This window comes from Oreochromis aureus, linkage group 19 (genome assembly GCF_013358895.1).
Source record: "Oreochromis aureus strain Israel breed Guangdong linkage group 19, ZZ_aureus, whole genome shotgun sequence".
NCBI classification, from domain to species: Eukaryota; Metazoa; Chordata; class Actinopteri; order Cichliformes; family Cichlidae; genus Oreochromis; species Oreochromis aureus.
The window spans coordinates 21,962,040-22,034,128 of NC_052960.1; the positions used below are offsets into that span (position 1 = coordinate 21,962,040).

The 72,089-nt window shown below is 42.9% G+C and overlaps 2 protein-coding genes across 5 annotated transcripts in view; one reads left to right on the forward strand and one right to left on the reverse strand.

The window, feature by feature from the left end:
- Positions 1-89, forward strand: part of eif2ak4 (eukaryotic translation initiation factor 2 alpha kinase 4) — a 25,965-nt gene extending 25,876 nt beyond the window's left edge. For all 4 annotated transcript variants that reach the window (XM_039603274.1, XM_039603276.1, XM_039603277.1 and 1 more), the window contains one exon: positions 1-89. This exon is cut by the window's left edge and continues 359 nt beyond it. The gene's annotated coding sequence lies outside the window, so the exon portion shown is untranslated.
- Positions 90-1,034: 945 nt separating this feature from the next.
- crim1 (cysteine rich transmembrane BMP regulator 1 (chordin-like)) lies at positions 1,035-37,324 on the reverse strand. The gene is made up of 15 exons (XM_039603801.1): positions 36,634-37,324; positions 32,148-32,309; positions 31,696-31,869; positions 22,518-22,760; positions 18,617-18,796; positions 16,068-16,271; positions 14,842-14,970; positions 14,381-14,534; positions 11,851-11,972; positions 8,383-8,601; positions 7,174-7,389; positions 6,102-6,317; positions 5,288-5,410; positions 4,681-4,859; positions 1,035-3,433 (listed from the first exon to the last, which is right to left on the reverse strand). Exons 1-15 carry the CDS (start codon positions 36,929-36,931, stop codon positions 3,239-3,241), a joined length of 2,814 nt encoding a protein of 937 aa, XP_039459735.1. The 5' UTR covers positions 36,932-37,324; the 3' UTR covers positions 1,035-3,238.
- Positions 37,325-72,089: the final 34,765 nt, after the last annotated feature.

The window sequence follows — 72,089 nt, forward strand, 5'->3', positions numbered from 1 at the left end:
AAAGGGCTTTTTACTGAATGTGTCATGAGTACAGATAAATTTCTTCTTAGCAACAGGATGCATAGTGTGAATAAATATTTTTCCCCACATGCTGTGACCTGTGTGTGTTTATTTGAATACTGATGGGCATCTAACGCCAAAGGATGCTGATGAATAAATATTTGAAATGTCTAGTACTGTGCAAAACTCTTGATCCACACCCCAGTTATGCTTCATTTAAAAAATGGAGGGAAATATGCAAGTGAAGCAATTTGTTGAAACATGCATAGAAATAATGCATAGAAATGCATCCAAGGCAAAAACACAATAAGGTTGAAAGACAATATTCGACGTGACCGCCTTTTATTCTTCAGCACAGCCTGAACTCTCTTAGGCAGCTTTCTTGTAATTTCTTTAAGTAGTCTACAGGAATAGTTCTCCAGGCTTCCTAAAGGACATTCAAAGCGCTTCTTTGAATGTTGACTACCATCTCTTTTTACACTGCTTCAATAACGTTGAGGTCCAGGCTCTGGGGAGGCCAGTCCATGATTCATGTTGCTCCATTGTGTATTTTTCTATCCAGGTATGCTTTTATTGCACTGGCACTATTTGGGATCTTCATTTTTTTTTGCAAAATGAAGACATTGCCAAACAAACACTTTCCACATAGCACAAGGCTTTTGCACAGGACTGCATTTCTAACCCTCACTGAAATACCTAAGACATTAGATGGTTTTGTAATGCTCAAAACATTAAGTGAAGTAACACAACTTGTTAGCTGCATTGTTTGACATGTTTTAGGTGTGGGACTCTAATTTTTCCTTTAAGTAATCTTTCTGGAGAAGCTTCAGCACCTTGCAGTTTATCAGCAAGCTTTATCAGACAAGTCAAAACAACAGCACAGTCCCAGAGTTTCTGGTCTGGCCTGCATGTCTTTGTGTTTTCTGGTGTTTTATTATCCCGGGTCTTTTTGCTTTGTGCTTGTGATCCACCCGTACCAAAGTCCAGGAGCGGATGTATATGTGCCTGCAAGAGAAGCAGAAACCACTAACTGATGACATCACTGCACCTTGGAGAATAGTTCCTCCAGCGTGGTTTAATTGTCCTCAATGCGGGCCACTTTGGTTCACACATTTATTTTTCAAAATAAGTGTAAATGTTACAGTTCATCACCTAAGAAACATATTTACAGGATTTTAAACACAGAAATAAATAAGCTTGTACAGAATATAGTAGAAAGAAACGGTAAATGGTCTACAATGTACAGCAGCTTTGGCTACTAAAGATTCATTTTCCAAAAAAAAATCTCAAACTAGAGTTAAGTATTAATAAATAAAGCTATGTGAAAAAATAAATAAGGTACTCTTCTCTACTTTTTTTTTTTAACTATGTTTTTTACACGTAGAAGAACAAAGAATTGCGTAAGCTTTTACAGTCACCTCTTCATTTTAAAGCACATAGTCATGATTAAAACAGATACACAGATCTACTCAGTTGCTAAAACACATTATGAATTGGTCTCTGACCAATTTTGGCATCAAAGATATCTTTGTATCGAGATATTGGCAATGGACTCTGATCCGAACCACGTTGCTTTGAAACCCTAACATATTTCATAACGCTTCTCAGATTCTGTCCGATCACATACCGATCAGACTGATATGGAGAATCTAGCTGCAACAGCATGTTCGCTTGAGTGGTTTAACATCTCTGTGTGCTTAATACGCCTATCAAATCCCTGATTAGGGCCTTTATCCCTCCAAGAATCCCGCAGTGGGCTTTCTAAAACACTGGCTCTAAAGAAAAGTGCTACGTTTCTAATATGCTCTGATGTTGTAACATGTACCACTGTGTACAGATACTAGCAAGCTACTCTTACACTCTTACAAATCACGTAATTTTCTTTTATTTGAAGAGCTAATAAGAACGGCACAACACGATCTCGATCTCAGTAATAATGAGGGATTTTTCTTTTTTTCCTGATACGGGCTTATGGTTGTTAACCAACTGCAAGACATCAACAGAGAAATTAGTTAAGGCTATAAAATTAAGGCTTTTAAAAGAATTACTACTAACAATCACTTGCAAGTAAGAACAGTAGCTCCCTACACACACACACAAACACACAGCCGTGAATGAAGATGTGAAGTGAGGCGTGGTATCAAAGACATTCCTTATAGGCCCAGATGAAGTGTCTGGCACCCTTTTGTCTCACCTGCTATCAATAAAATAACATTCTAGCTGGATGAAGATCACTCTGAGATTTTGGAGTTGGAGTGGCAGATTCCCGTGGAAAGAGCCAAAATCAGATGAGGCTGGGTCCAAAGATTATGACTCTTGGCTAATATAACGAAGACAAGTCTAGACACATTTCACACAATTCCCAAACCGGGTGTTTACATTTTTGCATAAAAGCAGTTTGTTATTAGACTTGACTGGAATGAAAGAAATAATGCTGGGATATGTGTCCTTCCTGTACTGGATTTTGGCAGGTGGGTGTTTAGACTACTATTTTTAAAATGTTCCAATCTGGCCCCACATAGACACCCACTCTAAAAGCAAAGAGTGGGCAAGGAAAACACAATATCTAGTACAAAGGCTTTAGAAATATTAAAAAAAAACATGGAAATGACACATTGTAAAGCAGGGGTTTGGATCTGGAGGTCAATATGAAGCCTGCGGACTTGTTTTGATTTGGATGCAGAACCCAATTTCGATCCAGCTGGATTAAAAGTTCCTTTGGCCTCCCTGCTAATGACAATGATTACAACCACAATGAAGCACTGCTTAAGAGGGCAGCACCTATGCGCCCTTTAAACTACTGCCCAAACCCCCGTCCTAAAGCTTTTTATGCTCCTCTTATTGCCCCAAAGTTCCAGTTCCAAAGGAGGCAATAATAAGCAGTTATATTACAGTGTTCACAGTCAAAGTCTGATTTTTACAGAGAAATCTCTCTGGTTGCCTCATTCTTCCGTGCTTTTATATGTCCACCCGTCCATCTACCTCACAGAAAGTCCCTCCGCCCGAGCGTTCAAATACAGAAGAATGAGGACATAAAATGTAAGAGTCAGTGGTAACTTGCTTAGCCTTGAAGAGCATCCTTGTTTTTACCGTCACACAGAGAATGGTGGGAAGAAGGCAGCGCCCAAGGTGTGTGTGCTGTTACATTAACCACCTTGGATGCAACAGAAATGAGAGGGATGTGCCAGACAGCTCTGATCTGCAGAGTTTGAGGGGTGTTTTTTTGTTTGTTTGTTTTTTAGCATGGCGTCCAGTCATTGCCCATGCTCAGTTTGGCCCTGGGGATGGTCAACTTTTCCGTACAGGGGGAGCTCATTTCTGGAGAGAAGTGAATGATGCCGCAGTCGTTCTTCACGTTATGAAATTTGTTGTCTTTCGAAGGCTCCATGTAGACCACTGAATTCTTGTTGACGTGCTTCTTCAGGATCACTGTCTGTGGTGCAAAAGGACCAAAATCATTAGTTGGTAGATTATTGCTGTAGTTCAGATCATAACTTATAAGCAGTGACAGGTTGCCATGTTGCACCTGTTTGTACTAAAAATAATACACTGCTAAAAAAAATAAATGAAAGGAACACTCAGTTCAACTTCTGTGACATTGATCTGGTCAGTTATGTAGCAGAGGGGGTTGTTAATTACTTTCAGCTGCTTTGGTGTTAATGAAATTCACAACAGGTGCACTGTAGTGTCCCCAAACAGGTTGGATGCAACTGACATTTTTCCCTTCTCATCTTTTCCTACTGTTTTTTGTTTGTTTTCTACCTGTTTTGCACTTAGGCTGGGTCTGTGTCTCTACTGGTCGGAGATACCTGAACCCTACAGAGGTTGCACAGGTACTCCAACTCCTCCAGGATGGCACATCAGTACTTGCCATTGCCAGAAGGTTTGCTGTGTTTCCCAGCACAGTCTCAAAAACATGGAAGAGATTCCGAGACAGACAGTTACTCTAGGAGAGCTGGATAAGGCCGTAGAAGGCCTTCAACCCACTAGCACGACCGGTATCTGCTCCTTTGTGCAAGGAGGAACGGGATGAGCACTGCCAGAGCTACAAAATGACCTCCAGCAGGCCACTGGTGTGAACGTCTCTGGCTAAACAATCAGAAACAGACTTCATGAGAGTGGCCTGCAGGTCTGACATCCTCTAGTAGGATCACTGCCCAACAGCGTCGACCCTGACTGACACTTGCCATAGAATACCAGAATTGGCAAGTTCACCACTGGTGGAGTTGCTGCAGTGAGATTTCATCAAAGTGGAATAGCCTGGTGTATCATTTCTTCTGGGTGTCTTTGAATTCAGCCCACTGTAGATTGTTAATTTTCATTTCCACCAAACAATGTTGCATCCTTTTGTTCCCAACACGTTACCCAGACCATATTAGTGCAGATATCAACATGATTTTTTCCCATTGAGTTCTGATGTGTTTTTTTCATTGTTTTGCAGTGTAGAATCAGATACTACAGTCACATTTCATAGTAGAGATTTTATGAACGACCAGATCGTGTTTCATTTGAAAGAATCCTAAAGTTGTGATGACCTCAGCAACAGTTGAAGCAGGAATGGGAGATCTGGGAAAATACCTCCAAACAAACTATCTACAGTTTAACAACTCTATGACGAAGTAGTTTTGGCCAGTGCCTGAAAGTAATTTTAATTAACTAGTTTTCAAGATGACTTCTCACCTTCTTTGGTGCACTGTAGCAAGACATCTGCACCCACTTCTTCTTCTTATTGATGAGTAGCGCCACGATGAGAAAGATTATGATGGCTAAGAGGAGACCTGCCAGGATCCAGGCGGCCGATTGGTAGATGAGAGCCATCTCTGTTTGGCTGGGGTAATTCTCACCCGAACGTGGCTCATCTGTGGAACAAAGACAACATTTATTTTGAATATTCATCCCAACGACAGCGTGCTCGTTATGGAGCCAACACTATGTACCAACTCTAAATTGAAAACAGGTCTTTTTTTTCTGTTGTTGTTGGCTTCATTGTATCGCCCCTCAATCGCTAACGCTGAAGAATTAACACTCCTGTTCCATGGAGATCATGTTTTGCTTATACCCATTCATCATTATTGTTTACTTCAACATGAGTTAGTATATATTTCATTCATTTATCAAGTCGTTCCTAACGCACTCTATTAGTATAAACACTCTGGGATTGGCAGCAGAGTATAGCAAATATGCCAAATTACTCATGTATGGTTACTACTGTAGTGTACTAAAGGGAATGGGGAGTGGACGTCAGTGGAGATGGCAGTGGGGGGGAGAAGTCTGTAAAAGCAGGTACCTGTAACAGCAATGATGGGTGGCACAGTGACAGTGGTGAGCCACACCGCACTCTCCGCTGTCGTGGTAACTCTCGCCTTGGGGCCGCTCGTCGACACTATCACCGGCACTGATGTCGTCATTTCTTTTCAGACAGGAATAAGAAATGAGCTCCATTACCAATATGAATGGTGTAACGCAATAAAAAAGGCATAAATATGTCTAACCATGAGTAAGTGTATAGACTCCCTTGTGTTGTGTGTTTATAGGATGTGTCTGCTTTAAAAAAAAAAAAAAAAGGCATAGAGCGTTTTTCCTCTGGGCATATCACAAAAACAAAAGCCCTGGTAAAATATGGAGGTGAACAATGGAAGCCTATGCTGAGGGTTTCCTCTATAGGAAAAGCTGACATGGAACTTTGCCTTCCTGTGCCACTGCAGAGGAAACACGTGTGAATGTGCAGATGCTCGAGGAATGTTTATGCTCGGAGCGGGCTGAGTATGTGTGTGTGCGTGTCACATGGAATATTTTGCGAGTGACGGTGTTTGCCTATGTAGCGCCAGAGTGGCTACGACTAATGAACAAACACACGCACTCGGTCCCGACGCTGGCATTCCCTCAGTTCCTCCCTCCTTTTTTTGACGTGCAGGGTTATGAATTACAGTTTTCCCCCATCAACAAGCTTTTCACTTTGACTAGAAGTGTTATGTAAACTTTAATTTTAGAATAGAATATAAGCTCATGTTTTAGGTAGTGTAATAAAAAACAATCAAAGCTGAGTCTAAAGACAAATTTGGCACCGACGTTTTAAAACTGTAACCACTCTAACCACTCACCGAGACAGTGTGGGCAGCACTGGCCCTTGCGTAAAACAGGCACCCTGCATTTGGCAGCTGGACAGTGCTGAGAGAAACACTGAATAGTGCCGTTGTTGCAGGTGCAGCTGGTGCAGACGTTGGCCTTCCAGGAGTCTCCAGCTAGCAGCACGTCTCCATCGCTGGTGATGCAGTACTCCTGCTGGCTGTTGTTCACTGGCAGGAGGGGCGTCTCTTCTGCACACAGGGGAATAAGTTAATGAAAAAGCGCAAAGTTACACTGCATTACAGCTCTTTCCTCTTTTAACTGGACTTGGTAATGTTGGGTTACAGCGTGCTTCTACACGTTTCTAATATGCTCTGCTCCTAAATGACGACTGTATTTAACCCTGCTGACCATGACCAGACCCTGAGTTAGCTTGTCCACACAGCGCTACTCTAATGTACACATACATCACAGGGCCTGATTGAGATTTGTATTATTGCCACATTCCTGGTGACCAGAACCATACATATATCAAAGGCTGGCCTTTGACAATCTGCTTTTGTTGCAGGCAGATGCAGTGATAAGGCAAGCCGGCATTCTCAAGGAGCAGCTCTCAGGCTGCAGTCATGCATTGCTGATTTGTGAGCCTCATGCTGGGGAGTGCTCGGGACACATTGTTTATGAGTTTGTGAGTGAATTGTTTGGGTGCACTTGTAAATAAAATATGCGTGCGGTTATGCATTTTGTAGACGTTCCCGTGACCGGAGAGCTAGCATAGATTTGGCGAGATCAATTGCATTCTTGCCCGTCCACTAATAGAAGCCCCTCCAGTGTGGGCCGAAGGGTAAAAAGAAGTCCACATGTGCTGCCGCTGGCCTCGAGGATCTCTGTGTAAACCCGACCGGTCTTGGCTGGTTTCTTTATGAGCCTGTGTGCCTGACATAAAACTGTCCAACACAGTGCAACATGCAAGACCTTCCAAAACCACATTGTAGTACACTGAAAACAGCTTTACAGCTCCCTGCCTACCATCCAAACTTGTGATGACACTTTTGAAAATATTCTAAAATATTTTAATTATATAGAACTGTTTTTAATTTAAATTACCTGGGCATACATGGCAGCAGGTGTCCTTGTTCCTGATCGGCGCTTGGCAAAGAGCTGGGGGACACACTTCGGTGTCACACAGGACACGTCCCTTCCTGCAGGTGCAGCGGGTGCATTCGTCCAGGTTCCAGGTCTCCCCCTCCACATAAAACTCTCCCCCAGGTGCTCTGCACACCACCATGTCCATCCCCTCTGGCTGACCGCTGCCAGAGTCGTCTACAGCAGGAGAAGATGAAACATTCATTCATTCGGCCCTAAACAACAGCTGCTACATGACACAGTGAAACAATTATCTTAAAAGAATAAACAGAAGTTGCAAAAACAAAGATGCTATGGAGACCGCTGTCCATTAACCACTGTCAACTAACTAATCTAATGAAAACATCTTCCTGTCCTACAGAGCAGCAGACATCTGCAAAGTATTAGCCTTTTTGTCCCCCTGACTGTAAAGTGTGCATAGCTTCTGAAAGTTGTAGACATTCCCCTTTAAATATTTGAAGAGCAAACTGAATCACTCCTCCATAAATATTCCTACACTTGGAGATTCGAGGACAAAAAAAGAAAAAAACGCATCCTTTCCATTTTTAGAGAAACAGATAGAGACGGTGTTTGCATGTTTAAGGGGCCACCAAGTGCAAGATTTAAGAGCTAGATTGTGAGTCAAAGCTCTCTGCTTGCTGTGTGTGACTATATAACGTCACTGGAACTATTTCTGATCTCTAAAGTGTTTCATTTAAACCAATCTTTAGTCTTATTTTCTTAGTTTTTTACATTCATTTTAGTGATCACAACAACATCACGAGTAAATGATAAGATTTAGCAACACAGCAAAATTGCTGCAATGAAGACTTGAACGTGGCTGCACCCATAATGATGGTAATAAACTCTTATTGGACTGGAAAACTAGATGCGGGTAACTACAGCATGATTGAGAGACTTGAAAGTCTTTGTGTAAATAGGGATAATTGTTTTATATGAATAGCTTTGGGAATAACTGCACTATTCTCCCTCGTTTGCCTTTACAAATATGTGTAACTAATAAGGAGGGCGGGTGGAGGGGATGTTTTAAATCTGTCTGCTTGTTTTTTCTTGACTCATCAGACTTCCTCTGAGCAATGTCACTGATGTCATAGATTATTACTGATGAGCCAAAACTATGAAAATAAGAGAAAACTTGCTATAAACAGCACATGCATTGCAGAAACATACCCTCACAGGTAGGACAACACTGGTCAGGCTTGACAAGAGGATGAAGACAGCTGGGCACTGGGCAGGATATGAGCACGCACATCTCCCGTCCGGAATGGCAGTAGCAGTCGCGACAGCCATCATGCCAGCCCTCACCTTCCTCATATTTCTGTCCATTGGATGTGAGGCAGTAGCTGGGCACTGGGGCCGGGGCAGTGGTGCTCGGGACGTGACCACTTTCTGGAGACAGAAGGTGCAGGCATTACTGGGATGCCTAAGAGCTACTGGAAATTTCCAAATCTCTCTTCTCTTTTAATCTTAAAAATATACGCACACATACTTCCCAAAAAAGTGTTTTTATCACTAAATATTTTATTAGTCTACAAAGAGAGTCTTTCAGGACTTTCAAATCAGGAAAACAGTGGATTATTTGCAGTAGGAACATCTGTGTGTGTGTGTGTGTGTGTGTGTGTGTGTGTGTGTGTGTGTGTGTGTGTGTGTGTGTGTGTGTGTGTGTGTGTGTGTGTGTTATTGTGTTTGTGCAGTAGGTGCACAGATTACCTCGTAAACCAAAGAAAAGGTTAAGTATATTTGAGGATGAGATATTTATACTAGTGCTAAAATGGCAAAGTAAACACAGCCGCAGGCATAAAAGTGGCTTCTGCATACTAACTTATAAAGCAGGAATTTGAGGGAATCTAATTAGAGTTGCACACACATCCCCAGGATAAAGCTAACATCAACAAGAAGCATGCATAAAAGTGTCAGTCTCACGGCAGTAAAGCCAAAGGTCACAGGAAATCAAAGCTCCGGTTAAAATCAGAAACTAAGCTCTCCTATGTTCTTCCCCTTACACTTCAGGCCATGTGGGGAAACTGCAGTTAAAGGTGAGGATGTAGCTCTAAGGAACAATTTAGAGATGGGTGAAATATATACATGGAAGCAAACAATCTTGGCAAAACTCTCAATAATCTTTGAACATATGATATGAAACGGTTGAAGATTAAACGTCAATAGGTTATATAAAATAGGCAGGGCTTTTCCTCTGATTCATAAAAAAGAAGAAGATCAGTGAATTTAGAGATCAATGAAATGTACAGTTCTGTTTTTTACATCGACTGGCTGCTGAGAGTACCCTGAATGTCGTTTCTACAACTTGTTTTAAACTATTGCATTATTACAGTGGCCTGTTGTATTAAAATTAGAAAGTATGTTGGGTTAAAAAAAGGCTTCAACCTGAAAGGCAACTGTTTTATTCATCTTGTACTACCTGACTCACCCTTCTTCTTTCTCTATACTTCTTTATATTTTGCTAGGGAAATGCTAAATAGGTCCAGCCATTGACTGAAACATGCAAACATAGATAGAAATACAGGATATGAAGCAAAAACTGAGTTTGTGCAATTCTAATGAGATGGAAAGTCAATGTTTTTACTAAACACTGAAGATCTTTATTCTTCAACTCTCGTAGTCCAGCTTTTAGGTCATATCTTTCAGTAGCTATCATGAATAGTTCTCCGGGCTTTTTGAAGGACATTCATAGCTCTTCTTTTGATGTCTTTTGTCTTCTTCTCTGTTGTGAGGATCCCACAGCTTCAATAAAGTCGAGGTCCACTGGCTGAAATGCAAAACCTCCACCGTGTTTCACAGATGCTGTAGACACTTGCTGTTCCTACCTCTTTCCTGATCTCCTACATACATGCTGATGATGATTTAAATCCAAAATTCTACATTTTTGATTTATGACTCTGTACAACCTGCTGCCACAGATTTTCAGTCCAGTTCTTGTGTAATTTGGCACACCTCAGCGTTTTCTCTCTATTTCCCTTCCTCAATAATGGCTTCTTGGCAGACGCCCTTCCACTGAGACCCTTTCTGAGGCTTTAGAGAGCTGTAGATCAATCTGTCATAGTCCTCTGTCTTTGACCCAGGCTTTTGAGTTTGCTTAGTCTTTTGTTAATTTCTTGCAGGTTAATGAAATGTTAACGTTCAGTTTGGAGAACCGCTTGTTATGTTTCTAGTTCTTAGTTATTGTTTGTTTGGTGCTCTTTCGTGTCCAGTCTGTCTTCTCTCTTCTCTCTGTCTTCGGCCTTTAAGGTGTCGCGGATAAATACAACAAAATAAAATGATACGACCAAGACAAAAACTGGTATTTTGTAAATATAATAATAAACGCGAATTCACTGTGTAATTGTGTAACTTTATTAGCAGCGTCCTCCTGAAATGTGCCAACAACATTGAGAGTAACATCCTCCTCTCTGCCCCTTAATGCTCTCTGGTCGCTATGGTAACGCATAAATATTTCTTTCAAAATAAGACACACAACTACAACATGGGAAAAGACCCAGGGGAACCGAGTTAACGACAAAACCCCTGAAAACCATAAATTTCACACCGAGCGTCAGCTCTCGCGGCCCGGTACCAAATGACTCACAGCCCGGTAGGCTCGGTGGTTGGGGACCGCTAGTCTACCATGTCTGCTTGTGAATGTCAAATCCGATGTAACTCTTTGTCTCTCGCCCTCTCTCTATCTCTCTCTCTCTCTGCCCGTCTCCCTCGCTGTCCCCCGCTCTCACTCTCTTGTTCTGTGTTTTCATACTGTTGCCTCTGTCTCCTCCCTCTGTTCCCTGTATTTAGTCAGTCTGAGTCTCCGTGTGTGTTTCCCATGTTTTCCTGTGGCTTGTGTCTCTTTCCTGTTTTATTGTGATAGTCTCTTGTCCCATGCGTGTTACCTTTAGTTTTCCTTCCCCTCTCTCGTTATTTCTAGTTTGCTCCAGCTGTGTTCCCAAGTGTCTCCACTTCTCCTAATCACCCTCATGTGTATATACTGTCTCAGTCTCCACCTGTCTCTTGTCAGATCATCAAGTCATCTTCCCTCTGTGTCTTCTAGCATCTCTAGTTTAATTCTTCCACTTTAAAAAAGCAGAAAGTGTCAAAAGAAAAACTTTGAAAAACCTTCAGAAAGCCTGGAGAACTATGGCTCTTTTATAGACCACTTTAATTGCAATGAAGGCTTGCTCCTTAGCAGCAAAATATAAAGATATAAGAAGTGGTTCAAGACTTTTTCACAGTACAATTATTAGTAAGATCTCACAGTTTTGTGTCACCACTTGTATCCATCTTTAATCTATTATCATATCATTAATTTCAAATGTTTATTCAGTAATAAATATTGGCTCATAAGCTCTTCGATTGTTTGAAGGTCATTACAAAATCACAGACAGTTGATTCTGTTCACCTGGACGTAGTGTTTGCTTACCTTACCTGGATGATTAAGCTTCATCAGGTCATTTCAAAAATTTTTACATGAATTTCCAGTTAGTGCTTTTTAGTGTCTCATCTCATTTCTGGATAAATGTTTAGACAAAAAAAGTTACAAACTTCTGCATGAAAAGACAGACTTTTATGTGTCTTTTGCTTGAGTAACACAGCCAGCGAAGCATCCCTTTAATCATGACACGCACCTGATTAATAAGAGAGCTCAGTTACCTTTACACATGCAGATGGAGCAGCCCTTCCTGTTCTGTCGGTAGCCATTGATGCAGTGCTTGTCACAGGTGAAGGGAGGACACTTGACACAGCGACACATCTCGCAGCCATGCTTGTTCCTGCTGCAGGAGAACAAATAGACGCGTGATGAAGTGCACACGAAAAAACCTTAATTACTGCAAGAGTGTGTGAGGAAGTAAACAAAGTGTCAGGACTAAACAATACCACTCCTGTGTAGCTCAAACATGGTTTCAAATTGCTTCACATAGAGGAAAACATGGTGTTGTGATAGAGCGAAACGCAGATGTTTCAGTCATGAATAATCAACATCTGGACTTGCTTTTCCCCTCTCTATATTAGCTGGCTTTGAAGAAGAGCAAATAAAGAGCCGACATGTGAGATCCCTGTGGTTTGCACATCATACCAGCCTGAAGCCTCTGGAAAAAAAAGGGCTCCGTTACCAATTCAGATGCTCACAATTCACTTTCCTGCCTTTCTTATTGCTCCGAAAGCCTCGTATAAGACATATAAGAAGAGTGGCTAAATTAGCATTACTGTGAATAATAAAATCTTATTGATCTCATAGAAAAGATGGAAGAAAATAAGAAATGGGGCCTTATCACTGTAAACTTCTGGTTGATTTACAAATTACCCCACCCACCAGGAAATTATAGTCCAATAATTGGAGGAAGGGACGGGGACTTCTTCACAAACATATGAATTTTGGTGATCTGATCTGCTTCCAGTGTCTGGAAATAGACCACTTGGATCCAATTATTCCACCTAATAAAACATGAATGAGCTGCACGCTGATAAATTGGCAAAAACCCAAGTGAAAGTATAACCTGTGTGTCTGCATTTGTCTCCTTCTAGACACTAGTCCTGTTTAACCTTGTCTCATCCATCTTCGCCCAGCCACTTCCTCTCTGTCTTACCCTCCAGGTACGTGATGGTTCCTACCTCACGCGGTGGCCTCATTACACCCGGATAATTACTCTATTAATCTTCGTCTGCCAGGGTGAAAAATTAAAGAAGCCTTCGTCCCCGTGATGCAGAGCCGTGTCCCATAAAGAGGACACAGGATTTCAGGCTCAGCAAACAGGGGACCCCATCTATGCTGAAACAGCAATAACAGCTATTGAAACAACACTGTGAAGGGTTGGCTACAGCCTCACTGTACAAATACAGAGACAGAGAGCGCTGCACTCTTAGAGTAAGGCTTTGTTTAAAGATAGTGTGCTGAATGCCAAGCAGGGCTCCAGGGGGGATAGAGGGGTTTGGGGAGACACTAGGGCCCCCCGGCCTGGGAGTGCTGGCTCTGCACAATTTCCAGCAGGCCGCAACCTTAATGGCCAGAAGAATGCCATTCATAACCTGTGTGGTCCCAGTTGTGAGTTTGAGCTACGAAAGATGGAAAAAAAACAATCCCGACGGCACAAACAAAAACTTCAGATATGAGAAGTATCCGCAGAGTCCTTAATTTAGGAATGTTTAACACACGGTTTAGGATTTTTACATTGTTTACATTCATCTCGCTTCACAGGCCAGCGTCATTTGTTTTTGGACATGTACTGTACATTACAATGCTCACAGGATGTCATCAATACACCCAGTATAAACACAGAGATCCTTTGTGCTTTTTCGTCTCTCTGCGGTGGCTGCATGCGGGGTTCTGTGTGAGAAGAAAGATTTGCATTGTAAGGCTGGCAAGCTCTCAGAGGATTTCAGACTTCTAAGGCTAGACCAAAACAGCTGCTTATGAAGGATAAAGCCAGGACTTCCTGCTCCTCTCTTCCCTGCAGGATCCAACTCATCCTCCTCTCCTCTTGTGCCCCTCTTGAGCTGCGGCTCCAGAAAGAACGGTGGAGATATCAGAAGGATCCCAACTGTATATATTTCATAAAGGCTGCTTTTGTCCTGATGTGTTTTTGATCGTTGTTTTGAGACAGGATGATGATTTATGAAATGAGAATGGTGCCTGGGGACCAAGCGTCCCAGTACAGAGCACTTCCAGATGTTTGATTGGGTTAAATGGGATTAGGAGGAGAGGAGTTGTAGGGGGCCGAGGGGCTAGTTCGGACCCCACAGCAAATGACTCACACACAAATATACACACAAGCTAACACAGAGACCCGGGATTGGCCACCAAAGTAGGCACTTTGATGACTACTGTTGCAATTGCTTCTTTGGAAGGGCATCACTTAATAATATTAAGTACTGAATGTCTTATTTAACCATTCAAATATGCAGAGGAGGGATGGCTGGGAGAAAATGATTTGTATTTTCTATGAAAACTAAAACTCATTAACAGCCATTTTTCCTGGAGTAAACGCAGGTACGGACTGTGAAGTGATCATTAAGACACTGACGTAATTTTAAAATATCTGAAAGATTCAAAGCCACTGAAACCTTTTTGCCACATGAGTCTGTAAACGCAGCACTGACAGACACATCTGTTTAAATCAGACTCCAAAACACAAATAAAAAATGAGCGTACAGCTGTACTCAGCGGATCAGTGGGTGTACTCACACATATCCGTAGGGGCAGGTCTTAGTGCAGCTCAAAGGTCGGCACTTTGGCACGGGCACGCTGCACTCGCACACCTCGCATCCAAAATCATCCCTCTCGTATCCCATTGGGCATTGCAGAGAACAGTACGTTCCCAGGTCAGGGCAGGAGTCATCTGAAAGAGTTGAGAAGGAGGTCATCTGATCACATCCATTAAAGGCAAAAGGCACGAGTTGCCATGGAGCCGCTCGCAGCAACATTCCTGCTCACAAAGACACCAATAAGCTGTGATGAATATCAACATGTCTACGCTGCTGTCAAAACCAAGCGGCTGCAACGGGTAAACACAGCACTGTCCACCGCTTTAATGCGGGACTGCAAGACGCGGCACGTCAGAAGAAATGTATCATCTCGTCACGCTTTTAAAAGTCATTCCCAGTAACTTTAACCCTCTATGGTGAGCTAAAAAAATCAAGACTTACTGTTGAGACATTGGCAAAGAAGACATCCGCTTTTGTCTTGTTGGAAACCATAGGGGCAGTCATTCACTGACAGGGAGCAGTTGTCCAGGGGAGGACATAGCAAAGGACTTACAGTTTCATAAGAAGGCTCTGTTAAAAGAGGGGAGATAATAGAGAGTGAGAACTTTTAAGGTACTGTTATGAATGTATTCCTGTTTTTTTATGTTTGTGTGCTTGAATCCCTTTAGTTGTTATACTCCATGTGAGCTTTTTGTGCCAAGTCTAATAGCTACCTATTTACGCTGCCCTACTTATAAACAGTAATTACGGATAAATGCAGAGCAATTACACCGGGGTGGGTTGCACCTTAAGGGGGATTTTACCTCTCTGTCTTATTGTGCTGAACTGTCTCCTATTAATAAGCTGAATGGGTCTAAAAAGCATCCTTTGCCCCTTGATTTTGGGCCAACTCCATTGTGGTGCCACAATGAATGAGGATGGAACAAGACGAGCACGGACCCGTAACACCACTGTTCCCATTGCACGCTTTTTGCCACGTTCGGTGGGAGGAACAGCACCCAATGAGCTGTAACTAATTATGCTTAAAGAAAAAAAAGGCTCTACCTCAATTATACAGCCTCCTGTGTTAAAAGGATGCTGTAACGTCATACACACACACACACACCCGCAGACAGGTGGGTCTCATTTTGGTGGGCAAAGGTAATAAAAAGAGCACAATGAACCCCATGGCTTGAAAAATGCTCTGTGCTGCTGAACCTTTTTTTTTAAATCCTGCCCTGTCTGGCACCTTTTGTAGGATGTCAAAGGCAGGACAAGGGGGTGGTGGGAAATAAAATAAAAGGATAGACTACAAATTAAAAATGCACATTGTCTCGCCAACTGCTGCTCCTGTAAGAAAAAAACAAACATACAGCACCTGGAACACATAAATTAGACAATCAAAGATACATAAATCAACAAATGTTCTTGTAGTGTGAGTGTGAGAGAGAGCGAGAGAGCGTGTGTCACAAATGTTCTTGATAATGAGGGTGGGAAGCCACAATAACGCCCCCCAGGAGCCAGAGGCAGACAGAGATTGAACCAGGACAACTGTGGCTTCCCCCTTTAATGAGCCCATGTTGAGTGGGCTCTGTAGAAAAGCTGCAGGGATGCAGGAGTGCCCTGCATTTGGTATGTGTGCTAATGCGTAGCTCATTTGAAGGACAACACAACTCTGCATACCGTACCTTCACAGAAGGGACAGCACTCTCCGGGGATCTTCACCGGGTTGTGGCAACTCTGTTTGCAGGCCATGGCCGTGCAGTGCGGCTCTCCATCCACACACTGGCAGAAGGTGCAGTCGTCCTCTTTCCACTGCTCCTCGTGGGCTCGCAGCTTATTATTCACCCAGCAGCTGGCCTTGGTGCTGTCCATTGACAGTAGCTCCACATCTGAGAGGAAAGAAAGAGATGTTTACAGTGTGGGTTTAGGTGTGAAGGAAACAAAGGCTGACATCATTCTTAGCTCAGGGTCTTAGATGCTGTACTGGGTTTGTATTAACAACAAGTGAGAGCCTAACTGTAGTAAATGGGATACTTAACGAAGGAGTTAAACAAGAGATATGAAGAAAACACTGATGAATGTCAATGACTCGTTTACATTTATAAATGGAGAAAAGCTCCAGGCGTTGTGACAAGCGTTGTGTAGAGATTTAGGTTCACATCAGAAATGGTAAATGGCCTGTATTTGTATAGCGCTTTACTAGTCCCTAAGGACCCCAAAGCGCTTTACACCTCCAGTCATCCACCCATTCACACACACATTCACACACTGGTGATGGCAAGCTACGTTGTAGCCACAGCCACCCTGGCGCGCACTGACAGAGGCAAGGCTGCCGGACACTGGCGCCACCGGGCCCTCTGACCACCACCAGTAGGCAACGGGTGAAGCGTCTTGCCCAAGGACACAACGACCGAGACTGTCCAAGCCGGGGCTCGAACCGGCAATCTTCCAATTACAAGGCGAGCTCCCAACTCTTGAGCCACGATCGCCCACAGTCCACAGTGTCCACACTGTGCATTATAATGGGGTAAAAGCATTCCTTCATTCAATAGCTGAGAAATCATTTCATCATGTAAATTTTACTCCAAAGCAAAGAAAGCACTTTTGGAAATTTGGGATCCATTCCCATTAGCCTTAAAACGAGGTGAAAGTATGAAAACGTTAATGTTGTCGTCCCAGTTGAGTTTGAGAGTTTGAGTGTTTGAGGTGGGATGTAATGACCCTGAACAGGACTTTTTCTTTCCTTTTCCACTGACATAGTCCCTGTGCTCGCGCCACAGCCAATTTTATCATTTTGTCACGGTTCCCTTTAAATATCAACAGGTTTGAGAACCAAACATTATGTAGCATTACAAGCTGGGGTAATTCCATGAGGCGCTTCTGTGGGGCAGACAAACTTTTTGGCTCCCCCTCTTGCACCCTGTGACTTTAGCAATTCTAAATTTTGGACCAGCAAATTTGTTCTGTTCTACCAGGTAATGGAACTCAGGTAACACCACACACCTCCAACCATTGTTTTACAACTTTTAAAGATTCCTTCTGTCTGTTCTAGCATTTCAGATGCATGAAACTGGAGAATTAAAAAAAGAAAAAGAGTTAAGCGATGCAGCAGAGCCCAGTTTGTCTCCGTGCTGCAACAGTCCCGTCTCTTACACTCCCTAAAATCCAGCTTTCCTTCTGTTAAACAGACTCCAAGCCTAAGCAAATTTTCGAACAGTCTTGTATGAAAGATGAGGTAAAACACCAATGGCTCCCAGGTTTCTTTTGGTAACTTGCTTCTTAATTTACCCACATTCATAGCTTGTTGGTTTATTACCACAAACAACCCCTTTCCATTTCAAATGGCTCATTTTATTCTTTGTGTATAAAGAAACATTGATTGAGAATCATCACACACAGAAAATCTTACCTTTTCACCTAGATTAGGTATTGCATCCAGTGCAGTAAGAAAGTACAGATTTCCATAAACAAAAGATGAAAGCATTCCATGCATCTAAATACTTGCACATTCCAGCTGTACCTCTAACACTGACCTAACATGATCTCTCCTCTGCACTCGTTCTCTTCGTCCCCCCCCCCCCCACTCCTCCTTTTATGCATCTGATCGACTGTAGCCACGCAGTCAGAGGCCAAAGGCTACCGTCTCCATCCACAGGCTTCTGGCAGACTAATGTGGTTGCCATATGCGCCGCGAGGCCATTTTTCTTTTAAACATTAACCGCAATCCAGATCTTACAGAGCTGCGCAGCACACAGTGAAAAAAGGATTTTATGTTTTTAAATCTCCCCAGCGGAAAGGACTGGGGGATGACTCTTTGTTGCACCGCTTTTCGTCAGGTATGTTAACGACTCTGAAAGCTGGTTATACGAGAAAGCCATTAAAGTAGGTCTTAATATCGCCTCCACTGCTGCTGAATCGACTTTCCCCCCATCATTTGGCCATATAGGCGTTTTAGTCGATGCCACCATTCAATTCAGTTCAATTTTATTTATACAGCACCAAATCACAACAACAGTTGCCTCAAGGTGTTTTATATTCTAAGGTAGACCCTACAATAATATATACAGAGAAAAACCCAACAATCATTTGAGCCCCTATGAGCAAGCACTTTGACAACAGTGGGAAAGAAAAACTCCCTTTTAACAGGAAGAAACCTCTGGCTACCAATTTTGACAGTGTAATAATCAGCGAAAGGTGACACAGTTTAACTGAATAATAAAGCAAATGTGTGTACCTATGCAGACGGGGCAACATTCTCCCTCAGGAATGTAGAAGTTTTCACAGTCCAGCTCAGCACACTCTGCCTTGGAGCAGAAGGAGATTCCTCCCCGGCACTGACACAGCCAGCAGGGGTCCATGCGGTACACCTCTCCCTCAGAGTACTCTTTCCCACTGTGGACACACTTGGGAGTGACTAAGGGAAAGAAAAATCAGACACAGGCTGTCAACCTTAAGCTGAACTCCAGCTGAGTAAGACAATACACTCTAATAAACGAGTGCACTATGCTGTGTCAGCTGTCCTACATTTGGCTAAGATTAACACCAGAATAGTTTCATCAGGACCACCAGAGAACAATGCGCTTAAAAAAAATAGACACGTCAAGCTTGATTAGTGAGAGGTTATCACAACTTTATAGAATTAATTACAAATTCGTAAACATTTGTTCATTGTCTACTACTGATAGTAATATTTATCTGAACCAAATGGTGCTGCGGTAGACTGATGGGTGAGGTAAGCCCCATGGGGCAAAAATGGTATTTATCATACAATGAAACTGGAGGTGGAATTTCACAGGGACCTGTCCAGTCTTGAGATGGCTCTGGACTCTTGCCATGCAGACTAAAAGAAAGCAGTGGTGGGTCTGAAGTTTTGGCAGAATCTGGGCGCAGTGTGCTGGTGGCAGGTGGAGTGAATCAATGATTTGGCCTGCCATTCCCACAAAGCATCCAAGCATTTAGACTCCCTGTTGGCTGGATTTAGACAAACCTTGAAAAGAATTAGCTTAGTTGTAGCACCGTTGGAAAACTGCTCTCTGATCCTGTGCACAGTCAACTAGCTCTGTAAAGCCCGAATACTGTTCACATGCTAACTGGTCTTCAATGTTTTTTTCTCTGAAAGAGCAAAGTTCTCATCAGCAACATGTCTAATCTTCAAATGTGTTGAACTGAACTAATTTTAAACTGAATCCAGACTTCTTTCATCCCACAATTATCAATGACCCATAAATGTCAGCTATTTAGCATATATTTTTAGCCTACTACTCCAGTATTTAACAGCTAATTATATCATGACCCATACTGACCAGTTTAACTGCTTATCTGTTATGTTTAGGTAAAGCTGAATTTGTGCTGTTTGTAGTTTTACCTAGCTATTTTGACTCATAATATTATATATATGTTAGCTTAAAATTTAACCATAGGTTTAGCTAACTGTTTTAAACATTTCCCCCATTAATTATCCATTTTTGTTTTAAATTTTGTATCACTTTTGGGTGTTTCCAACTGCTTAGCTATTATTTGAGTAATTTTAACTTTTTTACCCAAACAGAGGTTGACATAAACCTGAGCTACTGCGGAAGTACACCCAGAACGTGGCTGGGAATCTCTGCAATTTTTGCTATGAAATAACATATAATAAGAAATGCTGAAAAATAACCACAATTTTGAAAAAATAGCAAATATAGATAATAATACTCAATTTAAGAATTTTTGAGGTATGACATCTCAATGGTAATATTACACATTTATATGTACCACAGTGGCTTGGGTGACTCAACATTCAAAGATCTCATCTAGCCACATGCAAACTTTTCATCTAACACAATCCAACATGAGGGAAGTGAAACAATGTGGTAGTTATGTGAATAAATGTATTGGACAGATGCAAGCAGATGTGGGGGCAGTGGTTTCTATAAATGAGAGCAGAGGTTACGGCAGCATCTGTACGCCATACCTTTGAGTGCAGATTCAAAGTGTCTGTGCCAATGACCCCATGCCTCCCGACAACCAGCACCGCACTCTAATACAAATCAGGTGCGCCAGCTGAGTTGACAGTGGAGCAGGGATTTGGTGAACTTTTATTCTCTTCCTTGCCATTTTTCTGCCCTCCTTCCCCTCTCGCTCAGTATTCCCACTGTCCTCCTTTGCGTGCAGCAGAACTAAGCGGAGAAAATGCACTAAGGGCTTTTTAGCTGTCCAAAATCAAAAGGCAGGCAACGAGTTTTTAACGCTCACAGAAGCAATAGGAAGTCACATGAGGAGATGCTCACATGTGATTTCCGCAATGTTTGTTAATGGTAATCCCTAAAACAACTTGGGGCACAGAGAGTCTAAATTCCAGTCATGCTTGGTGATGTTCAGTCTTCTCTAAATTGAGGTGAGGGCTGGATGCAGAGATGAATCCATTGGCTCGTAAGCCTTTCTAAATCATTCATAATGGACTGTCATTCTCTTGTGGTTTACAGGCATATGAAAGCAAAAACTCAACTTCCAAGAAACAAACAATTATGGGAGTTATTAAAATCAACTTTACAGTCATCAGCTTTGAAAACTCAAATTGCAAAGCAGAAATATGAGTATATCTCATGTCACCAACACAAACACTTGTCAAGCTGTGAGGACATGGATGCTTTTGGCCGTGTGTACAACAAAGTCAAGCTAAGTTTCCAAAGACCCATTAGTGCGGTGATCTCAGCCTTATTGCTTAACCTCTCCATAAATCTCAACAGCACTAAACCTACTCCGGATCCACCGCTGGGGACATATGCAAAATATGTGCCAGGCAAAGTGTTGATAAACAGCAGACCACAGCCAAACAGGATCAAACAGGGTCCTCTATAATATCAGATGACATCAGGTCAGGATGTTACTGCCAGGTTTGCTCTGCCACACAGATACAACTGTTTTGTAGCCAATGAAGAAGCAGAGTCTGTTGCTGACGAGGCCAAAACACACAGGTGGAGCTTATTGTCACTGCACACACTAACCCTGACTAAACATCAGTCCTCAGCCAAGTGGGCAATGGAAACAAGATAATCAGTCCAAGCCTCACACAGAGAGACACTGCAAGGGCATGCTGAAATGTGTTCCATTAGAGGATAGGCTTTGTACTTGACATTACCTAAGAGTTTTTTTAAGATTCTGCATTTGTAGTGAGCGCTACGGAGGACTATGCAGGATTGTGGAACTGACGAGGGCTCCGGTGCGTGTCCTTGTCCCTGCCTGTGGAGCTTTCTGACACGGCATGCAGTCATGCAAGCCTAACGGACAGTAGGAGCAGCACAAAAGGCATCAAGCCCCTGACCCAAAGAACAGCAGACACTTGTTATCAAAACACTGATCCCATGGCCCCCACGGCTGCCATTCAGCCCCCGCCGGCCTGCCGGACTCGATTACCCTCCCCACTGGCAGACTGGAGCACATAAAAAGCATTCCCATCAATGAACTTATGAACCTTTTCCCTTTGGACGTGTGACCAGACAGGAACCCTTTGACACTGCACTTCTGTTGAGCAAATTCATAGCCTAAGCACTTTTCTGGTCACCGGGCTTGTTAAGACCATTAATTCTGGGACACAGCACTCATTTATACATGTGCAGGGGCCAGAATGTGAATTTGTTCTGTTGGTAAAACAGTGAATATTTGTTGGGCGTGCAGAGTAAACAGACCAATACCGCAGGTCCCCTCCCTGCCTTCCTAACGCTCCTGGCTGCCTCTGCCTCACGACAGAGACGTGCTATACTCTCACGCGCATTCAGCATCTGCTCGCTTGCTTCCACGTCACTCTCTCTTTTTAATACCCAAGTGAGGAAATGGACGAAGAAGACGTTATATCTGATAACCCTTTAGGAATTAAACGTTTTTGTGTGTACACCCCTAAAAATGTATTGGAAAACCAGTTAGAAGCATTGCTCCAGCCTGATAAACAGCCCGACAGCAGTTATCCAATTAAGAGTTTTCATTTTCCCTTAAAAAATTAGCTCACAGAGGAGGAGGAAATGACTGCGTCTAAAAAAAAACCCCAACATAAAAACAAAAAGCAAGCAAAACATTGAACAAAATAATTTGCACATCAACTGTGAAATTGCCATTGTTGGAGCAAGAGCAGTGTGTAGCATGCTCTTCAGTGAGATTACCTTTCTGACACTCGTAGACATCACAGCAGTCTCCTGGCTGACCGCTGGCTTGACCAAGTGAAACGGGGTGCTGTCCGCTCGGGCACTGGGGCTTGTGGCAGGCACCGAAGTCACAAGTGCACTGGGGGGGTACGGAGGGGCAGCATTCAGCAGGAGGCTTGTAGCTCTTGGTGAGGACTGAACCCTCAGGGCAGGAAGGCACCTGCAGACTGGGGCATGTCACCCCGGCACACTTCAGCTCCTCTGTAAAAAACCAAAACACACATACAAACATGGATTTGCATTCATGTTTAGACACTGGTGACTCTATTGCATATGAGTTAACACAGTGAATTGGACACAGGTTTAGCATTGTTAGCACCTTCAACCATCTCACTCTATCAGCACTTTTTTGCTAGGCTAAGGTGGAAGGTTTCGCTGCAATTATGTGTGTTTGCTACCAACATGAGCCACTATGTTACTAGTGTGGCAGACTAATGGCTGAGCTCACATAGCCATCCAACATAAACTGTGCAGTCAGAGCCCCACTTCAGTCTACAACAGCTCTATAGCATCCTGTCAGAGAAGCAAGAGGGCCCCTCTCTACACATGACAAGGCTCTCCCCAGAACATGCAACCTTGGGGTACATTTGACGCCACTCTAGACAGATCCACAAGGCCCACAGTGTAGGCTTGTAAGGTACCCACAGTATGCACATACAGTAGTTGTTGGCTGTCCTCTGTGACCCTGTGGTGCACTGCCCACATGTTCCCCTTCCTACATTGCTGCCACCAATTGGTATTGGTTGTGGACTAAAACGTCCATTAATAACAAGGAGTAGCCAAAGCAGTTACTGTCACATATTTGACTTTTGCTGATTTTTACACTAGATTTTTACCCCCTTCCTGACATAACCTACTCAAGTTTGAACTGGGAATCTTCTTTCAGGGAAATTTATAACTACTACACCACAAAGCAATGAGTAAAAGGCAAAACTGCTGTGGCCCCCACATGGGTATGCTACGGGCAGCCCACAGTGGGCTACCAACTGAATTTCCTCTTGGGGGTGCAAAAGGGCAAAATAGCTTTGAACCCACATAGGTTTTCTATGTAGGTTTACCTACAGTGACCCACCTACAAAATTGCTATGGGCACCACATTGGTTTGTATGCTTCCACAGCACGTCTTTTATCCTGTCTCCCTTCTCTCACCCTAACTGATCACAACAGATGGCCCCGCCCCTCCCTGAACCTGGTTCTGCCGGAGGTTTCTTCCTGTTAAAAGGGAGTTTTTCTTTCCCGTTGTCGCCAAAGTGCTTGCTCATAGGGGGTCATATGATTGTTGGATCTTTCTCTGTATATATTATAGTAGGGTCTACCTTACAATATAAAGCACCTTGAGGGGACTGTTGTTGTGATTTGGCACTGTATAAATAAAATTGAATTGAAATTGAATTGTACAGGCAGCTGACAGTGGGCTGCTCACATGTACTAGTCTACATGAGCCCACCCACTTGGGGCCCATATGCAACATGTGTGGGTTTGCCCTGTTCACACAGCCCCACAACTACCTATGGAGGGCCCACACGGTTATGTTTGGTGGGTCTGCACATCCTGCCTATGGGCTTCAGATTCCACCTTGCCTGGTTTAATTGGCTCACAATCCAAACAGAACCTTGCACTCTAAAACCAGTCATTAATAGCAGCCAATCTTTACCAGAGATTTTTTCCATTTTAGAATCTCTCCTTCATTTAGCATACCAGGACGCAGTTTTTAACTCATCAGCCAGAGTCAGTGTAATAGATTTGATACCCCTTCTTACAGGGGAAAGAGGTGCAGGGTTACTGGTAAGCTGGGGGAGGAGTGTATTCTGGAACCTGTTCAGGAAAAGAAAAGTGCCCCTCTTAACAGATACTGCATTTTAGGAGAACAGTATCTACCTTTCAAGACTTGGATGACTGAGACCAAATGGATATGTTTATTTTGGTCCTCAGTGTCCCTGTAATGTTTACACATAGGGTGGAAGAGATATTTTGCGAAAAGCAGACTCATGTTCTGTCCCAAAAGTTATTTTCCCAGATCTCCTGGGGAAAAGTGTGTAAACGCAGCATTAACAAGTGCAGGAGAAAACGTGTAAATAAATAACTGCCTTATAAGAACGTTAAAAAGAATGACTGTGATTTATTTATGAGAAATGCTTTGCAATCTTTGCATACATCTGGTTTTTGAGGAGAGGGAATGATACTGGCTGAGGTTGCATAACAATGCTTGGGGTTTGGTAATGTTTCCAGAGAGACAGTTCTGTTGATGGTCTTCCCGGACTGGTGCTGACTCCAAAGCGCAACATGAGTCTCTGAGAGGATGTGCTTCATCACTGACATTTGAAAACTCCCTCTGAGTTTTGCCACCAGATGGTGAAACTGATTGGTTGCTTTCCAGTCTGCTCATGCTCTGATAGTGGTTTGGCATTGCCGGTCCTCAAATGAAGAAAACAAGCGTGCATGATGCTCTGACGGCAGTGACGTTAAGTAACTGCTTGATGTCTGCCTGACCAAGAATAAACATGGAGGAGAGGCCCTCTAAGACTGTGAGAGCTCTATTTTAGTGGGTGGGGGTAACATAACTGACACATGAAATTGAGGATAAGGGGAACATTGAATTTTTCTGGCTCCGGATAAATAGAGCAGGAGTGTTAGGTATCTGTACCGTAGTGTTTACTCAAGCAACCTGGGAACAGTGAGGAGTGCCACAAAGCTCTCATTGATAAACTTTGTAGCTGAATAGTGTCATAGAAAATGAGGGAAAACCCCTGAATTAAGGGAGGCTACAACCCATTTAACGGTTTTTGGCCTAATTCCTATACTGGAGTTAAATAAACTTCAGTTGGAAGTGCTGATTGGCAAATGTTTTACTTACAATAAAGTCTAACGCAGGCTGCTCAGTTAAAGACCAGTTTTGCATATGAAAGCCTCAAGCTTTTTAAAGCTGTAAAAAAAATGCACTGGGACAATTTTGCAAAAGGTTCTGCCCTGAAAAACACTTTCTATGCATTGTATGTGCCCCAGAGAAGGGTGATTACTCTTTCGGTTGTGATAATGGCTGGGGTTAGAGTGCGCTGGGAAAAGCAGCTGGCAGACATACCATTGTAATTTAAATGAATGGAATTGTATCCATCAGTGGAAATGGTCCAACTCTTGCAGGTCCAATTAATACAATTTTTAGCTGGCACAATTATAAACACAATAGGCAGACAGGGCGGATGGAAAAAGTCAGCAGTAAATAGATTTTATCCAGCGCTGTTTGTGTTCTATCTCTTTGCATAAATGGCTGTAATTAGCGAGTCAGCGACCGCAGAACCAGTCTTTGTATCATAATGGTGGCCATACTCCAGCTTGCACATACACAAAAGCACTGATTTGGTAGGCTTGATAAATTCTCTCTGCAGATTAGGTAACATATGCTCTTTTACAACTGTAAGATAACAAAGATTGGACAATGTCTGACCCATATGAACAGCCTGCAACAATATGCGATTTTTCTCACTCTCTCATACACACACACACACACACCTTCATGCAGGCTCACACCACACCTGATGTTGATCTAGAAAAGAAAATGTGGAAATTACCTCATTACTACTGAAGGGTGCCTTTTGTAAACAATGCATTCTGGCATTCTGGTGCAGCTCACTGAAGAAAGCAAAATCTTTCATTCTAAATGTTGTTTTTTTTTCTCTTCCTTTCAAGCGTGGGGTACAAGGAGCGCAGTCTTTACCCAAACCCGAGTGGCTCGAGCAGGCAGAGGAGGCTGTGTTGACAGCCCGAGTTTACTCATGGAAAAAAGCACACAATGTGAGTTCTGTTCGCTGACTGACTTTGGAAACAAGTCAGCTGAGAACAAAGCTGTCTCAGTCCAGCTGCCCTCGGTGGGTTTCTGGTCTGTCCTCAGGTTTTATAAAGTTGCTCCGCAAAGGGACACATCAGGGCCGTCTCTCACGTAAAGCTGTGGGGGCCTGGCCCGGTGCCCACCAGCAGTTACTGAGAAAGTCAGCATTGTTCGCTGTGTGTGTCAGTGCATGTGTAAGGATCGAGGAGCAGCTCTAGGAGGATGTCCAGGCCAAAAGACATAGACGGGGTCAGGAAATTGACACCATGATCAGAGGCTTGAGGTGGCTGGGCATAGGCACGCAGCCGCCATGTGCTGCCTGCTTGCTTTGTTCTCTCAATCATTGGCTAAATATTTGCAGATGAAAAACCTCAAATGCGTGTGCTTGGGTGAGGTAAAGAGAATGTCCACCTGTGTCCAACATTTGCACATCGGTATTTTCATACACTGCATGTTTGTACGTACAAAGCCTGTGCACATTCAGTTGAAGGGTACTGAACATAAAGCAGTGGAAAACTAGAAAGGATCATGTTATCATGGTTTGTGTTCTAGCCGTCAGTCTTGGTCTTGTTGAAAAGACGTCTGTGGGAGATCTGGGTTGTACACATTTGTTAAATAAACTGTGACAGAGACATGAGGGTTATTTATGGACTATTGCCATAGAGATCTTCTCTTTCAGGGGAAAAAAGCAAAATAATGTTGATAAAAGAAACGGGCCTGGGAACATCAGCATTTGACTGAGGCTTCAGTTGGAGTGTGTTTGATTTGTTAATAGTTATGGTTGAGGCAATAAGCTGAGGTTTTAGGCCTTGATTTAATTAATGGGTTGAGGTTTAGAGCTGGACATGCAGAAAGGGTCTTTGTGTGCGTGTGTGTGTGTGCGTGCATGCGCGTGCATGTATTTTGGCTTTGGCTTTCATGCTGGCTTAATGTGCCTGGTTTGGTTAGTGGCTGACCAAGAATAGTGAGTGGGTTGACAGCAATCCCAACATGCCTTTAAGGGAAGTTCTTTGTCTCTCCAGCCACACAGGAGTTTTATTTCCTCTCTGAAATCAGTCTCCGCACACAGAAATAAGCACTCGCTGGGAAACTAGCAGCTTGCAGGGTACAACCGGGCCACAGCTTCCGCAGACGGTACACAAACACTCGGCACTGAGACGTCTCGTGGCCCCTGCCAGCCGATGGCGGTCTGGCTCAGCCAGTAATAACCCTGCCACAAAGAAGCTGCAGCCAAGCAGAACCACCATTCTTTTGACAAGTGTAGAGAGAGGCAGGACGGGGGTGGCATAGGTGGACAAGCAGATTTGCGAGAGTGAGGCCAGTTTGTGCCATGGCATTAGATTGGATGCTGCTTCCCAATTTGGTTAACCGCTTGTGAACTACTACACACATTCTCGTTTATCCTCACTATCCCACAAAAGCTCATGTGAGAAAACTAATGCCCAGAGTAGCTGGATTGGACATCATTTAGCAGCCAGCTCGCTACTACAAAGTCCATGTGTGATTCACAAGTGGTCATCCTATGTCACGCCATCTCTGCACCATTCCCAGGCAGTAGTCTCATCTTAGCCAAACTATTTTCAGTAGAAAGAATGCAGCTGACATAAACTATCTCCAGTGAGCGCTAGTTGTAAGAAAGGACAAGGTCGCTGTCCCAGCACAGTTCTCCAAAAATTGTTGGGAATTCATCGGTGAAAACAGCTCTAGATGGCTTGACTGCTACAGCACAGACTGGTTTTGGCTTCTGACTTACAGAATGCAGAGACTGCTGGTGCTAGTTTCTATCAGTAAACAAGTGCAGAGGAATCTAGCTTCTTCTTCTAAAAAAAATCACTCAGGAACCTTATCGTGAAAGAACTATGTAAACCATCCTAAAGTTTAAATTTGCTAAACATCACATGACCAAGATCCTTGGGGCAGGGACACAAATATCTCAGAAAAGCGGTTGGACTAAGTTGTGACTTCCTATTCTGCGTCTGCATTTCCTCTCCCCTCTCTATCACACGTCGCATCGTCTTTCCTCCCATGTGGGGAAATAAGTCTGACACACCGCGTTGCTTCTAATTGATCATATTCAGCCAAATTACATCAGTGTTTTGTAGTCCAGCAAGAGAGCAAATCTACAAGAGGTGCGATTAGGAAATGGAACATCAACAGCCGTGAAACAAGAAAGATGTTGAATTTCAACAGATCATGATGAGTCACAGACAAGACCACTGTGTGAGTCAGAGAGCAGCAGAAAGCAAAAGAAGGATGGGACAAACTATTACCATGTGTGAGTGTACAGGTCCTGAGAAGAGAATCTAAATTCTGAGTAATGGCAAAGAGGGTTTCTGTAAGTGTTGAGACATGAGGTCCGCTTTAAAGATGGAATGTGTGAGACTATTCTTTTAAAAACAGTTAACAATAAAAAAAAAAAGGCATTTATGTATTCTTTTAACCTCACACAATAACACTTTGCAACTCTGGAGAGGACAGAGAGTTACTCTAGCATCACGTCTGTCCTCCATTCAAAGGTAGAGCTGCCCAGAGATCTTATTAATCTTCCATACGATCTGTGATTCTTTCTTGTCATTTGTGTTGAAGGATTAAAAACAAGAAGTGAAACTCCGGATATCTGACCACTGAGGAGCAGGAATAACATGCAAGTCAAGCAGCTGCGGTTTGTTTTTAACCAAACACCGCTTTGCATATTTGCCTAATCGTACACCGCTTTGACATCCTCTCCTCTGACTCCTGGTATCAGGTCGCACTCAGAACTGGAGGCCCGGGGATCGAGATCATGCAGTTTCTCCAGCAGATCATCCCGAAGGCAGACATGAGCACCTGTCGCTCCACATGCGGCAGAAAAGAAAGAAAGTCGGACGCAGAAACAAAAGTGCAACCACTTTGGGATTCGGAAAGGCCGTTGCGTTGCTACTGCATAGCAACAGTGACCCCTAGAGGTGGATATTCTATGTATAGCACCATCATAATTATTATTGTTGGTGCTGTGGCGACTGGAGCGATCAGTGGTGCTTGTACCCTGAGATTAAGTTTACAGAATACAGTTTTTGTCACACTCCAGAGGGGCATGCTTACACAGATCTTAATAGCTGCTTGTGTCTAAAGCAACGAGGGGTTGATAGACACAGTCTCCATGGAGCCCAACGGGACAAAGCAAATAGGATCTTAACCACAGAGTCCCGGTCTGGTCGCAGAGGAAGCTCCTGCTGATGACAGACAAAGGAAAATCTCTGCCGCGACATCTAGACAAACAAGATAATTATCACACACAGACACATGCGCAAACACAGATGCAAGCATGCAGGCTCACTTGCTCCCATTCGAAGGCTCACTGTGCGCTTGATGGATACGTCGGCGCGCGTGAGCGTGCACGTGTGTGCGTCGCTCTAAATGCATATGTATTCTTTAAGACATAGCAGATGCACATATTCTGCTCGCTTACTTAATGAGGGGCCATTAGACGGGTGGGTGTGTGTTGTGGTGCTGAAGTCATAAGCTGCTGAAAAATGTTGTTTACAGTTTTCACTAGTGCGAGTTTAAACCGTCATCCGCTGGGCTCATACTTGATGAGCGAGTTGCAAACATAGGAGCGCAGCAGCCAGTCTTTCATTGAAACACTAGACTTGATGATACGTCTAAACAATCTGATATTTGGTGAACACACTTCCTGTGGAATTTGCTGCATAAATAGCTCAAGACAAACATCCACGCAGCTGTACTGTAGATGCTCGGCAGTAACCTTAATGTTATCCGGAGACTAAATAAACTTAAATATGTCTGCATGGCGTGTTGCCAACCACGATACTGTCTATCCTAAGAGCCATTCCTCACCAAAAATATCAGCAAGCTGCAAAGAGATTGAGTGAGAACCAGAGTAGAGCAACATAAAAAAAAGCACAGTCACTCGTAACACAGTAACAGGCCATAGCTGTTAGAGCAGGTCGTCTACTTATTGCAGTGGTGGGGAACTCCAGGCCTCAAGGGCCAGTGTCCTGCAGGTTTTAGATCTCACCCTGGGTCAACACACCTGAATCAAATGATTAGTTCATTACCAGGCCTCTGGAGAACTTCTGAGACATGTTGAGGAGGTAATTTAACCGTTTAAATCAGCTGTGTTGGATCAAGAACACATCTAAAACCTGCAGGACACCGGCCTTTGAGGCCTGGAGTTCCCCCACCCCTGACTTGCTGGAAGGTTGGTGATTCAACCCTGAAGTATTCTTGGGCAATATACTGACCCCTAAGTTGCCCCCTGATCAATCCATGTGAATGTGATTGTGTACACGTTCAGTTAAAAGCGCTTCAGCATAGAAAATAAAGCACTTGTATGAATGGGTGAGTGAGGATTGTGGTAACAAAGTGCTTTGAGTAGAAAAGTACCAGCCCATTAACCATCAAGACTATTTTTCTTCAGGTGTCATTCATGTTTTCTTGCTTTCTGTCTTTGAGAAGCAGATTACGGAGGACACGTTCTACCCAACACAAACAGAACTGAGTGAGTTCCCCGAGTGCCGATCTCATCCTGTTTTACGAATGTCACTCAGGAGGCAGCTGACACTTAGCGCCTGCCTATCTGCCGCACACCTTACAATCCAAACGAGGAAACTGCATTCACTCTGCCAAGAACGTTTTCCACTTAGTAAAGTGTCAATCACAGAGAGGGGCTGTGAACACGTTTTTGTATATTCTTAGGATCCCCTTTCTTCACCTCGGAGCACTGGGGAACCAATTATACTCAGTTCACTTACACTTTATGCACTCTGCCTTGCACCTGAGGATCTCCTGCACGCCATATTTCTATTAACAGTCCCTGTATTTCCTTCTGTCAGATTTGCACCTTCTTTGTTTCACTCTCCACATCATTTTCCATGGCATCTGAGGCTAATCTGATACATTCCCTCATCCCTCCTCTACTTTTCCTGCTCTCATAATCAAGGGAGTTTTGCAGTGCATTTCACTGCATGCCTATTGAAACTGCACAAGGAGACTGTGAAACAAAAGTTGACACCAATTACGTAACTAATACGCAAATACTCTAACAGAAAGTGCATTTAATCTTTGAATGTTTACAGTTCATTATTTTAGACATAATAATGAGCAGGAACATGAAGAATGATGTGGTTGTGTTTCACCCAGAATAAGCCTATAGTTTATAAATATGTTCATTAAGAATAGATATTTATTAAATACTGCAATCCAAATGTGACTCGACTGTTGCAGACGCTATTTAAAAAACCCCAAGTAACCCGAGCTGAGCAGTGCTACTGTGTGATTGTGGGTTCTGTTTGCAGGTCATTTGAAGGTTACCTGCAGCTTCCTGGCACTGGCTGCGGTTGACGTAGGCGAAGTGGTGGTGGCAGCTCTGAGACTCACACACGCAGCCCTCGGCGGTCAGGTTACAGCCAGAGAACATACAGGCTGGGTTGGATGGTCCCACATACTTCTCTCTGTGCTTTTCCCGGTGCTCGTGCCTCCGACCATCTGAAATCCGGCCGTGAACACGCATAAACCGCATTCATCAATGAGTCACAGACAATGGCACCACTCAAGGGTGAGTGGGGAACCGCAACACAAAGCCTTAGCATGTGTGTGTCATCACTATGACATCCAAGTAGCATTAGCCACCTCAGAGCCACATCTGTTATGGATTAACTCCTCTCAATAGATAGCATTATCCCCTCTGAAGGGTTTCTGTGCTCGTGCGTGTGCAACACACATCTGTCTTTTAACATGGAAAGGGATGAAGAGAGAGGGCTTACCTGACTTACTGGCCTTCATGCAGGTTTCTTGGTCTGGGTAGGTAAAAGAGCCCAAGCAGGAGTGACGGGCATCACAGACACACTGACCTCCTGCTCTGTCGCAGCCTGTCATCAGTGGGCAGCGCTCATCCTCAAGACCTGCGTCTGGATAGTCAGGCAGTACTGTGGGAAATAACAGTGACAATAAAAACATATAAGTAAGACAAAGGGGAAAAAACTTGAATTAGCTATAGAGCTGTTTTCACTCTGAAAAATGTCATTACAGCAGATGTCTGCCTCGGCTGCTTTCTTACTACTGGAAATACCTTGCATGTTTTAGGGAGGTGCTTAACCACAGTGTACAAGTGTGACTACCCACTATGCATGAATCTACTAGACCATTACCTCGGCTATTTTCACATTGGCTCAAATCAACACAACGGACCCTCACACAGAATTAATACAGGTTTCATATCCGATCTTAAATTTGTATTCTCACAAGATGAAGTCTGTAGTTTATGTGGTAATCGGCTTATGACTCCATTTCGTCTCATATAAAATGGATAAATAAATACTGGACAGATTTATAGGTGAAACATTATCAGGCCAAAATGTGCCAGAAACCAAGCCATATTTCCCAGAACTGCTTAAGGGTTAGCCAGCTTGCAGCATCTGTTGCGACACATTATGCGGGCACCACAGATACTGAAATGACCAGTGTGTTTGCTGGGCTGCCATCCCTCCTCCCTCCTCATTGTGCCACGCTGCTTCAGCTACCGAGCCCATTTGTTTGCTTTTGTTCCACAGCATGGGGCCCTCCCAGGGTTTCCATCTCTGCTGGCTGCTGCAACGCCTTTCTGAACTAAGGCCACCATACCCACGCATTGTTACTTCTACTAGTGAGCTTTACCCCCCACTCCTGACATGGCACTTTGAGACTTGGCCTCAATTTGGATCAAACATTATGAAAGCGACTTATAACTGAGAGTGAGTGCCAATCTACACATTACACATAGCGTTCCTTTCAGATCCGTGCAAGAAAAAACCCACATCTACATCTCAAAATACCTTCCCCTCATAGTTGTTTAAAAGCAGTAGAAATTGGTTGCTGAGAAAACAGGAAGAGATAAACTCCAACACAGAGCGGCCCCTTCCCAAGATTTCGCTGAAAGACCTCAAATTAGCAGTGTGGATGTGTGACTGGAGCTTATCAAAATACTCTGGCTTTCTTCTCCAAACAGCTACATACCAGAACAATGCGCCAGAGGAAAAGGTGTTAAAGGTTTAACTATCCAACATAAACACAGGCACTTCATAGTTTACCTGACTACTGCAGTGATCCTACCTGAAATCAAGCCTGTAAATGAGAGTCGTGGTAACGCTCAGTTGGGGGTAGGACAAACAATAACAGGATGACTCAAAGTGACTAGAAAGAAACCGAACTCCGCGACTGTGCTTTTAAATGCCACAGATGATAATAGCACACATATGCTGATCCATATTAATGTGAAACAGATATTCCACAATGGGAAAAAGAAAAATCTCTTACTGTGATAAAAAAATTTACTGCTGAAGTGAATCAATGTGGCTGCAGAAGAAAGCAAATGCTTTCCCCATGTTAGAGCGGGCTATGCCGATGACTGCTTGGCAATGGCCGATGCTCTCGAGCGCTAGGGTAAACCTCGGCCAGTGGAAGCAGTGAAGGTAATATCACCTTCAACCTGAGCCAGCCAGCACTGTTAATAGCTCTCTCAGATGCCCACTGAACTGGCAGAGCACAAATGGCCTTTTCAATACAGCAAACGTTCTCTGACTTCCTTTCACCCTAAAATGATCCTGAGTCGAAGAATTTTTTCCATCCTGAGGCTTTCCTGTACCTGCAAGTGTATTTTCATTTAAGATGGCAGTAGCGCTTGTCTGCATGCGATGATAGATCTAAAATGTGGAAAAGGAGCTACTGAAAACAATTAATGAAAGGCTGCCTCAGTTTCCCTTAGCCTAACACTAATGCGCTGTGGTCATCTGTTATCTGGGCTGGCGTGACTCTAACCAAAGCCTATGGCTTCATCCCAGGGGGATTCCTGACTTGGTCACTGAGACTGCTTGGCTTGGCGTCCAGAGCCAGGATAGAAAAGCTGACATCTAGAGGCCCTGTGGCTGATAGCGAGCTATAAAGGAAGTCTTTGAAGCGTTAGATAATACCAGAGAAAGGGAGAAGTAGAAGGCATGTGAAGCGGTGCAGTGGACATAGCGTCCTTGTAAGACAGGCATTCCGTTACATGGTATGTTAAGTGTCTCTGAAGGCTGAGGAAGCTCGGTGTGGAAGAACAGACACGGGAAGAAAATGAGAAGATTGATAGAATCCATTTAGGTAGGAACGGCTGATTTCACCTGGCCGACCACCGAAGCAGATATGATAAGGTGAATGGCCAAGAACTGGAACCTGCATATCCACAAAGCATTCAACATTTTATCTGCTAATTGCCAGGTTTAGTGATTAAATACCAAAATCTGTCATGAGATTAATTTATTGTAATAACTAATATTGTTTTTGGCAAGCTTCACACTTTTCTGCGTTCATGCAATTACTTTTGGTTATTGTACCTTAAAAAACTGTTAAATTCGTTGGCAACAAAGAATGATATGAAACACATCCCCTGCTTTGAAAAAAATCTAATCAAATTTTTAATACCAGCAAATTCCCCTTCTTTTGGATCTCAGTATCTCAGTAACAATACCACTACTGGAAAGCAGTAGTACAGTGCCTGTGTCAGCTTTCCTTTGGGAACCGGACACCAAATATAACACATTAACAACTGATTGATAACCATGGTAACCATCTGTCACAACATGCAACATGTCACCTGCGTTATAATGTTGCTGAGTCTCCACACCAACAGATTTTGACCACCCAGAAAATCCAGACTGTCAGTAGACAAGCAGGGGATCAGAAAAGCGGAAACATTTTACCCCCAACTCCTGATTGGAGGTCTAATCACTTTAAGAGTGCTGCAGCTTGAAGGAAATCTGGGATCAGCCTCCAGCAGCCTGCCTACTGTGGCCCCTGAAAACACACCGGGAGGTGTTGCTTTAGCCCAGCCAAGATCCTTTGGGATATTTAGGCTGTGTACATGTGTCTGTATTTGGGGTCAGCAGCATGCTCTGAGGTCCCTGGAGCTGAGGCATGACTCAAATGAAGGAGCCACTAGGTCTCCAGCTCATTCCAAAGCTGTTCATTTTAAGAGGAAATGCCCTCCAGACACCAGTCTAACCTGTACATGAGGCTCAATGGTAAGGCGGGAGACCCCTCTAAAACTCTTGTGGAGCCCTGACTTGGACCACCCCACAGAGGGATGATGGAAGAGCAGGGTCAGGACATCCAGACCCCCACTGAGAGCTGCTTACTCTCTCCTACAATCCTTTCAGTCCTTTTCTATCATCCTAGACTCAGTTCAGGTAAAAGGGGGTCCCATCCACTGGTTATTTGTTTATCAGGATAAAGCCACTGCTACCAACTCAGTTCTCACTGGGGAACTTGACACCCTATACATTTGTTTGAAGTTCAGACTGTTGCTCAAACTGTGTGCAAAATGAGCACATCCACTGTTACCCAGGTCTAGCTCTGCCTGGAAAGAATAGTGCGGCGCTGCACTGTGAAATTCACAGAATTGCAAATGAAAATCTTCTGGGGACTTTTGCAATCACGCTGTCAATCTATTAAACCTCTGAGGAACACAATGAAGCCAGTGGTGTAAACAGAAGAGACAGGAAAATGGCAGCTTATTTATTGCATTCAAATGTACTCCAGGTTTTAAAGCGCAATCATCATTTCTTTTGTCAAGACATAAGTAAACCTCAGTTTTGCCCTCACACACATGGACATAGTCACATCTCTTATTGTATATTAAATCACTTCTAAATGCATCTTTCATCAAACTAAAGCGAGCAGGGCCATCTTCTATTGTAGTGCCAAATCACTGTTGCCAGGTGTATTGTCATTGGTTCTTAGTTGAGAGTGAAATTAAGCTCTGGGGGGGAAGAAAAAGCAGCTGGACAGGACCACTCTCCTTGTAATCAACAGCGCCTCTGACTTGGGGGTTTCTCCAGGTGTTGGTGGGAGAATGTTGCCTTCAAGCTCTCTGTCTGAAAGCTTTATTCTTATTACATGACGTTTTTTGTTAGGGTTTGGTTAAATTTAGGCAACATAAAAATCAGGTTCGGGAAAAGATCATAGTTTGTTTTAAACGCCTAAGCAAAACACTCAGTGACGTTAACCACGAATGTCTGGCAACAGCCACCATGTGCGCTCCAGGCAGCCAGAAGTAAGTAAACAGTGACACTGTCACTGCAGTCGGGCCCTCAATGACGTTTTTTTTTTAAGTGATGGCTTCAAGTGCCTAAAAAAAGGGAATGGTTGCACACTCACTGATGGATTTTCCTATTAAGTTACTTCTTGAATAAAATGCCATTTATTTAAACTAACTTCACACGACAGAGTCCCACTTACCTTTACATACTCCAGTTTCGGGGATAGTGGCAGCTCCCGTTTTGTTTACAGAGGCGCAGGTCAGTCCCAGGGCGCAGTAGCCGTGCGCCCAGTCCTGGCCGCCGCAGGGCTCCCACTCCAGCCGGGTGCATTGATCACAGCATCCGCACGGATCCTTGGCCAGTGTCCGACCACCTTCGCAGGCAAGCGGGGATTTAAAGGGACAAGTCCGGAGGTTACACGCCGTGCATTCGTGAGCCGAAAGCGCACGCACGAGAAAGAGGACATTCAGTAACACCACGGAGCATTTGTAGAACATGTTTTAAGAGAAACCCCCCCGTTTATAAGTTTTCCAGAGAAACTGTCGGCTTCTGTCAGACGATCAGCCACATGAACTCGTATCTCCAAAGTTGTCAAGCCCTCTTTAAAAGTTTTGTGACGAGCTTTCCCTCGGGCGTGCGATTTATTACCCAGGAGCTCTCTTCAAAAGCACACACACACACACACACACACACACACCACGAGACAGAAGTGTGCGGATGCGTCTTAAGGGGCACCAGTATCCAGAGACAATGATTCAACCTAAGCAAGCAGACCCGCGTCCCAAGCGTCTCATCTGGTTAAACACACGCAGAAATCCAAGAACCGAGGTAGTGGAGGTCCACTGAGGTTTATTGCTGCTGTCAGCCACACTGAAAAAAGGGCAGTCTGAGTCCTAAATTGACATACAAGCATATAGAAATTAGCGGTGTACCCCTCCCCCTGACTGACACAGGCAGCGACCAGTCACAAGGAACGAAAGGAGGGAGGATTTGAACTGATTTACGCCTGCTCGACAACCCGACTCTGCGTGTTGCGCAATGACACAAGTTTGAATGTCTTGAGTGCGAGTTTCTTTTTCTGCTTCACTGTGGTCGCATCTGAAGAATTCATGTACCATTTTTCTACTTAAAAAACGGTTCTTAAAATACTTAAGCTGAGCAACAGTCGTCTGTGGGTTTAGTTGAAAGTGAGATCAGCATGAAGGAGTCAGTCTCCCTGCTGTAGTTAATTCTGTAATGCGCTATGAGTCTAGTCATTAATAACTAATAATCAGTATCTAAATATAAATGCTTTCTAATTATAATAAAGCGCAGCATTATCGGTTCTGTTTAATGATACATCCAAAGTCTGTCAGAGCCTCATCATCAAACAAAGCAGGCGTTCTCATATGGAAACAGTGTTATAATAACGTAGTGGCTTTTTTGCATTTGGATCTTACATCATAATATAAGAATTAAGGTATTAAGTTGTATGAGGAAAAAAGCATTTTCATAATATGAGGCAGTCTTATTAAATTTATACTTGAAACACAGCTGGGGGCAATGGCCGGCTCTTATCTCATAATAAGCTTTCTTCATCTTTTCATTTTCATTCCCATGCTTTGCTTTGTGTGTTTGTGTGAGGCTTACCTGTGTCTGTAGGTGTCTGATTGTGTATGCAGATGGCTTTGGGAAGGTAAAAAAGTAATTTGATGTCTGCTGAAGCAGTGTTTATGCGCTCATGGCCAGATGGATGTGTGTTTGTGTGTGGGCAGTGAGCACAGCTGGAAGGATGATTGTGAGAGAAATCTGTTGTCCTCCTATTATCTGCTGCAGGCACAAAGTAGTCATTTTTTCCAAAAGGTGAAACACACTGGGGTCATCAGATCATGTAACGACTTGTGAATATTACTGCCTCAGCGGCGAGTGGATTTTGTTGCTCTCATTGGAAATATTTACCTCTAAAAACATCAATCAGGTGTGTTCCGGTATGATTTTCCTCCATAACATCAACACACAACAGCGCCTCCTTCATTTGCAACATCTGCCTAGAGCCACCCGCTCCAACACAAACACAACATCCAGGAAACCAGCCCTGCGGCACGCATAATCAGCTCTTGCAACACAACTCAGCTCTTGTCCTCTGCCTCTCCCTCCACCCTCCCTCACCCGCACTTAGAGCTCTCTTCAAATGAGACCCACTGACCGCTGGCCGGACACCCATGCTGTCTGATGACACATCAGACCATCACACTGAGCTTCAGTTTCCATGCACTTACACAGATTTTGGCCCAGTTGCACTGACCTATTTGCCTGGGTGACAGCCTTTCAGATACGGCCAAATGGCTACTCTCACAGGACCCTCATTCTCTTATAATGCCCAAGTAAGAGGTTTTCATATGGTCACAGCTTTGCCTCCAGGTTCTTTACTTCCTGTATTACATTTCCACATACTCTTAGCAATCAAAGAAGGGTAAAAATTAACAGTACAATGACTGCACCAAACTAGAATACTCCCCATTTAAACTCACTATGAGCATGTGTCATGGTTTAAATGATGCATAAATGAATTGAAAACGTTCCCACGATTAAGTCTGCACTCGTGCACCATGTTCAGATTATCCATCTCTTTGGCTATTGTATCCACTGAGCCACAATTTGGTGTAAATGCAGATTCTGTTGAGCAGCGTGTTCTCTAAAACCAGAGCTCATTCTGCAGTGCCAGGACTCTCAGTGTTGGTTGTATGTGAGACTCTGCATGGAGCAAATGGGAGGAAAAGGTGGGGCAGTGAAGGGCGGCTGCAGGGGCTGAATAACTGTAGCGTGTGTGTACTAATAATGCTCTGAGTCACGGATCTCCAAGAAAACACAACAGAGGTTCAAAAAGCCTCCCTCGCTCATTCGAAGACAAGGCAGCGATGCATCTTTTCTAGAGACTTAATCATCCTTGGGGAGGGCTTAACAGATTTAGATGACTACCAGCCTCCAGTGCCCCTGTCTTTTCTTGCTTGCTCAGACGGCTGAATTACATGCTGCTGCTGTGGAGGCGTCAGGCTGGTGGTGAGGAGGTGTTTCAGGAGATGGGTGTGAATGATGCTTTGGAAGTGAACTGCTGGCAGCAGTAAAAGGCTGGTGGTGACACCGGGCTAAACGTAGCGCATGACATGGAGTGTTGAATGCACGTCGAGTGGACAGCATGCGGCACACCTGATTACAAGTCCCCAGGAAGTGCTGGGAGATTTTTACCCAAGTGTCACTGTCCATTGCTGAGTATCACTCTCATTTGACTTATCTCTGAGCTCAGAGTGATAGACTGGACCATGCATCCTTTGGGTGGGGGTGGAGCGGAGCATGTGGAGCATAATAGCAACGCGTAGTCACCGTTTAAATAGTTTTGAAGCAATTCATTGCGCCATATTTCTGCGACTAATAACAGAAAAATGGAGCATTTAGTGTGGTGGCTAAGCAGCATATATTCCAATGAATGGCCTGTTTTCAACTCAGGACAGATGAGGTCATCTGCTTCTTTAGACAAGCAGGAAGAAAAACCTTGCAATACATGAGAAAGAGGCGTTAACAAACAAAAACCTTTTAGAAAATCAACCGAAACAAGGTTAACATATCCAAAACAAAAGTGAAAAAAGGGGGGAAAAAGAAAGAAACAACATACTGAGGTAATATACAGCAATTATGATTGCATCTCTTTTCCATTACTGCCATCCAGAAGGACTCACAAGTGCTTTTGTTTCTTGTTTTGGACTCCTAATTTGCTTGGACCAGACAGGCAGAGTTTGGAAACAGCCAGTCCCACAAAAAAAGAGAAGCTCTTTTTCTTGTGGTAGATCAAGTTCAGGAAAACACTGAACAGTTTAACATCATTTAACATATTTTCTCATCCATAGTATCTATGTGCTCTATTTTCCTCTCTTGTTTTCTCTTACTCTTTCACCTCTCTGCTCCCTCTGTCCGTTTTTCCTCCCTGTGAGGTCTGGTCCAGTTGCTGTTTTTCTTGCGGGGACTAAAATAATGTGTTTTGACACTGTCGGGTCTCCTGCAGTCCTCTTGTCTCTGTCTTGCAAAAAAACCCCTAGAGTCATCACACCACCAGCAGAGTGGCAACATAGTGATACACAAAACTGCAAGTCCCCTCCTCCTCCTCTTTCTTCTTCTTCTGGCTCTGAAGAGTCCTGCTTGAACTTTTTAAAGGTTCAGTGGGTTCAAATAGCCTTGAGGATATTTGAGGCTTCAGGTACGCCACTTTGGCTTTGTAGTCTGTGAAATGGCTGTTTTCTGTTAAGAGGACATAAATTTTAGCCGATGCTTGATCGTCTAATGAGTGGTACATCATAAATACTGACATGTAAATCACTGTTGTGTAAACTGACACAAGCTTCTTCTCACTTATTTTCACGTATTTCCATGAGGAGATACAAATGAAAGACATGAAACCTTTACCCGACTTAAATCATTGGGATAAATCAACCTTTTCCGGCCCTTCTACTGGGATGGGTCTACGGATAGTAGACTTCCTCTGACCTTTTCTCTCCCGGCAAAGCAAACGCTACACCTTATGCTTTATAATAGACAGCTTACTATTACCAGTACTAATTCTTTTTTTTCTCAGATGATGGACATTAATAACTTGTGATCCTCTTTTCCATATAGTTAGAGTTTTTATAAAGCCTTGCTACAACCAGTACTTTTATTCATGACAGTAACGGCATTCCCACCAGCCTTATCATGCTTATATTCTAAACAAGCGTGTTTAATAGTAAAGCTAAACACTGGTCTGTTAGCATGCTGATCCTTAACTCAAAGCATCTCTAAGCTTAAGTTTAGTTTCACAGAAATGTACATATCAGCTGTGGACTAAATAACAAAGAATAATTGCTAAATTGCTAACAGATTATGTCTAAACCCAACAACATACACACAGTCCGAAAAGCCCCTTTCTGTTACCAGCTAGATCAACACTTTCTGCAAGAGCTGCAATGACACATAAGGTTTTTGGGTTCGATTGGCATCAGGAGTCATTATGACTCAGCCCCAGACCCTTCCTACATTCATGGCTCAAATCCGTTGGCTCCAGACTGTGCCCAGCTCTGGGCCTCTCACTTTCCCTTCAACCCTTTTACCAGGAGATCCTGTGACCTTGCAGAGCAGACGGCCACTTGCTTGTTTGACAATTACAAGTGGCATACTTGCTCACCCCTGTTGTGCTCCAGTGGAACGTTAAGTGGACCTCTCAGAAGTTTTAATCTTCAAATCTATGCGATGATGGTGAATTCCTCAGTGGATTGAAGCCTGAAAGAACCCTTGTGTCCAGAACCCATGACACCTGCCCAGTGTAATCTTCCCTTTTATACATGAGATCATTGAGACAATTGAACTAGCATGCCTCGAGAGGTCTACGGTTACAGCAAATGAGTAGAAGGCAAAGCCGTGGCACAGATTTTTTGCGAAGTCATATACTACTTTGATGCTGCATGATTGTATTCTTGTACGTGTGTATGTAAAAATGGTTCTTACAGACCATTTAAGTTGTCTTGCTGTGTTTTGTTGCATTATTGCACCTCCACCTGCAGAAGCACAGCAAAAAATGTACACGGACACCAATATATCATTAGATGATAAGGTTGTTGCAAGAAAAATGTTGGCAAAAAGTTTCTTATTAAAATATTCAGCAGGTGTGAAGCAAAAAAAAGGAGAGGGCATTTTGAAATCGACAGATATCGGCGTCTTTGTGTTTCATCCATATAGTTTACTGGTACAGCTGGCTAACCAACTGTGCTAACCAAGTGTGCTAGTGTTAGCTGATAACTGAGCACTTCATCCTGTCATTGAAGATGGTTACTTGGAACTCTAAACCCGAACATCAGTGATCAGCAATACCTTATCCACCTGACAAACCTTAACAATTCATAGGTTACTGCCTGTAAAACCTATTAATACATCTTAAAGCCTACACTAGGCGACTGATTTCACCTAGCGGCACCTAGCTTGACAAATGTGACCTCGACACAGAGCACAGTTTGGGTGAGGACGTTTAGGTGATTATTGGGTGCAATAATGATTCAAATCTGTCAAATAATCTGGGAGGAGTCGCAGTTCTTGTGAAATGTGTACAGATAGAAAACAAAATTCGTTCAGAAACCAAAGGGTGATGTCCTGGTAGCTACATCTATCTTTTATATACATGCAGAATCAATGGTTTCTGGTCACATGATGCTAGACGTTTCTCACATGGCATCAGTCACTCATTGCTTAACAGTGCCCACCATATTGAAAATGATACATTCATTGTTTATGAGGGGAAAAAATGCATTCCCTGATTGGTTGGCAACAGGTTGTTTGAGGTTGCAGGTGACTGTGATAATCTACAAGCAATCAAAGCAATCACATGGAGGTTTTCAATGCAGCGACACCTAGTACAACTATTTTTTTGCCAACTAGTAAGCAGAAAATACACATTATTTTCCTAGTGACCGGTGGTTGACAGTAGTTTGCTGACTGGGCTCTAACTTTGTGCAACTGATGCTCCAGCAACCAATTTCTCAACAACTGCAACCAACCTCCAACAACCACTTGCCATCTGTGCAGAGAGCACACATTTTGCCCTCAGAACCAGTTGTTGCCTGTTGGTTGCTGACCAATTTCTAGGCCTGTGTGACTGGGGTCTTACTCACTTGAACCCACACTATCACCATGATTATCCCACATTCAAAACACTTGGCCACATAATGTCATACTCTAGTGTCACGTGTTAGTGGTCACATTTTAATGGCTGTGTGTCCCGAAAGCCTCAATATTCTTTCTCCCCCCCATATTTAACTTGGGTACTACCAAAACCCTAAAAATCTGATCTATCATATCTGCCAAGCACTCTAAGTTAAATAGATAATTGCTAAATTATCAATTACATAACTGCTAAATCTTTTAGGGGGTTTCAGGGAGCAACCTTGTTATAAATATTACATTGTAATTTGCAGGTTTTCAGTACATATCAGCGACTACATATTTGTCTGCTGTTTCTATACATATAATAGGCAATTTTAGCTCTGTGAATGGGAATGAGAATATATTAACATTGTTTTTAGATTCCTAAAACTTCGAACGTCATGTAGCGTTTTACCCAGCTGGTGATAATAACTACAAATATGAAACACAAAATGAATGACAGGAAATGAGAATTCTACAGCAATTAAATCTTAACAGACTGTCCACAATAAATCTACAGTTTCATCCAGTAAAACGGAATCATCTTCTTGATTAAAAGCATGCTAACATAAAAAATATACACCTGCTACTATACATGAAGCAGTTCCTGTGCGATCTGTGGGGGAGGATCCTCAGCTAAAGGTGCCAGTTTTACACGCAGACCTCCAGCTGGCAGAGGAATGTCACAACCTGTGTTTCAGCTGTAAATTCTCATAATTACAGTGCCACTAACTCAAAGACTGGGGCAAAACAACCACCTTGCGGGGGGGAGGGGGATGATCACTGCTTAATGTCGTGTCTGGGACACAGATTTACTCCCGTCTTTGTCAGGGGAAGGACAGGCAGCAGGAGCAGGAATGTGAGAAATGTGTGAGTTCTCTGACCTTTATGAAGGTGAGGCAACAAACTGACATCATTACCACAGCCAACATGTGCAAACCCGAAGCAACACGGGCCAAAGAAAAGTATAGAGACAGGTCAGATGAAGGGGAGAGTGAAAGGTATGTGCTGTATAAATACTTAGGTTAATACATAAACTTTTTTGTGTACTTGACAAATATAACATGAGTGAGTAGTATAAATTGTTTTAACTGTAACATCCTGGCACTGGGGACATTGAAAGTCCATTTGGATATGTTCACTCACTTTAAATCAACAGACTAAACCACTCTCATGTGCTTTTTGTAGTATGACGCTACAGCATTCAGATGGTTTGAATTAACATGACACAGGAAGGGGAAACAACTACCTTGGCTCTGTCCACAGGCAGTAAAATCCACCCACGCACACCTTGAAAACTCACTAGCTGACTACCTGCAGTTCATCATCATGAACCAGTCTAATATGAAGCAGGATGGAACATTAGGTATGGGGTAAAACTGAAGCTTACTCCTTTCTGGATTGAGTTTATTGCATGCTAATTAATGACCTTTAGAGGTACCGGTTAGCAGATTTTATGAATTTGGGCCATGGCAGGAGCTAATTGGTTTTCCATGTTTCCAGGCTAAGGAAAAGAAAACCTTTCACTCTGAATAGGCAGAGACACATCAGTCTGTGCATCTATATAATAACTCCCATAAAGAACACAAATAAGTGTACTGACTCCTTCGTCAGTACAAATGTTGCTAACTTTCAGACTTGTGGCTCATCATTTCAAAGCTCTTGCTATCGTTTTTCCTTGTTAAGTTTAGTTTTAGTTCAATTCAGTTGTATTTATACAGCACCAAATCACAACAACAGTGCAAAATAAGGTAAAAACCCTAAAATAGTAGAGAGAAAAGCTCAACTTCCTCATGACCCCCTTATGACCAAGCACTTGGTGACAGTGTGGAGGAAAAACTCCCTTTTAACAGGAAGAAACCTCCAGCAGAATCAGGCTCTGGGTGGGGCAGCCACAGTGTGCACAGTATAGAAATGATTATTGGAATTAAACATTTTTGAGAGAAAGGACTGAGAAAGAGTACTTGAATGCAAAAATATAAGTTTCTTAAAGCAGTGCTGCCACCGTGTGGTTGAATAGAGGCAGTACAATGTGGAGAGAGCTCTACCTCTGAGCTCACACAGTTTTATCACACAAACCATCAACCTGTAAGACAATCACTCTGGCTGCCAGTCAGCTCATGTGAAAAGAAACATCTAAAGGCAGGAAGCCTTCATCCCTCCTGGGCAGAGGCTTTCACTGGCTTAGTCACGCTCTCTTCCTGTTTTTCTCCCACCGCTAACCACCAACAAACAATACTAGGAAGGGGTTCTGCTCTTTGTCTAGACGATGGTCTGTCAGCTGCGTATGAACCGATTCAGTGTGCAGCCAGAAAGGATCTATGACAGGTGACCTGTCTGAGTGAGGTCAATTAGACTACTAGAGCAATGCTTAGCTTAGGTGAATTCGGGTGCATTTCACCCTTTGCGTGTTGCACTTGTGCAAAATGATCCTACCTGTTAAGGATTATGTGAATGTGAGCATGTATAAATGTAAAAGGCAAACAACCTTTTGCTGCAGCTCAGGAGTGTTTTATTCTGCAAAAACTGTCTGTTTTAAGTCTTGCTTAAAATACATCAGTGAAAGGGGCAAATGACAATCAAAATTTAAAAGTTAAAATCATTACGTAATGACATACTTTGATCGATAGAGGGCAGAGTGACACAACTATCCAACTTAAGGGTTTTTTAAGGTCACAATGAACTACAAGAAGCAAGGAGTGCATTTCATGGCACAACTTGATAACTACCATTATCAGTAAGAGCATTAGAAAAAAACAGAAGTCATTTTTAATTTTGCATCTTACCCACTGAGATACATTAAACATTGGCTAAGAGAAAGAGAGTGAATGGCTTACAACAGCTGCCCCCACCACCTCCACCAGCCACAAATCAAACTGTGTGACTATGCTTTGGGCAGTTTAGTGATCTTGATTGCCCCCATGTTATTCTGTGCATGCTCAGCACAAACACCAGTACTGATCTTACTCATGTCATGTTCTAACTGCATGTCAACACTGGAGAGCTTGTAGAGTGTTACTCATGCAAAACAGTGACTAAGTTGATAAAGCGTTTGACTTGACAGATGCTAGCAGTACCTCGCTGTCTTTGAAGCCTCTTTATTCCTTTGAGTAATTTGTAAGATGACATTTAACATGCTTCATGGTTCACCATGCAAGCTGCAAATGAGCGTGTGTGTTTGTGCATGTGTGTGTGTGTGTGTGAATGAGGGGAAGAGAGAGAGAGAGACAGTGTCAAAGTAGGTATAGGGGCAGACTTTCTGGAGCCAGCTCCCACATGCCCTCTGACTACCTATCAGTGGTCAGACCAACCTCATCTCTCCAAGCAGGCGATGATGATAAGAGTGGCAGAGAGACAGAGCAACAAAAAAAGAGGAAGAAGGAAAAAAGGAGATGAGGATAAAGGGTGAGAACAAAAAAAAAAGATAAGAAATGAACCAGGTGAGAGGGTGGTAACGGTGTGAGTCAGTAGACAGCGGTGACAGAAGGAGACAAAGGAGAGGGAGATCAGCTAAAAAGGCAGCAATGGCAGAGAAAGAGAGCCACAGAGAGTGAGAGGGAGAGAGCAGAAAGTATTGCCCTGAGGCATAATTTCTCTGTCTGCACTCAGTGTAGGGAGGCCAACAACAGTGTCATACACAGCTGAAGACATTCACTGGCAGCCAAAACGCACATCTGGGTTTCTCATAATGAAATGCAGTAGGCTGCAAAGTTTTCCTGTGCAAAACAGTAGAGAGAGCAGTCAGTGAATGTCAGTGTTAAGTGTGTGTGGGTCTTTTTTTAAAATAACTTGGCACTAGAGCTTTAACTCCATGCACATGTGTATGCATACAAACCGTATGCAAACACAGCATTTATTGGCATTTTTTGTGCATTTGAAGGAACTGCAACCTTGCAACCTTATCGAGTGAAAGAACGGTTTCCAATCCTGCGACGGATTGTGCCAGGGCCTGCCCCAGGTTAGGAACAAATCATTTCATGGACTTATTATGTGTCAACTGCTTCCAAAATACACCACATGCGCTGAAGCACACATACACACACATCTACATCCAAACGTGCTGCCAAGCTGTTCAAATCCTCTGCATGTGCAACATATACTCCATCTCCCCCCCTCCGTCCCTCCTCCCCTGCCACTCTTCTTTTCAACATCCTTGCACAATACATAAGAGTTGGGATCAGGTTACACATTCAGGTTGGACCTCTCGATTGCTCCCTGGGGATGTTGGGAAGAGGTAGAAGGGAGAAAAAGCAAAGCAAAAAAAAAAAGAAAAGTGGAGCTGATGGAACGAAGGTCCACAATAACAATCTGTTTCCTTGCGTGTTGGGGCCTGCAGGCTAACCTAGTGCACCTGTTGTGGAAGCTTACACTAGCTGGAGAGCTATATGTAATGTGTGTGTAGGGTAAAAGAGGACTGGGTAGTGATCCAGTGAGGCACCTGTACCATGGCTGACAGCCAGCTGGGAAGAGGCCACAGCTATTCGTGCGCTATCCATTCGCACTCTCTGCGCACTTGACGACCCCTCTACCCTCATGTTAACCCCGTGTAGAATCACATATATGTGTATATGTGAATTGTGCGCCTTTTCCACCACCTGCTCAGTTTCACTAGGTAATTGGGTAAGTGTGTAATATGGTTGGTCATGGCTATCTGCGACCGGGTAAATGTGACCCAGGCAGCGGCACAGTTTGGGAAGTAACCGAGGATCTGTTTATGATTTCAGGGGAGCGGTGTGGGGGGAGGACAGAGGGACGGAGGGACGCAGCGGAGTTGCGGTAGCAATCGCATTTAGTTTGGTTCAAGCAGCACGACTGTAACATGAATCACTCACATCCACAATTTTATTGGTTTCTGTGTAATCACGCTTTGTTGGAGTTTTTCTTTTTTACATTTAACAACCTCAGCGGCACTTTGTGCGCTACGGATTGTTGTCATTGTTTATGAAGAACTAAAAATGAGAACATGTGACTTGGTAGGATATAGGTTTTATTGACTGACAGCACGTACTCCTACTCATCTCCCTTCACAACCAGTCCCAATTGTCTGACACCGTCGTAAAACCCCGCTGGCCGGGAATATGATTCTTTTAAGTTTCCGCTGAGAACAGCCTGTCTTGCCAGTATCCCTCAAGGGGACTACTGCTTTTACTACACTACACCACATCAGATTAGTGTTTCACTCTACCCATCACTTCAGACAAGAAGATGAGCAATCTCCTTTTGGTTGCATCACACATTGTGGTCTTGATGACATGTTTTCAACACATTCTTCCTAGTTTTCTCTGGAGGAACTCTGTATCCATCTCATCCATCATACAACTTGGAGGGATTAAATGAGACAGCCATGTATCTTGTCATTTCTCTATGGCTCTCCTCTGTTTGGCGAATTAGAGAAACTGCATGACCACATCATCAAGAGCAGTCAGCGTAGCGTAGAGCTTATTATCCCTCATTGCCTTCGCCAGGAACAGGAAATGAACTAAAGAGGGCTGGGGGGGGGGGCTGTTCCAGGGCATGAATTCTCCAAGGGGTTCACACTAGAGTGATTACGCGACTTTTTATACCAACTAACCAAAACACAATTACCCAATTCCCTAAACTACATATTACATTTATATAATAGGTTGCAGTTGGTTTTAAGACGCAGAGCGAGGTAGGTTTATCGGGTCCATTCGAAGGAGCGTGTGTTCGGACTTTTTCGGTTACTCATTATCAAAGTCTGGTTTTAAAAATAGCAGGTTTGCTGTTAATTTAGGGAATACGTAACGATGTTAACCGGGCTGTCAGACATAAGCCAGAGATGACTGACAGCTACTGAGGATAAGCCGATTCAGCACAAGGTGCCTGGAGAGCCTGCCACAACTCTAACTTATAAACATGTCTCCACGCTGTTTCCTCAGTCTGACAGGGCTGTCATGGGGCATTATACTACAGCCTGGCTTTGTTTTTTCTCCTGCTCGGTTTCTTCCATTCTTTGCTTCACCCATTTGCACCAAATCAACTCCTCTTTGCTTTCAGGTTCCAGCATCTAGCATGTTGCTTTCTGTTTTTTTTGGTTTTTTTGATAAACACCCTCTCTTTTAGTCCATCTATACTTATAGTATAGTATACCTCTCATGTCCCTTTCAACTCTTCCTCAGCCCAGCTCCCTCCTCCTTCTTCTTTTGTTGTCAGACAAGGCGGACTCTGTCTGACTGCACTTGTGTGAATATGTGCGTGTCTATGTGTGCATTTGCAACTGTTGATATCTGTGTGCGTGACAGCGCTCTGTACGTGTGTGAGTGTGTGAGAGTGAGTGGGAGAGAGCCTTGGGGGCAGCCCTCCTTTGTCCTCCCAACCATCTCCCAGAGATGGATGTGTCTTCAGGGAATTGGCCCCAGAAGAAAAGCGCCTCCAACTCGCTCATATTAAATTCTGCTGAGCAAATACAACCTACCAGCATGCTCCCCCCCGCCCGCCCCCCCCACACACTCACACACACACACACACACACACACACACACACACACTTTTTTTTCTCTCTTTTGAAAGAAGCTCATTTAGTTCGTGTGCTCTTGAGTGGGAGACAGAGGAGTAGGAGAGCACCAGTGTGAAAAAAAAAAAGTTAGCCCTGCTTCTCTCACAGATTCACTTTATGAAACAGCTCATGGAAGCCACTATATGTCATGGCATGGCTCGGATATCTTTAGAAAACATTTTTAGGCTCCTTTTGTTGACACATTCGGATGTCACGCTATTCTCGTTGAGCTTTTTTTGCCACTGGCCTCGACATGCTCTTTTTCCTTCTTCTCCTGTTTGAAGCCACTGTCTAGCATAGGGTCGTTAAAATGTGCGCTGGCCTTAACTTACTCATCCTTAGAGGACAATAACAGCCCAAGGGACAAGGTTCCTTCTTTTATTCTCTTTCCTAATGCATCCACTTGCCTCTCCCTAATTTTCCCCTCTCCACTACTCCCCCAGGCTTAAGGCTCAGCACCTGTGTGCCCCTCCCCCTCCACACTAAACTTTTTTTTTTCACCCCACCCCCGACTCCCCTCCCTTTGGCAGAATGCCTGATGCACTGACACAATCACAGCTCTTTGCGTGAGAGGGAGTGCCTTTCTCTCTGCGCCTCAGTGATTTGTGTGCGAAGAGATACACATGCATGTGTTCTCCGTGCAGTAAAGTCAGATCAGAAAAAAAGAAAAAGAAACAACCAGAGTTTTTGCAGAATAACAGCCAGGTTTGTGAAAGCTCTATTTGCAATCGCCTCTTACCCTTCCTCGACTACTCATCCGCTCCCTGCTCCTCGTCTTCCCTTGCTACTGCCCTCGCTTCAACTCCTTATTTGTCGTCACACAGACTGACTTTGCAATTCATTTTGATACGACTTTACTAGTTAAGGGAGATTTTAAAAGCCTCGCACCTGCTCTCTAGTAAATGCTGCTATAAAAACAGCTGGGGATGTAAAACTTTTATTTCCACATCCCCATGCCCACAGATTGCAAAGCCTCCATCCTCCCCTGTGCATCTCTGTTCCTCTAAGTCTTTGTCACTGCTCTGCCCGATTGAAACCTTGAGCCAACACACAGGCTTGCAAAAAAACCCAAAAACACACCCTGCCATCTCTTCGAGGCACCAATAGCTACATGGCACTGCCCCAAACATATGGTTTTAATACCCCTTCCTCACTCACTCTTGTTTTTGATCCACTTGTTTTGCATTTCTGTTTCAGTGCACATGTGTACGTTCACACGCAGTAACTCCACACCACGGCATTTCTTAACAGAAACATAACTTCTAGGCAATCGTGTCACAGAAATGTGATGTATTTGCACTCTGCATGCATTCCCCTCCTCGCAGCATGTGGCGCTGATTGCACTATTTTTTATCCCAATATCAACGAAGCAGTCCTTCAAGGTTAGGCAGTAATGTATCACTCGTTGCCTCGGGCTCATCTACTGTTTCCACTGCACGTCCTCCCTCTGGCAGTAGGAAATTTGCATGGTTTTCATTATCAAAAAAATGTTGCCAAAGAGCAATCATTCTTACAGTAGTGACCAGAGTGCTGCGTTTAAGTTTGCATACATAAAAACAGAAACATATATTGATAGGAAGATGCCTTAGGTACAGTTTCTACTTTTTAATCTTGCACCAGCGTGAGATTCCTAAATATGATCTTTGATAACGGAAACATAGATAAGATAAAGAAAGCGAGACTTTGATGAACTTGATTTATTAAATGTAACGTTGTTGCATCAGACAGAACGCGCTGATGAGAGCTGATGAGGGGGGGGAAAGTGTTTTGTTAGTTGGTGTGTTTGTGTGATCAGTGCTTCAGAAGCTGTGTAATCTTCAAACAACCAACCGTGACCACAAGTAGCGGCTAATCCCCATCATGTGACCATGGAGCAGTTTGAGTGAAACACGAATGGATGAAGACCGGTAATTAAAGAAGCGGATCCCCTCCATCAAAAGAAGCCAGGATGAGATGGCGGTCCTTGAGTCATGTTGGCTGCTTTTATCTAACTCTCTAATTAGGCAGAAGAAGAGCAAATGAAGAAAGAAAAAAAAAAGAGCCAAAATAAAATGCTTTGTTTTCCAAAAAACAAAAAACTGAGACATGGATATCCATCTTCATCTGGCTGCAATAAATGTACAGCGTAGTAGATTGTGTCTGACATGAACAACAATTACACAGTGTGTTTAGTTCTCTAGCTGAGGAAAGTTTTCACACAAAGACTCAGCGGGCTCTGCCAAATGCTCTCAGCTGGCTAGTTTCCAATGAGAAACTCTGTGTGCCAGATACAGTCATACAGCACAGCACATAGCATCCAGTGCACTCTCATAATGCATCACCTGGATGCTGGGCAGTGGCCAGCAAAAGCTCCCCTCTGTGACAGAGGATTAAGAGTTTAAACCACCTCCTTATTGTCAAAAGTCCTAATGAGACTGTGATTACTGGCTGGCACTAAAGGCCCTCAACTCTCTGTATGTGTGTAAGTGTACTGCGATGCACATGTGAATATATCTCAACGCCTTTATGTCCAAATTTGTGGTTGTGTAAGTTCATGTGTGTGACTGTTTCTGTTTTTCTTAATGCATCTGCAACCTTCCCAAGAAAGGTCAAACAATAAAAATGGCACCAGAAAAAAGAAAAGTAAAAAAAGACAATAAAAAGCCTATGAGAAAGGAAAGTTTTTAAAGCAGTGGGAGAAGACAAGTCAAGAGATTTATCTGCAGTGTTAGAGTACTAACTTTGTTCTAGCTGTGTAATCTTCTTGCACCTTATGTCTACAAAAGCAGTAAATCATTTAAATTTATTACTGAAGACCTGTTGGAAATGAGTTTGCCGTTTCTTCCAATGCATGAATAAAAACCCAAATGCTTTCTGTAGAAATCCATAACTTGTATTGTGGAATATTAAAATATCTCGCAAAACCTGGAACCAGTATGATCCAGTCACTAAAAACAAACACAGCAGATGAAAAAGTCAGGTGTGGTAGTTCTATCTTTAGGTCTTGGTCAAACTGCACTAGAGACCCATTGGCGACTCTTGGTGACCTCCACTTGTGTGTATTCCCAACCAGTTCACAAGTGATAGCGTGAGTTTGCCGGCTACCAACAGGTAAAATCGGGTGCAAAGAGGATGCTGAACCTTGGGATTGCTTTGGTTGTTAGCATCCTGCAACCGACACATTTCAAAAGGCTTAATTTTAACTTTGAAGGTAAACTGTTTCTGTTTGCGCATATTTCACAGACACATTTCATCATAACTTGGAAAGTAATTTGCAAGTGTTTGCAGACAGGTTTGCATCTTCCATGCAAACAACAAATGAGTATCTCAATCTGCTAGTGACCAAAGCAATTGCAGGGTTTCTGGAGCACGACCGTATACCTCTTTGTGACCGATTTCACCTACCGACTGACAGCAAAATCTTGCCGACTGGTCATAGAATACACTATGACCAGTCGGCAAGTGATTACTAGGGGTTCACTGACCAGTCTCTGGCTTGCGTGAATGGGTCTTTAGCAATCAACTTCACAGGAACTGGCAGCAGCCACTTGCAGCTGATTGGGGGATACACATTTTTCCCTCGTGATTGCCAGCTGGTTGTCAGCAGGTCTCCAAGGCCTATGTGCCTGAAGCCTTACTCTACTCTTAGGACACTGTGGTCTACATGAGCAAACAACTTGTTAATGTGAGAAGAATGAATATTTAGTTTAGTGTTACACTGCTGATTTGCTTGATGGGTTGCCAGTGTGGTGACATTATAAATGGCAGCTGCCAGAGCTTCTAGCTCTCTCTAGCTCTCCTGATGCTGAGGTTTCTACTCACCTGATTTCCATAGCTGTTACAGGTAGGAGTCTCTTTTATGCATCCGCTGGTTACAGTGGTTACATTGTTGCTGCTCATGGTCTTGTAGAAGTTCACTGTGGATTTTTAAACTCTTGGAAGCCACAGATTCACATATTGTTGGCATACTGGTTCTTTTGCGCTGCAAGTTTAATTATTTCACGAATAGTAAAGAAGTGTTTTGATTTGGTAGTAGCTGCGTATAGACCTCTTCTTCCCAGAATCAGAAGATGCTGTCATTGAGTGGTCAGTATGTAACTTTTGCTTGTTGTGACACTGGATCTACTTTTGCAGATATCATCTTTGACTTTAGTGTTATTATGCATGTAAGAGATTTTAGACCTGGGGGGCGGCTATTAGCCTTACAGCAGAGGCACTACTGTTAATCTTGCCTACACTGCAGGAATGCTGATGTTTTGCCTTTTTGTGTTACATTTTGGGGGTAACTTTTTTTTCCCTTTGGCTTTTTGCTATTTTTTTTGGTGGTTAATTGTATTGTTCATCTCCCTTCATTTGGTTTGTGTCCTTGAAAACAACCCTTTACCATTTTCCTAACGGTCTGGGCACTAGCTAGCTTTATAGTCAGCTTTTTGCTTCAGTCACAGCGGGCTTCCGTTTAATTGGTGACCCTAAATGTTTTCTTAGACTTGGTGTAATTTGTCGGGTCTTGGAGTCCTCTTTTAGAATTAAATATGGGCCATATGTATGCATATTGTACATGAAAGGTTGCTTCAATTTCAACATATTAAACTGTTGTTGACTTCAGAGTAAATGGTGTATGGTTAACCATCTCACACTACTAATATTTGGTTTGTTTTGCTCTAAACTGAAGCCAGTTTAGTTCAAATTTAGTTCCTGTACTTCGTTTTTGAGTGGTTGTTTTTGACTTTTGTAACTGCCTTTTAATTTGTCCTATACCACTGGAAGGAGGCTCCTTTTTATAGTTGCAGATCACCAGTGTGTTTCAGCAGTAGGGTTAACAACAGAAAAAGTATATTTGATGGGTTTTCTTTTGTTCTGCACATATTAATAACTTGTGTCTTATCTCATTCAGAAGCCGAGGGCCTAAAGTGGTAGTGGTTGGGTACCTTTGGTGGTGGGTTCTCTGAAAAAGTAAAAGTCCCGTTCCTGATTTCTGGGGTTTTTAGGTGTATATTTGTCACACTTAAATGCTTCAGATCATTAAATAACTTTAAAGTTTGACAAAGATAACCTGAGTAAATACAAAATCTTTGATTTATTAGAGGGAAAATAACTATCCAAACCTACCTGGCCCTGTGTGAAAAAGTAAACCTAATAACTGATTGTGTCACCCTTGGTGTTTGCCATAGCTGGTAATGAGTCATTCACATCACCGTGGAGGAATATTGGCTCACTCTTCCTTGCAGAATTGTTTTAATTCAGCCAAATTGCAGGGTTTCAAGCATGAATGGCCTGTTTAAGGACATGCCAAAGAATCTGTTTTGTTTAAGTTCAGATTTTGACTAGGCCACTACAAAACCTTCATTTTGGTTTCCCTGAGCTACTCAGAGGTGGACTTGCAGGTGTGTTTTGGAGCACACCTGCAAGTCCACAGGTGTGCTCCAAACACAGCATAATCCCAGTCTGTTAGAGCTTCAAGGCACGAAGTGATGGTCAGACATGTTTCTTAAGGATTTTGTGGTAGAGAGCAGAATTCATGGTTCTATCAGTTACAGCAGGATCCAGGTCCTGAAGCAGTAACACAAAACCAGAGCATCACACTACCACCACCATGTTTGACATGTTTATGAAATGCTGTGTTTGTTTTATGCCAGATATAATGGGACTCAAACCTTCCAAAATGTTGAACTTTTGTCTCGTCAGTCCACAGAATATTTTTACTAGAGTCTTGGGGTTAATCTACAGGTTTGTGGCAAATGTGAGACAAGCCTTTTTGGTCAGCAGTGGTTTTCTCCTTGTAACTTTCCCATGGATGCCATTTATGCCCCATCTCTTTCTTATTGTTGAATCATGAACACTGACTTAACCGAGGCAAGTGAGGCCTGCAGTTTTTGTTAGATGTTGTTCTGGTGTTTTTTGTTTTCTCCTGGGTGGGTTGTTGATATGCTCTTGGAGTTATGAAGGAGTAAGTGTTCGCCACTGTTCCAAGTTCTCTCCATTTGTGGATAATAGGTCTCAGCGGGGTTCACTAGAGTCCCAGAGTCTTAAAATTGACTTTGTAACCCTTTCCAGACTGACTAAATGTCAATGATTTTGTTTCTCAGCTGGTTTTTTTTAGATCGTGGTTTGATGTGTTGAGATCATTTAGCCTACTTCACTTTGTCATACAGGCTTTTTAAGTGATATCTTGATTCAACACGTCTGGCAGTAAATAAATATAAAAATCATTTATAAAACTGCATTTTATATTTACTTTGTTTGTCATTGTCTAAGATTAAAATGTGTTTGATGATCTGAAACCTTGATCTGTGACAAAAATATAAAAAAACTAAGAAATCAAGATGGAAAAAATACTTCTTACAGCACTGCACTTCTGTGTGCTGTGGTTATTTATGCACTCTTGTCTGAGCTGCACCTAAATGTGAATGTGTGTAGGAGGTGAAATGCAAGTGTGAATTGGGTGGTTCTTTGGACCGCTCTTCTCTTGGCAACCCATACGCTCACTGGTTTTAAAGTAAATATTTCCTGAGTACAATTCCCAGTTTACCGTTGTTGGGTTTTCCTTTTTAACATAAAAGTTCTCGATCACCACCACGACCATTGTGTGTTATGCAGTGTTGCGAAGGTTATTTTAAAAACGTATTCGACTACAAATTACAGAATACAAGGCCCAAAATGTGGCTTGTAACGTATTCTGTTAAGTTACTCAATGTGAGTAATGTATTCTGAATACTTTGGATTACTTAATATGTTGTCATGCTTTTTACAACTTCTTGAATGGACTATTGCTACGTGATTTATTACAATTACTGAAGGCTACTCGCCACCGAGCTAACATTGTTAGCTAGCGTTAGCTGAGGTTAGTTCATAGTTCATTATTTGCAGCTAGCAGGTTGTTAATGCTATCCATCAAGTCTAACAGTCTGCAGTCTATTTACTAACCTCAGCTAACGCTAGCTAACAATGTTAGCTGGGTGGCAAGTAGCCTTCAGTAATAGTAATAAATCATACAGCAATAGTACATCGAAGATACTTAAGTGGCACATAACCCAGGTAGCTACCCCAACTAAAACAAGGTAGTAGCAGTAGGCTAACGTTAGTTTTAAAAAAAGAACTTACTTCCAGATGTTTCTTTAGGTTGGAGTCTTTTGACGCTGAGAGCAGCTTGGTTGCTGGTAAATAGAGTTTGCATTGCACGGTCAGATTTCGCCCATCCCTTTCTTCTTTAAATGTGAAGTGGTGACGGAATTTCCAAGTTACTCATATTTTGTATTTTAAATATGTAACGCTGGTACATGTATTCTGTTACTCCCCAACACTGGTGTTAAGTTGTCATTGTCCCCCTCTTGCGCCACACTAAGTTAGAGTGTGCTCATGATTATATGTCAAGAACTCATGATACTTTTCTCAATTCTTGAGATAGAGTTGATTTATAGATTCCTGTTAAATTTGGGTTAGGATTAGGCAGGCAGTATTGGAGCCAGGCCAGTCTGGGGGGGTGAAAGCTAAAGCCGTATGGACGTTGCATATTTTTGGACTGTGGGAGGAAGCCAGAGTACCCACGCTGGCACAAGCAGACCATGCAGACTCCACACAGATGTGCCCCAGCTGCCCGTCAGGCTTGAACCCAGAACTTTCTTGCAGAGAGGTGACAGTGCTAGCCACTGTACCGCCCTAGTTCTCCACAGTAATTGCTAATTACACCTTTAAATGATCAGATACTTGCTGTACATTCAATTTCTCTGTGTGCAGAAACCTTCACGAAAGTTGTAATCTCTGTCACATGATGACAGGATGAACCTACTCCATGAGGCCTGGTTTAAATCTTGCACACTGTCATTATTTATGCCAGAGTTTCTAATCTCTGTGTGTGTGTGTGTGTGTGCAGAGGTTTGACCACTCGTGCCAACTGTGAACAGTACTTGCTCATTAGCACCATTTTCATGTGACTAAGCTGTACCGCAAGGACCCCCCCCCCCCCTCCCAACGCCACACACATACACCACACACCACACACACACTTTCAGACAGTTGCATACAAAATCCCACGTGCACACACAGACACACACATACACACACACAAACACCACATGACCAGATGAAGAGGAACCATTGTTCAGCATCACAGGACCTCTAGACACAGACACACACAATTCTCCTTCTGCACAGCCTTTCGTGGAACCACCAGAGTCACCCTTGTTTTAATATTCTGTGGGTTACATGCTTCCACTGACACACACAAACACACAAACCCTCTGTGAACGTGTCTTCAGCTATGAGCTTCTGTGTGCATGTATGTTTCTGGCACAACAGCAGTCAGCGTTTTGTGACACGAATTCATCCAGACTTCTGAAACGCAGAGAGAATCCCCTCTGCTTGCTTGTTGGCTCGTGAGCTTCAGCGTGATAGAGCTGTCAGTTTGCAGCAGGCAGAGACACTGGCAGGCCATTAACCCGCTGAGCCTAAAGCGGGTGAGGTCAAACAGCTGACCTCCAAGTCTTGACGTCTGGAGGGGACATGGATTGCAAGAGTCAAGAGTTCACAGGGGTGGAGGCATTTGACCAGATTTTAAACTCTGTTCTCGTTTCTGCACAGAGTAGTCACAAGACAAACAGTCAACTATGATTTATGAGCTAAGGGCCTTTTTTTTTTTTTTTTACTACAGATAATGTGACAGTTTTGGTTAGCTTTTGATCTGACTTCCACCTTTTTCATTTTATGCATGTGAACTAAAACTACCTCAAGGATGACTAATTTGTTTATGTTTATGACAATGGTTATTGTCATTTCATGCTATTGGTAGGTATTTAATGTTGACTCTCACCCCTGCAGTGCCTGCTACTATACTGAATCACTTAAATGGCTGACAGTCTGAAAGGCTTTTTAAATGAATCCATTTTGCATTATTTTAAGGATAAGTAAAGTTTAATAATTATTACTAAATGAAATCAAATTGATTTTTTAGCTTCTTTTCAGCTTTCTGTAGTGTGTTTGATATATTATGCTGACACTAAACATTTTGTTAAGAAGAGTTTTGATTCTGGTCATTCAGAACCGAATAACAATCATTCGACTCAAGGCCATATCTCCAGTGCACAGTAGCAACTCTGTGCAGCCAGTCGTGCAGCTCAACGCAAACTCTAGAAATCAGTTTGGTCACGATAACTGCACAACTGCTCTTACTGAAACTCCGCCAGCTGCCGTATTTGTCGTACAGAATGAACGCAAACATGCACAGCTGTGAGAGTCGTGTGTAAAACCACAGATACTCGAGGGAAATGCACCTGTGACTGAGTAAGATTATCAACCCCTCTGTGCAAGTGTCTAAGCCTGACCCGAGAACCACATCCCCTCACCAGGCACATTCGCACACCCAAAACCAATACATCACCCCGTCTCCCCCATTCCCCACTGTTAAGTACTTAGCAGACAAAGCAGAAACAAAAAAGCTCTAACTCTAACTAAATGTTCTAGCTTAACAAATATGCAGAAGATAATTGTACCACTTATTACAGTTGACAATCTTTGGGGACGGCACTGCTGTTCCTGTTTTCACTGAAGTGCACAGCCGTGTGTCACAATATCGCCTCATTCCATGTGAAAACAAACAAGTGCCACACTGTCACTTCCCCTCTTGAACCATGAACCCCTGCTGGCATCCTGTGTCAGAGTGATAAGCAATCCCCTGATACCTCTCAGGCCCTCTCTGAACAAAAGAACCACAGGAAGAGGTCAGGCATAATTTCTTGGCAGGCTTATGCCTGCCAAGAAATTATGGCGTTCCATATGTTTCAGGTTGAGCCTAAGTCAAAACAAATCCCCTGACCGCACAGTGCTATCATATACAATTAGAAGAAATACAACTCATTTATGGATGGACTGGTGTTTTTTCCTCTTAGGTAATAATGATATACATGCACTCTGTCAAATATTGTAAGCTTGATCATCAGTCATTGGTACTCTCAAAGACCTACTAATTACAATGTTTGTTGTGAAATCTCACACAAGCTAAATTTGCAAGGCACAGGATTCTTGTGAGATTACAAGAGAATCCACTTTTATCTTCAGTCCACCTTCAAGCAGTCTCCAGTTGGTTTACACTAAATCTAGCTCCTCAATAAACTCCTGGCCTAAATGGCTGAAGCTATGGGTGTCTTTAGGATCACACATGCTTCGTCTTATCTGACAAGTTATTTTTTGTCACGCTAACAATGTGCTACCTACATAGTACAGCATAAATTTTTTTTAAATATTGCATTGTTAATCACTGATCACATTATGTTGGGCTACTATAAATAGTAGCTGCCATCTGAGCATCCCTGACTCGCTCACCTGTTGCTGTACACACACGCAACTCACCTTTACACACTCACTCACTCAAACCAGGGGTGCATAAATAATCACGGCACAGGGAAGGTCCCACTACCAAGGCACACAGTCACCTCCACTTTAGGCTTTCAGCTTTAGAACACAAAGAAACACAAGTTATTAATGTATGCAAAACAAGTATCAAATACACCCTCTGTGGTTAACCATGCTGCAGAAACACACTGGGTTTCTGCAGCTTCCAGTGGTGTAACGCAAAAACGAAAATTTACAGATGAAACAATCATTCAGAAACCAAATGTACAAACACAAAACAAATTAAATCTCCAGCTTAGAGCAGATAACTAATAGTTCTGTGAGGTTGTCAGCCACACAAACTGCTCTAATTAAATAATTCAATACATCAAATAAATATTAACAGGAAAGTTAAAAAGCCAGAGCAATGCACAAAGATCAAACGTTCTGGATCACTGCAAAAATCCCAGTCGGCTGTGCTGACTCTCAAACTAATATTACTGCCCAGCTGGCTGAAATGAAATTGGCGAAATGAAACCAAAGAATGAACCAAAGAAGGCAGTAGGCAAAGCAAAGCAAAAACAAACAAACAAAACCCCCCAGAGAAAATAAAGTAAATGTAGCCCGGAAAAACAGTAGCTGTCCCACTATAAAGGTATCAGCTGCTAACCCAGGCCCAGAATTCTGATAAAACGCCGTCGCCTGATTCTCAATAGGAGGCTTCTATAATCAGCAATCAATGGAAGACTTCAGAGGAAATAATCTACAGGTGATCTCTTTAACAGCTAGGGAAGTCAGGTGACCGAATGCCCGGATGCAACAGGTGAACAAGTGAGGCTCAGATGGCAGCTACTATTTATAGTAGCCCAATATAATCTGATTGGCCACTAACCGGTGATCAACAATGCAATATTAAAATATTCCTTCTGTTAGAGTTGCTAGCTACACTAACTCCTTTAAAGCCTCCTCAGCCTTTGCTCTTCTGCGCTTCGCCTGTCCTGTGGTTCATTGATGTGGTTTTCCAAAGAGTTTCCAAGGATGACTTAGGTTCTGAGTAACAAACCACCCAGATTTTCAGGTTGTACAAGCTGTATCTTTATCCAACTGTAATGCATCTTATGACAAGTAATTCATCATTTTAATTAGTCTAACCCCCCCTCACCGCCACCCCAAAACATGCTAGGTAAGCTCGTGGGCGTCAAAGTCACAAATCAAAGGGGCTGAGACATCACTGTCGCTGTCTCTAAAATTTCAGAGTTAAGTGTTGTGGGTCAAGCCTACAGTCATCAAAAGCCCCATGCTGGTGTGACAGCATGGTTTATGCTCTCGAGGTGGTTTTTTGGGCTTGCAGGTACTGTTTGTTTTCATATGTGCATGGGTTTTGAGACTTCTTAAACACCGTAGCAGCTGAAGTCAAAGGCAGCTGTCTCACCTCTAAGACCACTATTAGTTGATGGATTCTGCTTTATGGTTAGGGTTTGTTTAGGCTCCTCTTTGGAAAGTCAGAGGGGATGGGTTTAATGCCTTTCAGGGTCAACCAGAGCCAGGCTCACATTCACTTAACTCTTGTGAGGCCAGCTCGGGGTCCAGTGGGAAAAGAAAAACTTGGGTCTCAGAATAAAGCATTGTTAGCTGTGGTGGTGACATTGTGGTCATGTCATGAAAAGTTCCCTTTTCTTCAAAAGAATCAGATCATCTGCTTTGGTCACATTTATTTATTTTACTTGACTGCAAAAAGAAATAAACCAAACCAAACCGAAAGAAAAGATGGTTAAACAGTGCTTGTTGCTATATAAATGAAAGTTCACTGTTGCTTTTATCATGTTGGCTTGTCTTGCAATGAATGTAGCAGTCTTTATTTGCAGAGAAAGAGCAGTGGGATGTGGTGGTAATACCAAGTGATCGGGTTGGTGCTACAGTAAAAAAACAGCAGTCTTCCCCTTTAGCCAAACAACAGCCTGTTAAACATTAATCTGACCCGGTGCTAGGAAAAACACCCCCAGCTGCGTCTGCCGTCTATAACTATTCCTTTCTCATTCAGGACTGATACTGTATCATAAATCACCACAGTGAACCAAGAGCTGATTAATAAACGTCAGAGCAAATGAAGGGCAACACAAAACAGCTGTTTGTGCCTGCCTGAATCCATCCTTGATGGTTTATGAATCTTGAGGAGCCAGTTTCTGTTTTTGGTTTGGGTATAAAATCTGAAATTAAGCCCTGTCCAGAGTCCCAGTGCCAACAGAAATAAGACAGATGTTGGATACTGAGTATCCTGGCAGATCAGCTGAGTGATGGTCCAAACATAGGCTCTGTGGAAAAAAACAACTGTACATGTTGAAAGGGTGGAAGGGAAAAGGAGAGCTGTATTTTTAACTTAACGGCTGTCTCACAATTACCAGGGTCAGCTCATTACAGTGAAAGCAGAACATTTAGAGCCGCAAGATATAATCCGAGAGTTTAAGTTTGGCAATAAATCTGCAGGATTCAGCTGATTTTCAGTGGCTCTTAAAAAAATCTAGCACCATGATTCAATATCAACGTTTGATTTTGACCTGAGAAACACCAGCTGATGAAGATCCATTTATTCTGTGACTAATATAAAGATATAAAGCAACGTCATCATTCACTAGAGCTGTGTTTCTGATTAGTTTTCAGGTTTAAGTCAAATACTTTTCTTCTGTTTTTATTCTCCCTTAAAAAGTCTGGGGCTGTTTTCCACCTTCATGGCAGTTGTTTGGAGGTGAACTTTGGCCTGTGTGACAAATAATATGGTTCGCTGAGCTCAGCTGAACTGAAACTGTCCTAGATGATGAATTTTGTGCTGCACTGGATTGAAATGTGCTTAAAAGAAGTTACTATTTTAATGACAATATTCATATAATACTGTTACTGTGTATTTGTCACTTCAGCAGCTGCTCTCACGTTATTCTCTCCCCAAAAACACTACTGTTGTGTTTTATGAGGGTTTTCTCTGAGATTTTGTGGCATTTTTTTCTGTTTCGTTTGTAGTTTTTGTCCTTTCGCAGTATGTTGCAGTATGTTTGACCTCTCAGGGCCACCTTGGTTTTGGCTTTTGTGGTCCAAAATGGGTGATGTTATATTGCCTAAGGAGCCACCTATGGATAATGAGTGCTGATAGACTGAAGTTTTTATAAACAGTTATAAAAGCCTGAAAAATGTCTTGACATACACGGTATAAAGATGGATGTAGCTTCCAGGCTGGTAAACATAAAGCCAATGCGAAAGTGCTTTAAATTTCCATTCTGTGAAGGCCACCAGGTGGCGATAGCTGTGGTTGCAAAAAAGACTTCCAGTCGTAACCTCTGTAAATACTTTCCTGCTAAGCTCAGTCCCTCGTTTTGGGTCATATTGAATAACAAGGTATCGACTAAGGTATTATCAAGGGGTTGTTAGCCAATGGGTGAGTGGTTTAACAGTCAGGCCCGCCTCTTCTCATCACGCTCGGCTATTTTTGCAATCACGGTTTCAAAACATGACTTCACAAGCCAGTGAAGACATCATGGTGGCTACGTCCATTTTTTTTTTCAAACTGTCCCTGCTCTTGAGGAAGTACAGTCAGCAAATCACTTTCTCTTATAAATAGTCTTACAAATATTGAATCAAGATTCAAAGCTGCAGAACTACTGCTAAATAAACCTTAATGGGATTTTTTTTATCAGCAAAAACAATGTAATTCAATAGAGATGAAATAATTTTTCATATTATCATCACTTACGGTCTGATGATTGTAGCAGGTTCCACATGTCTTCTGTTTTTCTGTTTACTGTTGCAGTTCCCTCTTTTTATCACAACTACTTGTTTTCTATGAAGCAGTATAACATCACTTCTGACTTGTGAAAATGTTGGTATCTTTTAAAGTCTGGATGAATCACAGACAAAAGAGAAGAGAAGAGATGAAAGGCTAAATTGCATTGGAGATCTCTCTTTAGAACATCAAACAGAGTGTTTTTTTCCCGCCAGTCAGCAGGGCTCCGGGGGGACGTAGTTGTAATTTCCTGGCAAAGAGGGGCTGGACATGTGGGCACTACTCGGCCGACATCAAAGACAGCAGAGCTCAAGAGCACTGACTATACAGACGCACTCTTTCTGTCTCTGTTTGTGACATCTTTCTACTCGTATCTGTCTTGTTTTTTCCCTCTTTCTTATATCTTTGTTACCCCCCTCCTTTTCTTTTTCATTTTGCTGACATTTCCAGTTAAATTGCAAGATCTGGCACTTTTTTGAGACACACTGACAACAGCCTCTGTAAGCAAATGAAGGTGCGGAATGGAAAATAAGACTGAAAGTGAGATAAACTGAAATGAGTTTCAGTGTAGTGAAACTATTTGTACGGGTTTCTTTTTTCAGGTCAAGGTCTCTTTTGCCACTTCACTTTCTTTTCGCTGAAGCTTTGTCTTTTGTAGGTTTATTTTCCTGTCATTGTAACCCATACAGAGGCTCTTAGTCAGTCAAGTGATGTCATTTTGTTTTGAATATAGGCTTTAAGACAACTTTGACCTCACTGTGAGTCACTCAATCAGTCGAGATAGCAAAACGTGTTCCTATAACAACAAGTCGTATCTATGCTGGACTTGTCAACATACAGTATTTGGTTAAGGGTCATGGGCAATCGCTCTTGAGTGGATGGTTAATCACTGTCATCGAGAAACAAATTAGCTCTGACTATATATGTGTTGCCTAATACTTTTGTTTATTGCTATAAATAATGATGATATGTGACCTATACAGGCTTAATGTTTTTTTGCGTGGTTCCTTGTTATATATCCATTATCTTATATATTCATTATCATCTTAGTCAAACAATTTTCTAGCATCACAGCAGCTACTGCAGGTGTAAAGCTGTATATCAGATGAACTTGAAAGGTTATTGGAGTTTTACCTGATGTTATGTGGTTTTATAAGCTGGTCTATTCAAGAGGCTAACGTTAATAATAGGGAGTACTTGCTGTATTGAAAGCGTCAACCACAGTCATCCGGTATGTATTTCCATGCCTCGGACCTTTTCTGTGCAGGCAATGGGAGTCAGTCTTGTAGACAGTGAAAAACATGGAAGTTGCTTGTGAGGTGGGAAAATGAAACCAATGCAGAAGTGTCATAAACCTATCTGAAGGCCACTGGATGGCAGTAGCTATGGTTGCAAAAAGACTTCCAGTCCTATAGAAGTCTATGGCAGCACAGCTTTCTGTTTTGACCTCTGTAAAGACTTTTCTGCTCAGTTTATGCCATCAGTCACTCCCTTTGGGTCACACTGAATAAAACATTAAGTCTATTTTGTAAAACTTGGTCATGTTATGTGTCAGAACGGAGCGTATCTGTTCACATGTGGTTCATGTCAGATCCTTCCTTTGTCAACAAATGCGCTTTTTGCGGCCAGGATGGCAATGCTAAAAAAACTAATTAATCTAAAAAGCTTCAAATTGGGACTTCCCCCAACTGAAGGTAAAAACATTGAGGTTAACTTTAAAGTTGCTAAGAAAACGTTCAGCGAGCCTTATGACCTGAAACTGTGGTTGGGCCTAAATGAAGCAGCCAAGTTGCCCCCATCAGTGGAGGGCCCGCTGCCCTCCACAACCAAAGAAGCGAGGAATTATTTCTGCTTTGCCTGCATTTTTATGATTTTTTTCAACAAAGGGAAGAAAAATTTGTTTGTTCTTATTCTAAGCGGATACATCCCCAAAGTGTGCCTTTCCTGAGAAATGCTCTCTGAGCTCTGCTTGCATTAATTAATCTTTCAGCACTCATCTGGGAGTGGGACTAAAACAATTGCAACAAACAGAGGGAGAGTAGATTTACTGGAAAGAAGTGCTGAAAGGAGGAAAAGGGGAAATCTTCAGGGAGACAGAGAGAGAGAATTATAGAGGAAGAAGACAACAACGCGTGTGTGTGTAGGTGTGTGTGCGAACACATTAAACACAGCATTATCAAGCAAAATATGAAAAAGCTTTTTTTAGTTAAGCTGTGCTGTGCTGGTTACTTTTCATTTCAATTTAGATCTCTTCTGTGTATATGCATGCACATATTCCTGTATGATTATTAATTAATTATGAATGACTAAAGAAAGAAAAAAGCTTGATCATCAGACACCTTGTTAATCAAGCTAGCTAGCCAGTGCTAGTATTAGCTGATACATCACTTTTCTTTTCTAAATACAACCACATCTGACTTTTTAAAAAAGCAATATAAATGGTACTGATGACCAAAAAGCCAAATCTATAACACAGGGATGGGGAACTCCAGGCCTCAAGGGCCGGTGCCCTGCAGGTTTTAGATCTTAACCTGGGTCTACACACCTGAATCAAATGATTAGTTCATTACCAGGCCTCTGGAGAACTCCAAGACATATTGAGCAGGTAATTTAGCCATTTAAATCAGCTGTGTTGTATCAAGGACACATCTAAAACCTGCAGAACACCAGCCTTTGAGACCTGGAGTTCCCCCACCCCTGCTTTAAAATGAAATTCAAAAAAACAAATGGATGACATCACAGCGGACACAGTCATCTTTCACAGTTTTGAGCCTGCTGTGAATCAATTGTCATGCACTATATGCAAGTTTCATTTCTTACTGTGGTTTGGATGTAGAAATAACCCCCCCCCCCCCCCAAAAAAACCCACCCCCCCAAAACCATCACACCTACACTGATAGCAGCGAGGAAAAAGCAGAGAAGAAGAAATTGCAAAGTTTACAATCTATATGGTTTTATTCTTGTTTGTTTTTATTCTATTGCATGCTAATCATCGGTGCACAGTGAGAGATAAGAATACTGCTGGAGTCATTATGTATCATTATGTGTCCTACGGTTGGTGCAAAGTACTAGTGAACATGATATATCAAGTAGGTGGAGTCATTAAATATTTGCTGATGTGTTATTTGCTGTGATTATCAGTGATCTATAATAAATCATCCGATATGCACTGAAATTCATGTGGCTCCTGCTCCTGTGGTAACTACAACAACATTATCTGAAGTGAAACACAAACATTTCATATGTGGCTTACTAATAGTGACAGCATTTATCATCACCAAGTGATAGCTAGAATGGCCGAATGACTCAAGAGGAACTAAACATGCCATTTGCTTAACTGTCACAAGTGCTGTGCCAGAAATTAACCACCCGCATGTCTTCGCTGTGGAAAACTGTTAAAACAAACTAACATTTGAACACAGAATTTGCAGAACATCTGCAAAAAATCGAATTTCTTTTCCATGGAAGCTACAGATTTCCAACATTACAGGCCCCCTAACTGAGGATAAATATAAACAGTTTACAATGTGATACACTTACGCACGTCTAGTCTTGGAAGCTTTGGCCTAAGGCTTCTTTAGGAACATATATCGGAGCTAAGCTCGTTTAATGTTTGCAGGCATATTACAGGATAATTACAGCATAAAGTTTTGTCTGCAGGGGGAGGACGTCCAAGGCCACTGAAACTGTTAATCTTGCAACAGCCTGCTCAAAGATAAGTGGACAAAAATCTGCCCTGTCTGTCCTCCTATGTTTTTCTGTGAGTGTGTGTTGATGTGTAAAGCAACAAGTTGGCCACTGCATTTGTACACACAAACATGGCCTCAGGCACTATGAACCGAGCAAGGCTGTAATTTAGGGGAGCAGTCTGGGAGGGAGGCGGCCTCTTGGCCTGACTTGCCTCAGGTAACAGCTAAGCCCATAGATCTGAGTCAAGCAGCTCTGACTGGAGAGGACGGCTAATTTGCTCTGAGCCAGGAAGGCTCGCTTGCACTGGGAGGGGGGAGGCTTGAGCTGTGGGAGCAGCTGGTCTTGTCAACAGATTAATGCATCAATGTGAGTGACAGGTTAGGACCCACCTCGTGTCCGCTCACTCCACCACTCTCTGAACACTGTGTTTGGAGAAAGTGCTGCATCTTTAACTCTTCATTAGCTTTCCCTATCCTTCGAGGCATCCCTTCAACCACCTCCATCTCCAAGAAACTGCTATGAGGCCAGGTGGCAGTATTGCTGTAACCTTGTTTAAGGGGTTCAGAGTAGAATTTTCCATTGGCACACTTCTGATGCTGATCGCCTATCAGCGTCACGCGAGTCAGTCGCCCTGCTAATGCTGCCCAGATGAGGCGAAGAGAGGATGAACAGAGGAGAAAGGGCGTCTAAAAGAGACGTGCGTAGAGAAACATGAGCAGGGCAAAGGAAACTGCATCGCTGCAGGTGTGAGAAGAGGGAAAAAACCCACTCCCACCCGCCCCCACCCCTTTCCCTCGTTCTCTTCATCCTCTCTTTCCCCCCAGGCTGCGATGAAGCAGGTGACCTGCAGAATCACAGCTTGGAGAAGTGCTTGTTTAAAGAAACTAGGTTCCAGTCATAGTGGTCAGACCAGGTCACTGCTGCCAACGGATGTCTTTGATGTGTCCATCTTCAAGGAGATTTAAAAAGCAGAGTGTGTTGGCTCAGGGTACAGAGTGCATGTGTGTGCGTGTGTGGGGTGGGGGTGTAGAGAAAGCCAGAACATGGGTCAAATGCTTGCTTTGAAGAAGTGTTTGCATTCTGTCCAAGGACGACATAAAAGCAAAAGAGACAAATTAGATTGAGTGAGCATGGACTGCAGTTTAGTTAGGTGTGTTTGTAGTATTCTTAGTCATTTTTGCTTTCAGGTCTTGCCATGGCAATTTTGTGCTTCAACTGACCATAGGGAAACAAAGAGCATTTCAGCATGGGGGCTGTACTATTATTTATTTATTTTTTCACAGAACAGTCTTTCATCAGTTTTGCCGTGCTTGAAGAATCGCCGCAGCATAGAGATAGCACATCTGTATGTGATTGTTGTAAAGTTATTCATCATTGTATGGCTGCTCTAACACAATGTGTCTAATGGCACTTGGACACAAATACGAGTAAGTCAAGTCAGTGCCAGCAGCCTTATGAAACAATATCTCTCAGCATTAATGCAGTGTGCCAACCCCACTGCCTTTTTGCACACTCGCACTCGCACACACACACACACACACACTCACATTGAAACTTAATGTTTCCAGCGGCTGCCGTGTGGATGCTGTGCTTTGTTCTGAGTGCTCTGACAGTGAGTGGAGGTCTCAGAAGGCGCATGCCGAAGTTGAAAGCTCAACACGCTCTCTGAAGTGGCTGCCTTTTATGTTGCACATTGTGCTGGAGCTGGAGGAGAGGAAGGCAGTCCAAAAGACAGCTTATTTCAAATGCAGCGGGTGCCAGTCACACACCAATCTGTGAGGAGACGTGTGTGTGTTTGTACCTTCGTTATAGGTGGCTACCTTTGAAAAGTGAAGGATTTCCGAGTATCTTTCTCACTAACTAAAATAATGGTTCTCAGAAGCAGGTTGTAGGCAGTGCAGCGCAATACAGTTACAGCTTATTAAAAATCTGGATCAATGCCTCAGGCTGCTTCCCTCCCTGCTGAGGCATAGCTGGACTGGCCATCGGGCATACCGGGCATTTGCCCGGTGGGCCGCTGGCGATTTTTTGTTTTTATGGGCCGATGGATTTTTTTTTTTTTTTTTTTTTTTTTTTTTTTTTTTAGGAAGGGTATATATAATGAAAGGTTTTGGATTGGCCAATTGGTCATGATCGACTCTGGGCTGGACCAATTACAGCCGAGGAGGCCGGATGCACCCTCCCCCTTGTTTAGCAATCTTATAGACGAACTAAAGAAAATGGAGAACAAAAAAAAAGGAAAGGAGGTGTTTATGAAAATATCACTAAATCTGTCATTTATTAATTTTAATATTAATTAATGATCATGTCTCACCTCTAGTGTTCTTGGTCTTAATTTAAGGTTTTTCCTATAGCGATTGACAGATCACGTGACTTTCGCGCATTGCATGCCGGGAACTCGAGGCAAAACAATCCAAGTACCGCATCAAATGCAAGCATTTGCAGCACCGCAAAACGTTCATTCTCCGGTTCCAATACCTTCTTGGTTTTTCTTTGCCGCACAAAAAAGGAATGTACAAAACTAAGGAGAACAATGCCGGTCCGTACAAAGACAGACTCGACGAAAAGGCAAAGAAAAGATACGAGGAAAAAATCAAAGGAGTGAAAGGGTCAGACCCTTACAAGCACACAGAGTGGACAAAAGACTAGCGTGCTGCCCAACTTTAACCACGCTCAGATTTATAATTATACGGTTCTTGGAGTGAGTGCATACACTCATTAAGTTTTTAGTAACTTCAGGTCACTGCAACAAGCCCAGGTTCAGGTTAACGAAGGATGGGTACAGGACCTTGAAATGCACCATGTAGAACGAAAGACCATCCTACAAACAAAGGTAAGTTTACCAGTCTCACAATTCGTCTTCATAAATACACATTCGTTAACCGTTTATTAATATAACCTTTGAGCTCAACGGTAATTAATTAGTAGTGGAAATAATTTCTGGTACGCATTACAGAAATGTAGCAGTGACAATAATATTGTATGTTGTAATCGCACTGGACAATTAGTGATACAAAACAACTGTTTTATCCTGTGAATAAAAGTATATGTTTTTGTCAATGTACCGTGGTAATAACAGAAGCGAAACGCAATATTGTGTCAGGACAATTCACTATTTATGCACAATAAATAAAGGAGCATAGCGCAACAATTTCTGTTCAGCGCCAGACTTGCTTGTAACCTATATCACCAATTATGTTAAGAAAAATGATGTATTAACTACTACAAAACACTGACCTTTGTGGGAATGCTTGGAGCAGACTAACATGTGAGCTGGAGTGTTCTGAGATGTTATATTTGGTATATCCAGACCATCCGTCTGCTCTTACTTCGGAAACATGGCTTAAAAAATTTCTCTTCAACGACGTAATCCGACAAAAACCCCCAAAACGATCTCTTTACCCGTGGGCTTCCCGTGGCTGTCATGCGACCGGCTATTGCAGTTAATAATACAACAGCTTCTTGCCATTTTTTGTGTTTCTTTTTATCGCTGTGTAACTGAGTTCAATTGAAAGCCTGCGTGCGCTAGTACCTCTTGCCTCAAATTCCCATAATCTTTTGCGGTTTTACCCCTGAATGACGTCACATTTTCAATCTCTATCCTAGTGGGCCGGTCTCTAGTCAAAATGCCCGGGCCGATTTTTTGTCCCAGTCCAGCCCTGTGCTGAGGTCAGGGTACATGTCAGGACATGAATCTAGCTATACTACTGCTCACTGTACTGAAAGATTTAATTACTCCAGTGTGTGTGTGTGTGTGTGTGTATACTCCATCTGTGTCTGCTGAGTCATTTTGTGGTTACCACCTCTGTCATTTAATAGCCCCCTTTGTAATGACTCTCAATATTAGATGCTTATTATGTTAATTGTGCTCAAATGGTGACAAGCTGTTTTAAGCCAAGCTTTTAGGGACAATAAAACATCACAGCAGCAATATAAATACCAGGAAAAAATATGAGAAAGTAGTCCAGAGCTTAAATACGGCAGTTATACATAACTGCTAAATAATACTCTAAAGTCAATCCAAATGCAAAGGCTGTCTGTGTTCACAAGTGTAGGGCTACACAGTGTAGATATTTAACTAGTCCTTTGTTCAAAAATGGCTTATTGCCCAACTATGGACATTTTAGGCCAGTATCTCTAATTTTTGACACACGCAGCGACCCTTTCCCGGTGACTTGCCCTTACCTCAGCTCACTACTTCTGTCATCGCCTCTTTGTTCATCTGGCGCTCCAGCAGCACTCCCAGAGGGTGTTTTTGAGTCGGGGGGAATTCACTTTTAAAAGAGTTGTGATGGGGAAAACACGCCAAGAAAAGACAGGAAGCGTAAGTTTTACAAGCTAGCTCATTAGGATATAAAACAATCGTCCAGCCTCCTTAGAGATTAGTCTGGATGACAGAGTCATCTCCTGTGACTATTCAGATAGCTTTAGGGACTGGAGAGAAGCCAGGAGGAAGAAAGGCAGACTAGACATGAAAGAGTTATGTATTGTATATGAGGAAGCAGTAGCCTGAAGGCTAGGAAAACAAGGCTCTGACCACAAGTTCAAGTGTCACTTCTCTCGCTCTGTAACTACAGAAAAGCACATCAGCCCCAAAGTTAGTGGTCAATAAAACAGTGGCTGCATTGATTGGGTTATCTGACTATTGTGACTTGCAATAACTAATTTCTTGCCACTTGGG

What these genes read in the sequence shown, in the direction of transcription:
- crim1 (XM_039603801.1), bottom strand. Translation starts at nt 36,931, where the DNA reads ATGTTCTACAAATGCTCCGTGGTGTTACTGAATGTCCTCTTTCTCGTG. An exon ending in TGTCTACGAGTGTCAGAAAG is followed by an intron (nt 18,797 to 22,517) that starts GTAATCTCACTG and finishes TCTTTCCCTTAG; the next exon opens with TCACTCCCAAGTGTGTCCAC. An exon ending in CTGCTGCCATGTATGCCCAG is followed by an intron (nt 6,318 to 7,173) that starts GTAATTTAAATT and finishes CCCTGTGTGCAG; the next exon opens with AAGAGACGCCCCTCCTGCCA.